Source organism: Lycium barbarum, chromosome 4, assembly GCF_019175385.1.
Source record: "Lycium barbarum isolate Lr01 chromosome 4, ASM1917538v2, whole genome shotgun sequence".
NCBI lineage: Eukaryota > Viridiplantae > Streptophyta > Magnoliopsida > Solanales > Solanaceae > Lycium > Lycium barbarum.
Window position 1 is genome coordinate 144,533,431 of NC_083340.1, and position 72,089 is coordinate 144,605,519.

The 72,089-nt window shown below is 35.1% G+C and overlaps 3 protein-coding genes across 5 annotated transcripts; all 3 read left to right on the forward strand.

The window, feature by feature from the left end:
* The first annotated feature begins 14,189 nt into the window (after positions 1–14,189).
* LOC132638781 (G-type lectin S-receptor-like serine/threonine-protein kinase LECRK2) lies at positions 14,190–17,711 on the forward strand. The gene is made up of 2 exons (XM_060355551.1): positions 14,190–16,062; positions 16,466–17,711. Exons 1-2 carry the CDS (start codon positions 14,311–14,313, stop codon positions 16,886–16,888), a joined length of 2,175 nt encoding a protein of 724 aa, XP_060211534.1. The 5' UTR covers positions 14,190–14,310; the 3' UTR covers positions 16,889–17,711.
* Positions 17,712–25,871: 8,160 nt separating this feature from the next.
* LOC132636813 (probable glycosyltransferase At3g07620) lies at positions 25,872–32,152 on the forward strand. Of its 3 annotated transcripts, XM_060353843.1 has the most exons (7): positions 25,888–25,927; positions 26,041–26,093; positions 27,844–28,228; positions 28,484–28,984; positions 29,082–29,212; positions 30,014–30,362; positions 31,146–32,152. In XM_060353843.1, exons 3-7 carry the CDS (start codon positions 27,908–27,910, stop codon positions 31,812–31,814), a joined length of 1,971 nt encoding a protein of 656 aa, XP_060209826.1. In that variant the 5' UTR covers positions 25,888–25,927; positions 26,041–26,093; positions 27,844–27,907; the 3' UTR covers positions 31,815–32,152. The 3 variants fall into 3 exon arrangements, with proteins under 3 accessions (XP_060209825.1, XP_060209824.1, XP_060209826.1); XM_060353842.1 differs by having other exon boundaries at positions 25,872–26,093; positions 27,832–28,228; XM_060353841.1 differs by having other exon boundaries at positions 25,872–26,093.
* An 18,528-nt stretch (positions 32,153–50,680) lies between these two features.
* Positions 50,681–52,350, forward strand: LOC132636814 (ethylene-responsive transcription factor ERF037-like). Its single transcript, XM_060353844.1, has one exon. It carries the CDS (start codon positions 50,966–50,968, stop codon positions 52,139–52,141), a length of 1,176 nt encoding a protein of 391 aa, XP_060209827.1. The 5' UTR covers positions 50,681–50,965; the 3' UTR covers positions 52,142–52,350.
* Positions 52,351–72,089: the final 19,739 nt, after the last annotated feature.

The window sequence follows — 72,089 nt, forward strand, 5'->3', positions numbered from 1 at the left end:
AGACTATCAAATATAATAGTGAATATAGCTTGTAAAATTTAGGAGATTGAGCAACTCTTATAGGGAGAAGCTGCAAAGTAGGTGCTTGGAATTAATTTCTACTCTACTAAACCTTGCTGTTGAAATTTTCAGTGTTTTGTGCATTTTTAATTTGTCAAGTTGTTATGTTACCTTCTCGGGGAAAAAAAATTGTGAAGTTGTTACGACATCAAATGGCAATGTACTGTACCATGTCGTAATTATATGGGTGCGTGTTTCTGCTGCCTTTATTCTAAAGAAAGTGCATTTCAACACTGAGGACAGTTTAGACTTTTCCACCATATTATCTAAGCTACGTCTCTTTCGACGCTGCATTCCAACAGTCACCTCATCCCTTGACCTTTGTTTATTTGGCCTCAAAGACTAAGCATCAAAGACTATACAATTATGTGCTGTCTTACTTTTTTGAAAGTTGAATCTTGATTTAATGTGTTTATTGCAGCTAGCAAAAGGAATTCTGTAGTTATCTTCAATGTGAAGAAACCAGAACTTGCTCTAATACTGCGTTAGTAGAGCATGTAAAAGAGCTGCCAACATTGGAAACGACTGGCTGGCGGATTCATGATTTTCACTCAGGAGATTCGAAAAAAAACAACAAAAGCTAAATATAAAAAATAATGTTGTCAATATGAATTGAATCTAGGACACAAGACAATTTTGAACACCTTGGATCACTTAAGCTAACCTTTTGCATTTATTCAGAGTGTTCAAAAGTTAATATATGTACATAAACACAAAAAATTTACCTTATATATACACTATAATTTTTTGCTATAAGTGTTATAAGTCTGCCCCGACTGTCACCACCAAAACTTACTCTGTTGCATTGGTTAGAAAGTCTTTTAATTGCAGAGGAAGAGTACTTGTGAAGGCACTCGCAATAAGCTGCATTCTTGCTTATGAAAAACAACAGATACAATATAGGCTATACGACAGTTCTGGAAACGATTGACATATGCTTTATTCTACGGAAAAGGCTCAAATATGACATCGAACTATCGAAAATGGCTCATTTATGTCACTCATCAATAGTTTGGCTCATTTATGCCATCGAACTATCAGAAATGGTTCATTTATGCCACTCATCAATAGTTTGGCTCATTTATGTCATCTTCCTTTACCAAAATGACTCATCCATGCCATTTTTATTAACACCGGTTTTTTTATAATACCATAGATGACACTTGACCTCCAATTAGAGGTCTACGTTGTTTAATTACACCAGCCCAATTTTAAATTTCAAATTAATAAAAAATCTGACTCATACACCCTATCCACCCACAACCATAATCTAGTTGGAGGCCACGTGTCATATCTAGTATTGTAAAATCGGCATTAATGAAAAATGGCGTGGATGAGTCATTTTTCTAACGGGCAATGGCATAAACAAGTCATTTTCGATAGTTCGATGACATATTTGAGCACTTCCCGTTTACTTTATTACGATTGTATTTAGTACATTTTCTTCCTCTGCATTTTGTGGAATGTTGTAACACAAAAGTGTTGGGACATCTAGTTAGAAGAAAATCATTAGCTCTTCCTATTTGGGAAGTCACAAAAGAGATAACTGATTAACGCTGAAAATAACATTTGCTTTTTAGAATTAAGACTTCTGAAGATTAACTTGATTTGCAGGGATAAAGGTTCGTCTCTCTTAAGTCTTTTCACACAACTCTTATACCACTACTTGGAAATTGAAAGGCAGTTTTTGTGATATAGTTTAGTAATTACTTTTGAGAGAAATTTTATTGTAAATATTGCTATTGGTCCAAGCTACTGCTTTGGACAAGACTCTATGGTCCGTATGGACATTCAAGGTGTAAATCAGTTACTCTTTCCGCTGCAATTTATGTGATATAATTTGACTAGACTTGAAGTTTAAGAAAAAAAAAAGACTTTTGAAATTTGTAGTATAAAATAAGTAATAGATATTTGTGTGGCTGTTAATTATTTCTTTAAGGATAGAAAAGAAAAATTTTAGTTAAATTATTTCTAAATATATATATATTTTTTTTTTTGAACAAACGGAGTAATTTATTATTGATATCAGAAAAAGGAAATTGAAAGGCAATTCCTTTTTGAAAATTATTCCCTGGATTAAGGATTTGGGGGACCACAAATTATAGCGTAAGTGGAATACAAGATAGCTTTGTGATGAGAATTGAATCTCTTCACAGTTAAAAAGGTCATTAGTGGTTAATTTTTTCTTATTTGTTTAGTATTTAATAACAGTGGAATACACGCAAGACCGGAGACTCAGGTCAACTAATTGAGGTCTTTCTTTAATTAGCTAAGTTAATTAATTAAGGCCTTCTGGCTTAGTTCTCTTTTAGCGAAATGATGGTTAACATAGAGAGCAAAAAGTAAAAGTGAAAACATGTTCTCTTAAATTTCAATTAAACATTCGTAGCTTCACACCACAACAGTAAACCAATGAATGTTCTCTTAAATTTCAATTCTTAACAACTCTTATTAATTAGAGACGACTAGGACTCATTTGTTTGCATTTATTGGAGGTATGAATTTGAATGATACACATTTTAAGTCATTAAGTGCATTTGTTTACATTAAGATTTAAGCACTTATTTGATCTGAATAAATCTTTTCACTAAGATATTACACAAAATCTTAATATCACTATGTTTTTGTAATTTTTTGCTCATTAATGATCAAGGAAAGTAGTTTTTTTTTTTATTATTAAAAAAAGATCTTAAAAAGAGTCCTAATATCACTGAGTATTTTTGTGTGGATAATTTTCACCACCTCTCCATCCACAATCACCGGCCACCACAATTAACTATCTCTGTCATCACAATCACCACCACCATTTTCAACCACCAACCACTACTACTAACCATGGCTGTCATCACAACCACCATCACTTTCGGTCACTACCACACCTACCACCTCTGTCATTATAGTTATATCCACCGGTATCACCATTGTCATCACTGTCGCTGCCTCTATCTGCTACTACGACCATTGTAGTCAATCCCTACTACCAACCACCTCCACCATCACAACGGGCACGGCCACCAACTACCACCAACACATCATTAACTACCACACATTCTTCAACCACCAACATGGCCAACTACTAACATCAACCAACTCCACCATCACAACCATCACCACCACTACCAACCGCCACCATCGTGTCAATCACTGCAAAACCAACCACCTCCATCATCACAACTATCACACAACCACCACACATAATTACTAACCACTAACACCAACTGTCACCACCACCACCACCACAAACCATCTCTGCCATCACTAGCAAACATAAATGTTTCAATTCTTTATCAAATAATGACTTTATTTTATTAACTTCACATTTTTTTTCTAATATTTAGTTACTTTTTTATTTGAATTGTGTGATTATTATGTTTACAAATAAATAAATATGCACATTCAGATGTTGAAAAATAAATAGTCTTTAACCATTCAGTGTTTAGATTTAGAAACGACATCTTAATCATTCAGATTTAGACGTCTCAATGAGACAATGAGGCCTCAGACGGTCAGACCTTGTTGTTTGGGTACAATATAGAGTCAAACCTCTCTCTATAATAGTGTTGTTTGTACATATGTTTTTTGGCTGCTATATATAGTGAAATATTAACATTATTGAAGTTGATTTCAAATAAAATCTAGAGGTTATAGTGAAATATTGTTATAGAGGATAATTGTTATAGAGAGGTTTGACTGTAGATGCAGTTCTTATCGGAGTATAAATAATATTAATAAGCATAAACAAAATAACAACAATGGATATAGAGCAGAATATAATTAGATTAACGGTGTATTCGGTAATAAAAAAAATCATGAATAATATTTTCCTAGAAATGATTTTTAGAAAACTAAGTGAATTATTTTAGTTATATTCTAGTGTTTATTAAGTAACCAAAAAAATATTATCTCAAAAGCATTTATATAATCTAGGAAAACATTATGAGGGTTGGAGTGCAGAGGAGAGTCAGGGTAGGTAGAGGAGGGGGTGGGTTGATCAAGGGGTGGCGGGGATGAGGTTGTGGGCATTGTAGGATAGAGAGGAGACAGTTAATGAACTTGAAATGACACTTAAAATTTTATTTTTCTTACTTTCACCAAAAAATTATTTTCTTGATTTTAAGAAACTTGTTTTCGTAAAGAAATAATTTTTAAAATATTTAAAACATTAAACATGAGAAAATTAAAAATATTTTCCTCGTTAGCAAACACAGCATAAGTATAAGGTTAGTGTAAAAGGATGAGAGATGATGAGGCCTAATCAATTTGAGTTTGAAAGAATCAACTGAAATAAGACATTAAAACTCCTATTTTTTGGTTTAGTATAAGCACGTGTATGGACATAATATGTTTTAACTTGTTTTCTTTACAAGGTAATTAATGAAGGGGATAAATAATACGAAAAAGATATAAGTTCTGGCGGGGGGGGGGGGGGGGGGGGGATGGGGGTAATAGGACATCCGCATAAAGTTCTAGGGGGTAATAGAACCTCCGCAAAGTTTAAGTGTGTAATTGACGATTTCACCATAGTTTAGCTGTGTTCTATGCCTTATCCCTAAAACAAGACTCTTTAATGACTAAATTGTGAATGTTTTTCTATTATAGTATGAGAAAAAAAGATCTTACATTTATAGAAGTACAAAACTTATTTTCCAAGAAAATGATAGATATGGTCGTCTTTTTTCACAAAGAAGACATTTTTTATCAAGCTTTTTTTTTTTTTTGAAGTAAAACACAATTATGTTAAAATCCGAATAAGATAGGAAATTAGGACAAACCCTAACACGTGTTTCCAAGATTTATAGTGAGATGGTTTGAATTCGCTCACACTTACTAAGAGATCTCGTGTTGAAGCCGGGAATAGAGAACTTGGTTTGAAATGCTGCTCTATTCCTATCCACCGTGAATCCAAATTAATTTGACCACAGATACTTAAAAGCAAAAAGCGAAACATAAAAAACAGAAAAACTATGTGGGTTAAGTTTTCCAGGTCAAGAAAAGTTGGAACCAAATAGGGGTGCTTATCGGTCGGTTCATTTTGATTTTGAATGTTATCAATTTTACTTATTGGTTATCGGTTTGTAAATATGCTAAACCGTTACAGAACTGCCACGATATCAGTTATCGGTTAGTGGTCGTCAACGATTCGATTAGCTATTTAACCATTATGGGAAAGATATTAAATGATACAAAGTTCAAATTCATTTTTACCAAACGTGGCTTATTCATTACATAGTGTTCTCAACCGGTAATAATTCTTTACAAGGAGAGTTCCCAATTCCAAAACTCCCAAGTTGATATTAAGGGTTAAACTATTCAATAAAGAAAGAAACGTATCCAGTATGCTCAAGGGTCTCCTTTGACATAATGTTTTTTGTTAATAATTCCCTCTCTAGAGCCCGTTTGGATTGGCTTATAAGTTAGCTTATAAGCTGTTTTCAGATCACCATTCATAACATAAACTGTCTGTCTAGACGGAGATTGACAACAGTTGGGTTAAACATTTTCATCAATCATCAATTCATTTTTTTTAGCTGTTCAGATCCAAAATCCACAACCGTTCAATGACTTTTAATCTTCTACTTTGATCTTCTTCATAGTTCTTTCACTTTCCAGCATCCATTGCAAACTTCTTACTCTCTCACATATCTGGTTCGAAATACACGAGAGCAAAGGACTTACCTTGCTGGGAGGCTCCCATGTCTTTCTTCTCACAGATTGCAGCCCAAGGTCTTGAGAATTAACAATTGGAATTTTATTTGGTTGGCTTGAAGTCGGATTTTCGTCTGCACTAACAAGAATCAGTCAGCTGAGCAACAAAAGAAATAAAGAAATCAAACTGTCCGAAAAAGCAGATCTGAAGGTACACCTGCCTTCTTTCTTTTAGATTATTTGCAAATTTATCAGATCTGATTCTTTCTCTGTTTAGTGGTGCAATTCTTTAGCTACTTCTCTTGTGCAATCAATTTTTATTTTTAGATTTACTCAAGATCTGAATCAATTTTACCCTTAAAGATTGGTACTTTGCATCACTTTTCCGTCTTCAATTGTGGAATAAGTGATGGCCGGTGGCCAGTCCACAATGGAGGCTGGCCAACCCTCACTAACTACGACTATTCCAAAAACCAATCCTAATCCATTACAATATTCAGATCTGTTCAAACCAAAAACCTTGAATGATACATTACATAATCAGATCCAATTACTGCCCCAAATTCCAATGAAACCAGTAACTTACCTACATGGGGTGCCATATATTAAATACACTGAAGTAGAAGTTGATCAGATGAATATCATTGAAAATCTTCAGTATGCTGTGGTAGGAAAGTTCTCATATGGTCAACCAGATATTGAACAACTTCGTCTCATAATCCCTACACAATGTGGAATAAAAGGTGAGTGTAGAACATGTTTTCTAAGAAACCGCCATGTGCTTATCAGATTAAGTCTTTTTGAAGACTTTGTGAATTTCACATCAAAGCCTGTATACTACATTCAAGATAGAGAGGGATACTCGTACCAAATGAGAACACTGATCTATGATTCGAATTTCAAGGTTGATGAAGAAACATCAAAGACAATGGCATGGATTTCCTTCCCAAAGTTATTGCCTACATACTTTGTGAAGGAAACTCTTTTTTCAATTGCATCTGCAGTGGGTATTCCTATACAATTGGATATGGCTACGATTAACAAGACTAGACCTAGTTGTGCTAGGGTCAAGGTTTTAGTAGATCTGGTAGCGGATTTACCCAAAACGGTGAGGATGGATATTGAAAATGAAAAAACAGGAGCAATAAGGACTGTTAATGTTCAGATTCATTATGATTACCTTCCTAAGTATTGCAAGGAATGTAAATTACAGGGACATGATGAATATGATTGTAGAATTATAAATCCAGAGCGTGTTCAGTATGACAATGAAAGGGAGGAAATGCCAAAGGAGAATGGCAAGACAAAACCTCATAAAAGCTCTGATAAAGTGCACAATAGTAAGGAAAGCAATAAAGATCTCCAAGAGGATAAAGAAATTGAAGCAAAAAAGGCCAAGAGATTACAAGCAGAGGAACAACATAATAAAAAGCAGACTAATGACAAAGGCAAACAAAAGCAAGAGGATGGAAACCAACAAGGATATGAAGGGAAAAAGAATTATGGAAAATACAATTATAGAGGATACAATAATTTGTACAATTATTCTGCTCGAGTGTTGGCAGGTGGAAGAGTGTTAGGAAATTCGGGAAATTGGAATCCCACCAAAGACAACAGAAACTTCAATGTTGAGAAGGGAAGTGCAAATCATAGCAAACAGAAAGAGACAACAGTCACTGCTACATGCAACAAATTTAACACTTTGGTGGACTTGGAGGAGGAACAAGAAAAACAAAATGAAACACAACAAGGAAGCACACATAGTAGTAATCCTGTTAAAGAGACAGCTAGGCCATGGGTGGATGCTGCCTTTGGGAAACAAACAGAAAATAACAAAGTTATGAAAGAGCAGGGAAAGATAGATAGCAGACAAGAGCAAGATAATAAGAAGGAGAAAGGGGTAGAGGATAATCAGTCAGAGGAGATAGCCATACAAGATTCAGAAAGAACAATTACAGATATCGTGGAAAATGATAACAAAAAAGAAGATGATAACAAACAGATTACTGATGGCCAAGACGTACTTCAACCCATAGAAGTACATGACAGTGTCAATTCAAGCTCATATCAGCAAGTGGAATCAGCTAGACAACAAGTGGATCAAATGAAGAACTTACCGGAAGAGCCTCCTGATACAAACAATATGGGTGAAGGAGATACAGCATCATCTGCAAATAAGGAACAAAATAATGAAAGGGAAACACAAGCAAGGGATCAGAGAGATCAAAACAACAAAGATACAGCCATAGAAATGCAGGGAATTTCAGGAAATCATAAGTATCAACTGGTAGCCAAAGATCATGAAAACACAACACAAGAAGAAGTGAATCAGAATAAAATAGATATTGGAGAGGAGGAAGCAGGTGAAACTATTAGTTCTGATTTAATGGAGGGCAACAATAAAGGAGATATTTCCCCTAAACACTTAACAAAAACTAAAAAGGGTCACAAGCCAAGAGATAAAAGTGTTCCTCCCAAGACAGTGGGAGGAGTACAAACAAGGATGGCATGTTCTAAAGGAGTTTCTCAATGAATAGCTCATTAATATGGAATATAAGGTCTGTAAACACTCAACAGGCCTTTGAGAGGGTAGTACTATTGCATAGACAGAAACATTTTAATTATGTTGCCTTACTAGAGCCTTTCCAGCATGTTAGACATATTGACATGTACAAATTGTGGTTAAATATGGGGACATCATGGCATAATGTGAATGGGAAGATTTGGATTTTTGTGGATGCAGAAATTCAAGTAGAAATAATGAGAGATACAGAACAACTGTTATCCTGTAGATTCACTCATTTGGGTGATGGGCAAGAGTTGGTGCTTACAGTTGTTTATGCGAGTACTGATAGAAGTGGGAGAATAGCTCTATGGGAGGAGCTATATGACATGTCTTCACACATCACCGTCCCATGGCTTGTGGGTGGGGATTTTAATGTCATTACAGATGACATTGAGAAATTTGGGGGTCTTCCTGTACAGTTTGCAGAAACAGAGGATTTTAGACAATGTATAGACATTTGCCAACTGATGGATCTTGGTTTTACTGGAAGTATGTTCACATGGTGGAATGGGAGATCGGATGAGGCTTGTATATTTAAAAGACTGGACAGATGTTTGGGAAATCAGGCTCTGCAGAATTATTTTCCTAATTTGGAGGTAGAGCATCTCATTAAACAAGGTTCTGACCACTCCCCCTTGCTGGTAAATATGAGAGCAGATAGTAGACCAATTAGGAAATCTTTCAGGTTTCTTAATTTTTGGGTGGAGCATGAATCTTTTCTAGATGTAATCAAAGAAAATTGGGTGGAATCTTATGGCTCAGACCCCTTCTTTAACTTTCATAATAAGTTAAAAAAGGTGGGAAGAGCTCTCTCTAAGTGGAGTAGGGACACTTATGGTGATATCTTCAAGCAAATTGCAACTCTGGAGGAAGTGGTGCAGGTGCATGAGCAAGAATTTGAACAGAATCCTACAGGGCTTAACAGGGAAAGGCTACAAAGGGTACAAGCTGATCTGATCAGGTTTTATGCTATTGAAGAAAAAATTTGGAGACAAAAAGCAGGGATGCAGTGGTTTCAGGATGGAGATAGGAACACAAAATTCTTTCATGCTCATGTCAATGGAAAGAGAAGAAAGCTACAATTACAGAGAATTCAAGATCATACAGGTACATGGCTGGACACTGAAGAGGAGATTGCACAAGAAGCAATCAGATTTTTCTCAGACCAATTCAAAGAGGAAAATATCCCTACAGATTTCTCTATGCTTGATAAGATTCCTAAAATGGTTACAGAAGAACAAAATCAACAACTCTATGAAATGCCAGATGAAGCAGAGGTGAAAAGAGCAGTTTTTGGTTTAAATGGAGACAGTGCAGGGGGTCCTGATGGTTTCACAGGAAGATTTTTCCAAGCTTGTTGGGAAATTATTGCAAATGACTTGGTGACCATGGTGAGATCATTCTTCTGTGGGCATGAACTCCCAAGGTATGTAACTTGTACGAATTTGGTTTTGATACCAAAGAAGAAAGAAATTAATACATTTTCTGATATGAGGCCAATCAGCTTGAGTAACATCACTAGCAAAGTTATTTCAAGAATCATTCATGAAAGACTGATATATCTGCTGCCTGAGATCATTTCACCTCAGCAATCAGGATTTGTTAAAGGCAGGAGTATTGTAGAAAACATTCTGTTGGCTCAGGAAATTGTACATGATATTAGGATTAGAGGAAAGCCTGCAAATGTTGTCATTAAGCTTGACATGGAAAAGGCTTATGACAGAGTATCATGGTTATTTCTAACTAAAGTCCTGAGGAGAATGGAGTTCGGTGAATTTACTATTGATCTGGTGTTTAGAGTTATCTCAAATAATTGGTATTCCATTTTGATTAATGGGCAACCTCATGGATTCTTCAAATCATCTAGAGGAGTAAAGCAAGGAGATCCACTGTCCCCTACTTTATTCATTTTGGCTGCAGAATGTTTGTCTAGGGCTCTCAATACACTGCATACTGAGGATGAGTACAAGGAATATGGGATGCCAAAATGGAGTCCATATGTCAATCATTTGGCATATGCAGATGATACTATCATTTTCACCTCTGCTAATGAACAGTCTATGAGATTAGTGATGAAGACTTTGAGTAATTATGAGAAGGTGAGTGGTCAGAAGATCAACAAGCAGAAAAGTGCTATTTATATGCATCATTTGACATCTCATAACATTAAGGAGCTGGTATTTTCTGTCACCCAGATTCCTAAAAAGGATTTTCCATTCACATATTTGGGTGTACCAATCTACTATGGTAGAAGAAGGAACATTCACTACAAGGAGATAATAGAAAAGATTCAGAATAGACTGAGCTCATGGACTAGTAAGCTGTTATCTATTGGAGGAAGGACAACACTGATTAAACATGTTTTACAGAGCATGCCTATACACCTACTATCCGCTTGTGACCCTCCTAGTGCTATACTTGCTCAGATTCATAGATTGTTTGCTAAGTTCTTTTGGAGCAACTCTGTGGGAAATTCAAGTAAGCACTGGGCAACTTGGACAACCTTATGTCACCCACAAGAAGAAGGTGGCATGGGGTTTAGAAGCCTACAAGATATATCTAAAGCCCTCTTTGCTAAACTGTGGTGGAACATGAGAACCAAACAATCCTTATGGAGAACTTTCATGAGTAATAAGTACTTAAAGAAGTTTCATGCTGTGATAGCCCCTAGCGGATCAGGTACTTATGTGTGGAAGAAGATGATTAAATACCGAGATGAGATGGAACATGAGATATGGTGGAAGCTTCAACAAGGTAATTCTTATTTTTGGTTTGATAATTGGACAGGACTGGGAGCCCTATACCATATTACTCCACCAGATTTTGAGTGTGATCCCACAATCATCCTTGTAAAAGAAACTGCAGAAGAGGGGCAATGGGATGAACAGTTGCTAAGAAGAATCCTTCCTGAGGATCTAGCAGACCATATTGTGCAGCACATTAATCCACCAAATGAAAATGGCCAAGCAGATAAGGCTTTCTGGAAATTAGATTCAAGGGGGAAATTCACAGTTGGGTCTGCATTTCAATTGCTCAGACAAAGAAAAGACCCCAGTAATTTGTATAAGCAGATGTGGATCAAAGGACTACCAATAAAGATATCTTTTTTTATGTGGAGATTTTGGAAGTTCAAGCTACCACTGGATGATAAGTTGAAGAAATGGGGACACCAATTCCCTTCCAGATGCTATTGTTGTCAACATCCAAAAGTGGAAGATACCTCCCATGTCTTTTTACACTCACCAACAGCTCAAGCCATCTGGAAGTATTTTTGTGGACCAGTGGGGATAAATACTGAGAATTTGCAAGTTACCCAAATAATTAACAGATGGTGGGATATGCCTAGTAGACTACATGCCAAATGCATCAACCAAGCTGTCCCTGCTATTATTATTTGGGAACTTTGGAAGAGGAGAAACACTATGAGACATGAAGGGAAGGTGTCAATCACAAAACTCATTTACCAGGTGATGCATACTTTGATTCAATTCATGAAGGTGAGAAGGAGAAATTTTAGGTATGCACCATATAATTGGAGTGTGATTGTTGAGGCATTACAGAGATATTCTCCAAAGATAAGAGTAACACCAGTGACTTGGAGAACTCCAGATATTGGATGGATAAAAGTCAATACTGATGGAGCCTCAAGAGGAAACCCGGGTAGGAGTTCATGGGCCTTTTGTGTAAGGGATGAAAGGGGAGATGTGATACAAGCACAGGCCAGAGAAATAGAGGATCTTCAAAGCACCAACACCGAGACAGAGGCCCTAGCCATTTTACAGGCTCTCAGGTATTTAAAAGACAGTCAATGGGATCAAATAAGAATAGAGACAGATTCACTTTTGCTGAAGAACTCTATTCAAAGGACATGGGAAATTCCTTGGCAAATCATTACTATGGTGGAAGAAATTTGGAGAATAAGTGAGGGAAAAGTGGTGGTGATAGAGCATATTTATAGGGAAGGAAACAAATTTGCAGATCACTTGGCTAATTTAGCTTTGGACACAGGGGACATACAATTCAATTCCTTTCATGACATGGAGAGCCACTGTAAAAGAATTGTGAACAGTGACAAATTACAGCTGCCCTGTCTAAGAATTAGATCATGTTAAGGAGACTGAATATAGGGGGAAGGTGGGAGAAAAGGAGGTCCTCACACTCAAATCCTTTGGGAGGAGAATGTGAAGGATTTGGTTTACACTAACTGTTTGCTAATGGTTGCAGGTACACAAACTAACATAAATGGAGGATTTTAATTCAACAGGTACCACAAAACAACCACACTGAAGGAATTGCAACTGGTTGGAGGCACTTTTGACAAATGACATGAAGTGGAATTACTGCTCCTAATGATTGAGCACATGGAACACAACAGACCTCTTGAGTACACATGGGCATACAGTTTCTACTTAGTGGTTGTTTCTTAGTTGGTGGTATTAGCACCCCGGGATGCTCATCCTACTGAGAACTGATCATTAGTTAGAAAATGTACTGCCTTGGTGCATATAGATAGCCAAATATAGAGCATGTGAGATATAGAAACAGAAGTTCTTTATGGAGCAATTATTTCAAATTTCATTCTATTAGTAATTTTTAACAATTTGTAATATCAAATTAAGACAAGTTATAAGTCTTAATTTGATCATTAGTTTAAATTTTGTATTTTCATTAGCCTTTTGGCTAGAGTTGTACAAACTTCTGGATTTTTTGATAAAATTAGCCCTAGGCCAAAAGCCTAGTGGACTTTTATTAAAAAAAAAAAAAACATAAATAGTCTATTAGGCCTTTCTTTTATGGGAAAGGTTATTTTGGATGATGAGCTTCGTTTACTCTTTTGAGAGTTGGGAATTTATCTCACACTTCCTCTTGAATTACAAGTAATTCATGTATGAGTTCCTATCGCTTCTCCCTTAAAAAAAAAAAAAAAAAAAAAAAAAAAAAAAAAAAAAAAAACTGTTTTCAGCTTTTTTGAGTGTTTGGCTAGCCAGCTTAAAGTCATTTTATGCTTAAAATAAGCTCAAAAAAATAATTGGACCCATTTGACTTAGTTTATCTAAAGCAGCTTATAAGCTGAAAACAGCTTATAAGCCAAAAAAAATAAGTTGGACTACCCCAACTTATTTTTTTCAGCTTATAAGCTGCAAACAGCTTTAAGCTGTAAGCCAATCCAAACGGGCTCCTAGATGCTTCTTGGCATGCTCTCAACACAGATCTTGTTTCACACTTGAGGAACAAGACTGAATTCAGAACATTTCTAAAATTGATGTACAAAAAGAATATAGCGTTTGTCCCAACTTAAAATTATGTACCGCAGGCTAATTATTAAGTATATATCATAGCTTTTCCATTCCCAGTACAAGCAATTGTTTCTTCACAAAAAAAAAAGTAATTATAAAAGCTTATATAATAACATTGATTAGAAGACGTATGAGGTTAAACAAGTACAGTAGCAATTAAGAAAACTCAACAAGAAGCCAAATATTCCATGGAACTAACAATAAAATGTGAACATAAATAAATTAAGAAGACTAACATAACCATTGGATCCACAAGGTAACAGAGAACAGAGAAAGAATCAGTTATGAACTCCTCTTGTAAACGAACAAAGACAACCCGGGGTGAAGTGACTTTATATATATAGCTAAAGGTAAAACTGTAATTTAATAATTATTATCGGGTTATCGGTTAATCCATTAAGAAAAAGCTAAACCATTACAGAACCGATAACCCGGTAGTAAAAAAAATCCTAGACGATTACAAAATCGCTAAACCAATAACCCAATACCAATAATATTTTTTTGGTTCGGGTTATCTGTTTTACCCCAGATATGCCCCCCCCCCCCCCCCCCCCCCCCCCGCCCGCCAATATGTCCATAACATTTACTTCAAAATATGTGGTCGTAGCTAATGACTTTTAGTCAACATTTCCTTAAAAAAATGCAGTCGGTCATTTCAGTTGTAGTTGCAACATTTAAATTCGTAACTTTAAATTCCATGTATCCATTCTGATTTTCAAGAAACTTTGCCTATTTTCTTGCATGGCTTCTACAATTGTCCCTTATCTATTTCTACTTGCATTTTTAGTGCTTCCACCTTCAACAATTGCTAAATCTTACAAAAACATTAGTTTAGGCTCAACACTCACTACAAGTGATGTTACTAATTTTTGGCTATCTCCATCTGGTGAATTTGCTTTTGGCTTTCAAAAAATTGGAAATGGTTCATCAGGATTCTTACTAGCCATTTGGTTCAACAAACTCAAAGAAAAGACCATAGTTTGGTCAGCCAATAGAAATAAAATCGCACCAGATGGATCCAAAATTCTGCTCTCCATCGATGGAAATCTGGTGTTTTACACAGTTGAAGCAAATAATGCATATTGGTCAACCACGACTGGTGGCAGTGGTTACCAGGTGATCTTCAATCAATCCGGCTTTATTTTCGTTCAAGCAAAGAACGGAACTCTGTTGACTTGGATATCTTCTTCCAATGAGGCAAACTCAACAACAAGCCAATTGTATCAGCGAGCGATTCTTGAATATGATGGAGTTTTTAGGCACTATGTCTATCCAAAAAAATCTTCTAGTGGCAGGCCGATGGAATGGTTTACTACTTATAACATTCCAGACAACATCTGTTTGTCTAAACCGCAAGGTATAGGAGGCATCGCCTGTGGTTTCAACAGCCTTTGCTCGATTGGAACTGACCAGCGGCCAAGATGTAAGTGTCCACTCGGGTATATCTTGAATGATCCGAACGACAAATTAGGCAATTGCAAACCGAATTTCCCCCAGCAAGATTGTAAGGATGAATCGCGAGATGTTGAGGCTTTCACTATCTACGAAATGCCCAACACTAACTGGTTCGGCGGTGATTATGCATCCTACCTAGATGGCACAGAGGATTCCTGCGGACAGAATTGTTTAAGTGACTGTTATTGTGCTCTTGCTGTTTATTACAGAGGATCTTGTTGGAAGAAAAGGTATCCGCTTTTAAATGGGAGAGTAGATCCAACAGATTCAACGAAAGCTTTTTTAAAAATAAGGAAAGACAACTCCACAGTGGGACCGAGAACAACAACAACTATTACTACGCCTCAGTCTCAGGATGGTGAAAAAAGGAAAAATCAATCTAGTCTAATCATTTCTGTTTCTGTATTGTTGGGCAGTTCAATTTTCATCTTAATGTTGTTGGCCTTTTTGTATGTTTTTAAGTTCAAATGGAAAAAAACAAAGAAGATGTTACCATATCAAGTTGTTTCAGGAGTGAACATAAGATGTTTTAGCTACAATGAGCTAGAAGAAGCTACAAACGGATTCGAAGAAGTGTTAGGAACCGGGGCCTTCTCAACAGTTTACAAAGCGGTTCTTAATGACGAAAATGGGAAAATCGTCACTGTCAAGAAACTACACAAGACGGTAACAGAAGGAGAAGAAGGATTCCATGCTGAAGTGAATTCAATCAGCAGGACTAATCACAAGAACTTGGTCCAACTCCTCGGGTTCTGCAACGAAGGCCAACACCGTCTTTTGGTAAATGAACACGTGAAAAATGGCTCATTAGCAGACTTGTTATTCAAAGATTCTAGGCTTAGTTGGTCCAAAAGGGTACAAGTTGCTATAGACACTGCTAAAGGGCTTTGCTATTTGCATGAAGAGTGTCGTGCCCAAATTATACACTGTGACATCAAGCCCCAAAATGTGCTCTTAGATGAAAGTTTGACAGCAAACATAGCAGATTTCGGAATAGCCAAGCTTTTGGGGAAAGATCAGACTGGAACGACCACTAAGGTACGTGAAGGGGTGTTAAATGGGCAGATTGGACTGAATTTGAGTGGGTCAAATTTGACTTAGTTTATAAATAACCCGCCCAAAAGTTACTTGGGCTAAAATTCAGGTCATAAACCGACCCTCTCAATTTTTTATTAAGTTTTAATTTCTCTGTTTGTTCTTTTATAATTTTTAGTACGTAATAAAACTATTTCTTTTCTTTATTATGGTTATATAAAACATATCAAATAAAAACATCTCTTTTTAGAAGTATTGTAATAAGAATTCTCATGGGTCAATTTGAGCCTCATATCTGGCCATTTTTTTGAGGGGCTGAGCTAAAAAATGAGTGGGTCAATGATCAACCCAAACTTGGACGTGTTGAGCTGATCGTATTTTCATGGGATAATTTTGCCACCAATAGGTACGTGGAACGAGAGGATACGTCGCCCCAGAGTGGTTCAGGAACACGGCTATAACCGTCAAAGTGGACGTATACAGCTTTGGAATCTTGCTTTTAGAGCTGATCTGCTGCAGAAAAAGTTACAAGCAGGACGTGGCGAATGAGAACGAGATGATACTTGCGGAGTGGGCTTGTGATTGCTATAGAAGAAAGGAGTTGCACTTACTCGCAGGCGATGATGAAGAGGCAATAGAAGATATCATGAGGTTCGAGAAGTTGTTGATGGTTGCTATTTGGTGCATTCAAGAAAATCCAGCATTAAGGCCTAGCATGAAGAATGTTATGCTAATGCTTGAAGGTTCTGTGGAAGTCTCAATTCCTCCTGACCCTTTTTTCTTTATCTGTTCTGTTTATCAAGGGAAAAGGTGGAAATATACCCCTTAACTTTGCGATTTAGAGCAGATATATCCCAATTATAAAAGTGTTGTAAATATACTCCTACCGTTACAAAATAGTGCAAATATACCCTCTTTGCTAACAAAATTTTATTTAAAAATCATTTAGTTGATTTTTTAATTAAAAAAAATACCACGTGGCTTTAAAAAAAAGTCCACCCGTTTTTTTTTAGTAGGCGTATTTTTCTAAAGCCACATGATAATTTTTTTTTTCTGGTGGGTCAGGTCTGGTTCGTTTAAAAAAATGGGTAGACTTGTTTTTTTTAAAGCCACAGAGATATTTTTTTAAACGAACCAGACCCGATCCACCAAAAAAAAATTTACCATGGGCATTAGAAAAATATGTCTACTCAAAAAAAATGAGTAGACTTTTTTTAAAGCCACGTGGCATTTTTTTAATTAAAAAAATAAGCTAAATGATTTTAAAAAAAATTCCGTCAGCCAAAAGGGTATATTTGCACTATTTGTGTAAGGCAGGGGTATATTTGCACTATTTTATAACGGCAAGTGTATATATATACTGCTTTTTTAACGGAGAGTATATATGCTCTAAATCGTAAAGCTGAGAAGTATATTTGCACCTTAGATCAATCATGTTTTCTCCCTTATCCTTTTTGTTTGCACCCAAAGGCTATAGAATGAAACCTGTATGTGTGCTCATAATCAAAACTATATCTGTATGTCCTCTGCATTATGTTTCTTGAAATGTATTATTCCAATTTCAAGTTCAGTTTAATCATAGAAAATAAATTAAGAAAATGTTGTCAACTGTGTTCGATACAATGAATAAATAGGAACGATATTTGAGATAAGCAGAATTCTTATTCCGAGCCCACATAATTCACTGCGTGTCCTTGAGGAATTTGATACAAACAGCAGGGAAATGGAGAGTTTTTACTAGTGCTTTTACTGCTTTTACCGGATAGCTTGTGTCTTTACGGATCAACCAATCAGATCATTTGACGGAATCTGAAGCCGAGCCGAGCGATGATAACGGCACGAGGGCTTACCTTCTTCCAACTCTTTAAGCTACTGTAGAAGTGCTTTTCTATTTATATAAAGTAATTCTTCTCTTTCCTCCAATGCGAGAAAAATATCCCTTCTTTTCTCATTCACAACCCAACTTAAAGGTCATGGGTTTGGAATCCTATTCTCGCCAAAACCCCAACAGAAAATCCATTGATCTTTAAGCCATAACTATTACAAAGTTATGCTATAAGAAACTGCTTCTAAATTTATGTAGTTTAAACAATCATTCTTTAATTTCTCTATGCTTTGTGCATCTCATAGGCTACATTTCATTTAGAAGCTTAACACTTTTCTTATTAACAATGAATTAGAAGATTTGCAATATTCACTCAACACATCAAAGTCATAAGTTAAATATTCAGGATTGTCCTGCCAAATGCCTTCACAAGTTAAAAAACAAATTTTGGTTTGCAGCTCCAATACTTAACCGTTGGATCGATCAACGAATACTTTGGGACATTCACAATATGACTCTAACTTTCTCCAAGATGGCACACACTGTTTTCAGGTCGAATGTTTATATGTAGTTATCATTTGAATGACCTGATAGTATAAGAAATTAAGCAGTCAATGCACAAAAGTTAAACGGAAATTATCATGATACATACCATTTCAGCACCAGCTTCCGAGAAGAAAGCTCTTCCAGCAAACTTTGTCAACAAAGACCAATGAGATGGTTAAGTGATGTGTATTCTCAGTTTAATTTTTATCGATACATTTATATTAATTGATCTGGTATACGTAAACATTAACTGTGTGTAACTATTTTACCATTTTAAAGTAGTGAATTGATATCACCAATGGTAGGACGAATGAATCTCACCATGCTTAATCAGAGGTATCGGGTTCAAAACCTGAAATGAAAAAAATTCTGGTAGAAAGCATTTCCTCTTTAATGAATTTTATATAGCGTGAATTTGAATTACTCGAATCGATACATTCCAAAAGTCAAAATGGTTAAAAAAACAAAAACTTTTGAATCGATTACTTTTTTCATTCTAAAATTTTTGTCCAACTATCTGAAAATGGTAGGTCCTCCTTAGTTTTCTTTAATGTTTCACGATAGTAAGTCAAAAGAAATAAGTACTCCCTCCATTTATAAATAAGCATTGTTTTTTTTTATAGTTAATTTGATTAATCTACGGAATTAAATAAAATTAATTTATTATTTTAAGATTAAAACTTAAATATTAAAAAAATATTATTATATGTTTCAATTCTTTTCATGTCAATATAATTTGAAAGAGTGCATTTTAAAATGTTACTGTATAAAGATTATATCATTTGAATCTGAAGAAGCGAAAAATAATAAATAATTTGAGATGGAGGGAAAAATAAGGGTGTCAGTGGGGCCGGGTCAGTCCCGATCCCGGCTTCGGCCCGGTCCGGTACCGGACCGTCCCGATCCCGATCAAGTAAGGGGATCGGGCAGAGGGGGGAGGCGGAAGGGTAGTGGGACGGACGGCCGGAAAAATCCCTGTCAATCCCAGTCCTGTCAGGCCCGGTACCATACTGGCTAACAGGTCCCGGGGGCCGTCAGATTTTTTTTTTTTTTTTTTTTTTTTGTTTTAGTTGATCTGACATTCTGACCGTTGCCACCAAAAAAATATGAACGTTGCGACTCCAAATGGTTTAATTTTGGAATCAGCCGTTGGAGTCCCTTTCCCAAAAAAAAAAAAATACCCCCCAAAGTTTAATAAATTGCATTTTAATCCAAATTCTAAACTATAAATACCTCTTCATTTTCACACAAATCATCCATCAATTATCTCTCTCTCTAATATTTGTTATCAATTATATCTCTCTCTAATATTTGGTGAAATATTATTATTTTGGTGAATTGGCCAATATTTGAATTTTGGAGCAACTTTCAAGCTACAAGTAACAAAATTTCAATTTCAACGTTTACGGTTACGTTTGCTTTTACGCAGACGTTTGGTACACTCGCTCCATCCTTTAATTTATTTAATTCTTGCATTTTATTTGCGTCTTTTTTTCAATTAATTTTCATATTTTATTTTATTATACTTTGACAATATGTCTAGAAAAATTAAGATCCCGGTCATAGGTAAAACCGTCGATATTCCTAACCCTTTTAGCTGTAGTAGTAAGGGTAAATCTGGTTCTTCTAGTAAATCTAAAATTCAATTTAGAAACAATACGGACGATTTCACTCATGTTGATGAAACTGATTTTTTTTTCTCTCCCGGTTTTCCTCCTATTCCAGAAGATTTAGAATTACAAAATGAAGCCTGAGCTTATGGTAATTTAGATTTTGATGAATTTGAAAATTTAGAGGTAGAAGAAGAAGAGGAATTAGATTTAAATGAGACACCTATTAGTCCCGTTACCGAAGCTCCAACTCGAACTACATCTCAGTCTAGAGCTGGTATTCCCCCTAAACCTCCTACTCGGTGTACGACTAAGGCGCAACGTCCTAGAACTAGCCCCGTATGGAAATTCATGACTTTAGATGAAGCTAAACAATACGGTACTTGTCACAAATGTAAAGGAGTTAAAAAAACACGTAAGCAGTGGGGGGGCGGGTGGGACGGGTGGTTTAGATAGACACTTGAGAACATGTGTTGGAAAATCATACTTAGATGCTCGATTAGCAGTCGGACTTAAAAATACACCGACCGGCGCTAGTAGTGTCGCTCCCGGTGGATCCGATGGGGGATCTAATATGGTCCAACAAACTTTAAATCCTTCTAACCCCGCTGTCACTCAAATTGCTTATAATAAAGATAGAGATCATGAAGAACTAGCTAAAATGGTTGCGGTTTGTGGCTTGCCTTTTAGTTTTCCTTCTAACCCCGGTTTTGTGCATTATATTAGAGCTATGTATAACCCTACTTTTCAAGGCATTCCTAGATCCACTGTTAGAGCCTACGTTTTTAAATTTTAAAGTGATTATTGTCAATATATTCATTGTGTGTTCCATCACTTAGATACTAGAGTGTCTGTCACTTCTGATATATGTCGCAGTGTTAATAGCAATGATTATTTATGTGTTACGGCACATTGGATTGATCATAATTGGAATATGCAAAAGCGTATACTTGGTAATAAATATATTGATGAGAAAAAAACAGGTTCTTATATTTCTACAAATGTTCTAGACATTTTGAAATTATATGGTCTTCTTGACGAAGTATTAACAGTTACATGTGATAATGCTTCTTCCATGACTAAAAGTGTTGAATTTATGGCTATAAGAATTTGCCCAATTAACCTAGATATTTTTCATGTCCGATGTGCATGCCATGTTTTTAATTTAGTTGTAAAAGATGGTCTTGATTTATTTGAGGGCTCTCTACAAAAAATACGATATGCTAGTCAATATATGTTTAGCGCTCATAAGCAAAGTAGAATTAATTTGTTTAAAAAATATTGTGTTGAGCAAAATTTGCCTGTTAGAAAAATTCCAAAAGAAGTTTGTACTAGGTGGAATTCTTTATATGAAAGGCTACTTGTTGCTCACCAATATTTTTTTTTTTTTTGCTCACCAATATCAAAAACCCCTTCAATATGTTTTTAATGCACATCATTATCATCCCCATGAACAAATACAAGATAGTGATTGGAACGAAATTGAAGGACTATGTATTTTTTTAGAAAAAATTTATATTGCAACAAAAACATTTTTCGGTCAATACTTGTGGACTTACAAAACTATTTGCGGAATATAGAGAATCAAACGAACATGAGGAAGTCGTTGATGAAATGATTCTCAAATTTAAAAAGTATTTTGTCCTATTCCCGATGTTTATTTGATTGCTTGTATACTTGACCCGTCTTTAAAATTAAGAGGTGCTCAGGGACTTGTTGACAAAATTTATTTGCAGTTAGATATTCCTCCAAACGAACATTCAAATGTTGAAGAGTGTAAACGTAGCATAGAATTAAAAGCTAAAATAATGTATAATAATTATAAATCTTTGGAAAGTAGAAGTGGAAATCAACGTCCTTCACAAAAAATAAGGCTAAATTTGGCATTAGAAAATTTGATAGATCAATGGATGCTACATGGCTTGGTATTGCTTCTACTCAAAATGAAAGTGATCTTGAATCTTATCTTAATCAGGGATTGGAAAGCAACATTGTGGACGACGACGACAATGAAGATATTTTAGGATGGTGGAGGGAGCGTGGCAAGGCATTTCCATTACTCTCAAAAATGGCTCGAGATATCCTAACTATTCAATCATCATCAGTAGCTTCAGAGGTAGCTTTTAGCGAGGCAAGATTTCAACTCGGAGACCGCAAACATTCAGTAGCACAAGATAGCTTGGAGATTTCTGTCTTATTCATGGATTGGATCAACGCAGAAAGAAGAAATTAACCAAAATTAACCCGTCAAGAAGAATATGAAGAGATAATCAACACTAATAGCGATGATGGCATGGAACTTATTGATCGTCAAGCAGATATGCCAATTCCAGAATTGGATGCAACGGAAGCGATACGAATTTAGAAAAAATGTGCATAGATCCCTACAAGTTTTAGTGTGATAATTTATAATTAACTACTTAGATGCCTAGTTAAAACAGAACCCTTCCTAGAAGGTGGTTGTGTAGATTAGGTGATCTTATTATAACTTAGAGGCCTAATTGAAAAAGAACCCTTCCTAGAAGGTAGCTGTGTAGATTAGGCGCTCTTCTTGTATTTGAGACTTTGAGTCAAGTTTTATGAAATTTAAAAGATCTATTTTGAATAAATAAACATAAAGTTCTTACTTGAAATTGTTTTTCTTTACATAACTACAAAAAAGAATGCAATTCTTTATAAAGATTGTAAATACTTGAAAATATATTTAATATTATGTAATAAATTAATAATAACAGCCCTTAGAAGTTCAAAAAATAGCCGTTGTTAAATACATTTAAAGACTTTAAAGTTATAAGTTATAAAAATTAAATAGTTCTTACTTGAAATTATTTTCTCCTTTTATAAATACCTAAAAATAAATCCAAGTCTTTAAATTTTTTATAAAGACTTGAAAATTTAATATTAACTAATAAGTTAAAAAATTAGCCGTTATAAGTTCAAAAAATAACTGTAGTAAAATAAACTTAAATGATTTAAAGTTAAAATTATAAAAAAAAACTGAACTATAAATACCCCTCCATCCTACTTCATTCTTCACACAATTATCTCTCTACCTCAACTTTAAAACTCAACTATTCTACTTCAAAGTTCAAACTTTCATGGAAAATCCTCCTCCTCCACCTCCTCCTCAAAGAAGAAGTTCTTGGGTATGGAATTTTGATGAGCGGGTAGACGAAGAATAAGTGTGTTGTAACAAGTGTCAAAAGTTGTATCGTTATCCGCTTAATCCCCCGCCATATATGTTTGGGGGGGGGGGGGGGGGGGATACCGGACCTTTAAGAAAACACATGAAGAAGTGCCACAAAATAAAAGATGAACTTTGAAGTTTATCTGTATCAATGTTAAGTGTTAACCGTTTAATTTGTATGTTTTGAAGTTTTATGATTTGCAATGTGTTTACGTTTCGTTTCTATGTTTTGAATTTTAAATTTGCAATGTATTAGCCGTTTATATGTTTGAATTTGTAATGTTATCAATTTAAATGTTAAGTTTGAAGTTTTATATTAAATTTGTGTCTATTTAGTACTTTAAATAAATTAAAAAAAGCCCCCTCCAGCTCCCCAGGCCCGTCCCGTCCCGTCCCCCCTTGGAGTGGGACGGGACTGGCCCCCCAAAAAATCCCCTATAATCCCGTCCCCCTAAATCCCCCTTTAAAAAGTCCCCCGTCCCGTCCCGTCCCGTCCCGTCCCCCCAGAAAGTCCCCTACCGTCCCCGTCCCGTCCCCTTCGCCACCCTGAGGGAGAAATTCCTATACAACTCCATTTCTTTTTGTTTTTTACTTGGTGTCAAGGATCTGTTTTGGTTCCGATAAATCTGAATTTGCATAAATAAGTTCCATAATAGAGTAAAACGATCTATCAAAGATGACTTTTTTTTTCATTAATTGAATAGGAAATCTTTAATTAAAAATAAAAAAGGTTCCTAACACTCTATAAAAATGAAAGAATACTTAGGGCCCGTTTGGACATGATTTCAGGTTGATTTGCAGTTGAAATTTTGTTTGGACATTAATTTGGATTTTTTAAGTTGTATTTTTCTCATAAACATGAAAACCCCACAAATTGTGAAAACTATCAAAACTTCCCCAACACTTATAAAATCTTACCAAATGAGCAAAATTATAGTCATAAACAAAATATCGGAATATCCTAATAAGGCGCTACATTAATAAATTACGTATCTCCATATTCCCTTTTATAAATAAATTCTCGTGATTACATGTTATTATAAACTTTCAAATACACATAATTTTAAAAGACCCACTTTACAAAAATCAACAATAGTAGTAACTAGCTATTTCTTTAATCTAATCCTTCTGCATGGTACAAACAATCTCTTCACGTCATGCATGAGTCTTTTTTTTTTAGAAAATATAAAATGATGGTTTTTTTTTTTACAAAATATAAAATTATGGATCAAGTTTTACATTTTAAAAAAATTGAAATCATGATATGGAATCCCAAATTACACTTTATTGAAGAATTTGAGAGAATCATGATATGAAGTTGAAGTTGAAATTGTGTACAATTGCATAAACAAACACGGATTTAAAATCAAATTATGAAATCATGATTTCATATCGCATGGGTCACACGCCACTTAAAACTCTATCACGGCCATAGGTAGGTTGAACTCAGAGGCGGAGCCACCCTATTAGGAGGGGGGTCACGTGCCACTGCTAACCTCGGAAAGCATTGTATATATATGATGTATATACCGTAAAAAATGTATGTATATTTAAAAGGACACATCTCTACATTGGTGCAATTGGTTATTGGGCCCCGTATGTCCTTACATGAAACCTAGGTTCGAGCCTGTCTATAGCAGTTTAGTTTTTATTTTTTTGTTGAGTTTGTTTTGTAAACTCTCTACAAATAAATTAATAAGCCACAACTTCTCCTCCCCCCCCCCCCCCCCCACCACACACATAGAAAAAAAGAAAAAGAAAAAAAGCCCCAAATCAAATCTTTTCCCCATTCTAAGCACATTCTCCTTCTTTCAATATTGAAGTTTATACTTTATACTATTTTACTAATACCTTATCGTAATTATTAAGTTTTCAAAGAGTTGCACGCCAAACTTTGACAGTAACAATTGACATGTCACATATTAAGGCATTTGGTCATTAATGCCCCCTCTACGTCAAAATCCTAGGCTTGCGTCTGATTGAACTGATAACGAACAATAATGGCTACTAGACAAAGATAGTCTCTCTTTTGACAAAAGAAAACTATACTATGATTAAAAAAATATCTCATGCAATATAATAATCTGATTAATGAATAAAAGATACTCCTTCCGTTTCAATTTATGTGATGTTATTTGACTAGACACGAAGTTTAAGAAACAAAGGAAATCTTTTGAATTTTGTGATTTAAAACAAGTTAAAAATATTTGTGTGGTTATAGATTATCTCGTTAATCGTAAACAGGGGCAAAGTTAGAGGGTGCCGAGGTTGTTCACCCGAACACCCTCGGCAAATAACTATAATGTATATGTGAGGTAAATTTTTTGTGTTTATGTATATATATTAATTTTTGAATACCCTGAATAAATGTAAAAAATTAGCTCAAGCGATCCATGGTGTTCAAATTATCTCTAGCGTCTTAGATTCGATTCCCATCAATAACATTATTTTTTATAATTACCTTTTGTTATTTTTTTCGAATCTCCTAAATAAATACTGGATCCACAACTAATCGTAAAAGGTAAAATTTAAAATTAAATTATTATTAAATAAGGAAATCCTTTGTCATTGGAACTATTGAAACCGACTAAAAAGAGAAGTGACCGGTATAAATTTTGACATAGCGATTACCTTTTAATATGAGCAGTCACTTGTTCTAACTTTGATATACTAAAAAACACTAGCATTGAGTTACTAAATGTAGAAAATATTGGATTTTGATTCTTTAATCCATTCAACTTATTAATATTAAACCTTTTCAACTACTCCAAGTTATTACTCTAAAAGTTTCCTTTTTTTTTTTTTCTTGACAGTTTTGGTGGCCACTACCGACACTGCAGTTCACTTCAACTCTTCTTTTTGTTGGGTAAGGCTTCATTGCATTATTTTTCTTGTAGAAAATGGTGAAGTTTTTTTTAGCTTTTAATTACTTTTACATACATTTAAGAGATACCTAGTTGTTTGTTTGGTTCTTGGAGTTGGAGCTTGATTTGAAGCTAAATATTGTGCTTGAGTTGATCTTATTTTAGCTTCTCTTTTTTGCTTTTAGTACCCTTTTATACTCATTTTAGTGAAGTTGTTTCTTCTTGGAGCTTGAATTTGAAGCTAAAAACTGTGCTTGAGTTGATCAAAGTTTAGTTTAGTTTTTTTTTTTTTTTTAAGTAACTTTTATGTTCATTTGAGAGATACCCAGTAGTTGTTTTGGTTCGTGGAGCTTAAATTTGAAGCTAAATGTTGTGCTTAAGTTGATCAAAGTTCAGCTTTTTTCTTGCTTTTAGTAACTTTTATGTTCATTTAAGAGATACCCGTTTGTTGGTTTGGCTTATAGAGCTAGAATTTGATGCTCAACATTGTGTTTGAATTGATGCTTTTAGTAACTTTTATGTTCATTTAAGAGATAACCAGTTGTTTGTGTACTCATAGAGCTAGAATTTGGAGCTAAACATTGTGCTTGAGTTTATCAAAATAGCTTCTTTTTTGCTGTTAGTAACTTTTATGCTCATTTCAGAGATACGCAGTTGTTGGTTTGGCTCATAGAGCTTGAGTTTAAAGCTGAAGATTGTGCTTGAGTTGATCAAAATAGCTTCTCTTTTGCTTTTATTAAGTCCAAGATTAGAGATAACCAAGTCGTTGTTTTGGTTCTTGGAGCTTGAATTTGAAGCTCAATTTTGTGCTTGAGTTGACAAAATTTCAGCTTCTTTCTTGCTTTTACTAACTTTTATGTTTTGGTTCTTGGAGTTTGAATTTGAAGTTAAAGATAGGGCTTGACTTGATCAAAATTAGCTTCTTTCTTGCTTTTTTGAGCAACTTTTATGCTCATTTTAGAGATACCCTCTTGCTGTTTTGGTTCTTAGAGCTTGATTTGAAGCTAAATATTGTGCTTGAGTTGATCAAAATTAGCTTGTTTTTTGCATTTATTAACTCTTAAGTTCAAGATTAGAGATACCCAAGTTGTTGTTTTAGTTCTTGGAGCTTCTTTTTTTTTTTTTTTTTTTTTTTTTTTTTTGGTGGAGCTAGTATTTGAAGCTAAAGATTGTGCTTGAGTTGATCATATAGTTTCTTTTTTGCTTTTAGTGACCTTTATGTTCACATTTAAGAGATAACCAGCTGTTGTTTTGATTCTTGGAGCTTGAATTTGAAGCTAAAGATTCTACATTTGAGAGCTCAGTCAAGCTCCTTTGTAGTAGATAGTTCAATTTCAGTACCTCTTGAATATAATGTAAATGCATATTTTCCAAAATCTATCTTTATGTAGAGATAAATGGGATACTTGCCTCTAGTTTTTGTACCTTAAATCTCTTTCAAGAAAATGTGTAGTTTGAGTGGAAGGCAGTAGGCGCGTCCAAAGCATTACTTGTGTTTAAGACCGATGATTACTTCTTCTCTATGCATCCATGAATAGTATCAAGCATAGGCGGAGGTAAAATATTACTTATGGGTTTGGACCCTGTATTGTATTAGGAAATTCATTAAAATGGTATAAATACTTAATTGCGAACCCAGTAACTAAGACGAGCTATGCGTTCGATGGCAAGTTCTGAACCCGTAAACTTTGAATCTTGGCTCCGCCTTTGGTATCAAGTAAGAGGCTTTAGGAATTTTAGCTTTTTATGCAGGAAAACATGAAACAGATATTTGAATTGCCTTGACGAGCTATTGATATTGAAGTGAACTTTAAGAATGAAGTACCGCGAGGAGCTTCAGTATTTGCGTCAAATTGATAAAAGGAAATGGATTTTGATAGTGGTGTTGGTGGCTGTGACTCATTTATTTTGTCAGACGTTGATGCTTCCTTATGGAAATGCCCTCTGTTCTCTGTTATCGGAGAGCAAGATTCTTCTACCTGAGAAGATAAGTTTGTCGGTTACAGAATCTCCTGTCGTGGAAAAATCTGCAAATGTTGGTGACAGCCTTTCAAATTTCGATAATGCACATGTGTTGATTGATCGTGTGAAAAGTACAGATAAGGGTGATGCAGGTGAAGATGGCGAAATCGATGAGGTAATGAAGGAATAAATATTTTATTCATAAACTCAGTAAATGAATGTGCTCTACGATTTTCTACTTCTCTACTATGTGAAAATAGCTAGCGACACCCTATTTATAAGAGTGCAAAACCTAGTTTATCTAGGAACTAGAAAATCTATTCCTATATTATTCAGACTAAAAATCTTATTTAGAAATGAATTTAACAAAATACCAAATCTTAAACAAATTTGGGTTTCCTACTTCAACTTTGAATTATCCTTTCAACAGGTAAAACTGCGTAGCATTCATTCAGTTGGTAAAGCGCTGGATAATGACTCTGATTTTGTTGAAGATGCAACTATTGAGAACGATAATCTATTTGATGAAGTCGTGGACATGGATGAGGAAACTACAATGCTGAAGAACGACGAATCTAAACAGGACCTTTCTTTAGAGCAAGTTGTAAAACCAAATGGTGAACTTTCAGCAGACTCGGAGTTAGATGCAAATAGAAATAGCGTGCTTAATGATACTAAAGCTGCGAGTCTAACTAACTTATCGTCTGTGGTTGCTTCAAACCATCTAGATCACTTGCCATTGGTTACCATAAATGAAAGAAACTTCATTTATACTGATAATAACAAGTCTTCAACTGGAGATTCGACTCAACTTCTCCAAAGAAGTCCAGTAAAAAAGAAGATGAGATGCATGTTGCCACCGAAAACAATTACTTTAATTTCTCAGATGGAAAGGTTACTAGTTAGGCATCGTGCTCGTTCACGTGCTATGGTATGTTTTTCTTCTCCTGCTCAAGGTGGTTGCTTCTGTCTACTGTTGAGTGTTGATGGAATTAACTGTCCTCCATTTTGTTTAAATTGGACTGCAGAGACCTAGGTGGTCCTCAGAATGTGACCGTGAAATTCTGGCTGCTAGATTGCAGATTGAAAATGCTCCACTTCTGAGGAATGATCGAGAACTTTATGTTCCCGCCTTTCGAAATGCGTCCATGTTCAAAAGGTTTGTAGCTGTTTAGCAACATTTTGATGCATAATGCCAGATGATATTTTCTACATTAGTTTTGCTATGTTGCCCTCTTGCATAGAAAGAGAGTAAAAGTCCTTTAGTTATCCACTTGACCATACAGTGTGTAAACGTATACTTCGTATCTATATTTGTAAACAGAATGATGAGTATCATTTTACATAAAATACTTTGAGAAAATAAAGTAGTGCCAAGAGTGTATCCTGCATAATCCAAAATGTGATTTACTCATGTGTATAAGTTGTTCAAATTTGTCAAAATCACGTGTCAATTCTGGCCAGTTTTTTCTTAACAATAATCTTCACTAATTTGAAAACACTGATGCATTATTCTGTCTAGAGCTCAATTTGAGCCTACTGGTGTGTACTATTTCTCTTAACGTTTGTTTCTTTTTATATATTCAATATGTGAGTCCTTTTGTCTACAATGTGCACAATGCTACAATACATGGAGCTACTGACTAGACGTTGGTAGCAACTTAATGTACTCCCTTCGTCCCAGAAAGAGTTACACCTTTTTATATTTAGTAACATTTTAGCTTTAGATTTTCCACTTTACTCTTAATGAGATTATTTATAGCCAGACAAAGATGTATGGCTTATTTTAGACAAGTTTCAAAAGTCTTCATTTCATTCTTAAAACTCCGTGCCCAGTCAAACACTTCACATAAATTGGGACAGAGAGAATATGTAAATGTGCTAAAGTTTAGAAAATCTTGGGTTTGAGAAATTTCTGCTATTTTTGATTTTCACTTATGATGCCTCCTTGGATTTGCAGGAGCTATGAACTCATGGAGCGGATTCTCAAAGTTTATGTCTACAAGGAAGGGGAGAAGCCCATTTTTCATCAACCAATAATGAAGGGATTGTATGCATCCGAAGGATGGTTCATGAAACTAATGGAGGGAAACAATAAGTTTGTTGTGAAGGATCCCCGAAAAGCTCACTTGTTCTACATGCCCTTTAGTTCAAGAATGCTGGAGCATTCTCTTTATGTGCGTAATTCTCATAATCGAACAAACCTACGCCAGTATTTGAAAGAATACTCAGAGAAGATTGCAGCAAAATATCGTTTCTGGAACAGAACTGGTGGGGCTGATCATTTTCTCGTTGCATGCCATGACTGGGTAATGTTACCGTTTCATTCTTTTTTCTTAGGCCTAATACATCGACAACCCCTTAAACTTGCCAGTAAATTTCATTTAGACACTCGAACTACGGGTTGTTCCAATTGAGCACCTGAACACATAATAATGTGTTCCTATTAGACACTTTGGGTTCAAATTTTGGAATTTTTTTCGCGTATTCTCAAATGTATATATTAGGTAGTTAAGTTAACCACATAAAATATGTCATCTCCTTTAATTATACACTTCAGTCTCAATTGAAACAGGCCTGAGGTTTTACGGCTTATTGAGGCTGATGCACTAAAAGAGGTGACATTTTTAAGTGGTTGACTTATCTATGTAATGGACACTTGAGAACACTTCCAAAATTTAAACCGAAAGTGTCTAATAGGAACACTTTATCATGTGTTGAAGTGCTCAATTAGAACAAGTTGTAGTTAGAGTGAATGAAATTTACTGGCAAGTTAAAGGGATTGTTGATGTATTAAGCCTTTTTGTTAACTTTACATGTATTTCGTGTTATCCACTATGCTTTGATGATTCACTAAATGAGTTTTTAGCATTTTTTAGGTAAATTTTGCATTGAGATACTATTGGTAAGATGAGCAGTTAGAGAGAACTGCTCAGTTAGTTCTTATTGAAAGATTATCGAAAAGCAATGTATTAAATTTGGGTATGACGATGTGTTATATATCTCTTGAAGATCACCTTTTTCTATGTAATATTCAAGTTAATTACCTGACATTGTTCAACATTTGTTCTTATAATCTTGTTTTATCACAGGCTCCTTATGAAACGAGGCACCACATGGAGCACTGTATCAAGGCCCTCTGCAACGCGGACGTAACATTAGGCTTCAAAATAGGAAGGGATGTGTCCCTTCCGGAAACATATGTTCGCTCTGCCAGAAATCCTCTTAGAGATCTTGGAGGAAAGCCACCATCTCGAAGAAAAGTTCTCGCATTCTATGCCGGGAATATGCACGGATACTTGCGTCCAATCTTGCTCGAGCATTGGAAGGACAAAGATCCTAGTATGGAAATCTTTGGTCCAATGCCAAGTGGTGTTGCTAGCAAAATGAATTATATCCAGCATATGAAGAGCAGCAAGTTCTGCATCTGCCCGAAGGGCTACGAAGTCAACAGTCCAAGAGTCGTAGAAGCCATATTTTACGAATGCGTGCCAGTCATTATATCGGATAATTTCGTGCCTCCCTTTTTCGAAGTCCTGAATTGGGATGCATTCTCGTTAATCCTAGCTGAGAAGGATATTCCGAACTTGAGAAGCATACTTCTTTCCATACCGGAAAAGAAGTATCTCGATATGCAACTAGCTGTCAGGAAGGTTCAGCGTCATTTCCTTTGGCATGCAAAGCCGGTAAAATACGACTTGTTTCACATGACACTTCATTCGATTTGGTATAATAGAGTTTTTCAAACGAAAGCGAGATGACAACAGCAAAGGATTGGTAGATTATGGTTATAGTTTCCTATTATGATGTTCAGACTCTTAAAAAATGCCCCCAGGTGTGTGTCGGATCCTCCAAAAGTAAGTGTATTTTTTGGAGGATCCGATACGGGTGCAAAATTACTTTTGGAGAGTTCGAACAACATAGGTTTCCTAGCCTCCAAAAGGTTTGTGACAATTCTGAGATAAGCTTTTTGGAGGAACTGTTACTTTGTATATTGTAGGTTGTATTTTTTTTTTTGGTACCACAATGTGCTTGTTCAAGAAAAATATGGACTTGAAACTTTTGGTCTATTGAAGCTGTGGTGTTCTTTTCTTAACAACCTTCAGATTTATTAGCCACAAAAAGAATCAGAAGCATGTGGACATATGCTCTAAATACAAGCCAAAAAATGGCTATTTGTGGAAATTGGAACATTTGCGCAAATAATCCCATTTGCGCAAATAGCAATTTTTAATGTTATTGAAATTTTGTTCCCTTAGCTCAATGGGCTGAATGAAAAATTTATCCAACAGCTGTTGAATGAAACTTACAGCACTGTACTAACTGGAACATAATTTAAAGATAGACCTCGAAAAAGACCAGATAATCCAAATAATCTGTACAAATCAGCCAAGACTTAACACAGGAAAAGGCCTGGCCCATAAGACAACAGACGATTTGCACTCATATCCACTCTTACTGGTATTATTTAAAATATAGCCACATATAAAATTAATGGACATATATATCCACTTCTTATTTCTACGAAACCAAACTAGAGAATGCTCTACAGAATGCTTCGAAGAATCCAATTTCATGAAAATAAGTACAACTGAGGACTTCGAAAACAAAAATAGATACGATAGAATACTAACGCACGCTACCAGGATTAAGCCAATAGTAAAATTCAAAGTCCGACAACCTATGGTACTTCCCGTTCTTAATAACAACACTGGTCATTCTTCAAACTTCAAACCGTAGATTTGAAGCCTAGCAGTAGAAATTTAAAACTTCAGACCAATAGTCTAAAGTTTGAAAAGTTATTGAAGAAGAAGAGCAGCAACAAAGTGACTAAATTTTAAATACATTATAAATTATGGCTATGTTTTAAATAACACCATTAAAGGTGGTTAACTAGTGTCATTTCTACCTAAGACAACAACAGTACTACAGTCATGTAGACCCAAAATGTCTGGAATAGGGTAAGTTTGGTACAAGGATCCAAACCAAATCAATATTATGTGTGCTGATTTTAGGCAATAAAGGACGAGGAGAGGACAATGATAGAGATGAATATAGGGTTTCAAAATGACAGCTCTTGTTCTTCCATAAATTATGATAGGGAGATAGGTAACACGGGTTATAAATTGTGGTCATGTTATTAGTTGCGGAGCTATTGTTATTCGATGAGTGTCAGTTAATACCCCTTCGTTAGAAAATTATATTGTATTTTGGCATCATCATGTGTTTAACTCTTCGTATATTGATTTGATTCTCCTTAGTGAAAATTCTAGCCCTGTCACTGAACTCTGCCAGATATTCAACTTGCTAAAAATCTTATTATAGAAAGATCATTAGTAAAGAGTTTTTGTTAATCATAGTTAACGTCATGAAGAAAACGCGACATAAAAATCCGACTAAACAACAATGAACGATCATAAAATTCAAACTCGTGATATTACGGTTTGTTATAACATCTTGGTCATTGGAATGTACAACCTCTTAGCATAATGGTCAGAAAAATTCTTGTACCATCCAAGATAAAAATTATAGCTAGCTAATAAATAAAGGAGCATAGAGTGTCGTAGAGGGAATAGGAGTGTCGTAGACTTGAAAGCTTGATCTACCGGCCTACTGCTCATTTTAATGCCTTTCGTACGTTCGAGCAGAGACAGATTTGTAGTATAACGAGTGGGTTTAAATGAACTCGTAATTTTGGTTCATCATACACTTTATATGTGTTAAAACATACTCCTTTCGGATAAAAAGGAAGGTTCACTTAGTCTTTTTTGGGTCAAAAGAGTGTTCACTTATTAAATCAAGAAAGAATTAATCTTATTTTTTCATATTTGCCCTTATTAAGTGCTATGTGATCAAATCATAGTACCTATTTAATCAGGGGCAGTTTAGTGAAATTATCAATTTTTTCTAGGAGTTAATATTTTCTTAAGGGGTGTGCAAATAGCTAAGTGGACACTCTTTTTGATCCGGAGGGAGTATTAGATAGGTACAAATTTAGAGATGGGATCAGAATTTTCACTTTACAGGTTCTCAGAATGACGACTTCAAGGTAATAACTAGATCCTAAATTTAATATTTGTAAGTATCCTGACACAAATATAATGTTTGCGCAAAAGTTATATATTGCGTTCCGCAGAACCCGTTTTTGGGCTTTTACCTGTGCCCATGCAAATAATATGTTCCGAACCCAAAACTTCAAATAAATTGTGGGTTCAAAAAATTTCGAACCCGTAAAGTTAAAATTCTAGATCCGTCTCAACATTCGGGCAGGGGCGAATTTAAAGTATAACGAGCGAATCCAATTGAACTCAAAGCTCATATAGTGTATATATTTGTTAAGAACACATTAAATAGGTACAAATAATATATCCTGAACCAAGAAAATTGAATGAATTGTGGATTCAGAAAATGGATTCAGAAAATTAAAATTTTGAATTCAGTTCAAGAGAGTCAGAAGAACTAGTGAGATTCTTTATGAAGTGTCATAGCTGTAAGAAGGCTGAATCTAGGGAGTATTGAATGAGAACCACTAAAATGGAGCAGCCACAGGTAACCTTATAATACAACAGATTAATAATTAATAATTCTTGGCTTTAAAAGCCTGGAAAATGTGTTATGGCTTCAACAAATTCTGCATGTTATCATTCAATAGTTTTAGTTGTGCAGAGATGGGGAATCCTTGAGGATAACTGGATATAAGCCAGCTAGTTTGCATTGTCTATTTCCATTCTATTTAAATTATCCTGATTATTTGGTCCAATAAATTGATTTTTCAAACTTTTTAAAAGGGTTTTTTTTTAAATAAAAAAAAAATGTTTTATTACATAGGGGGTAGGGGAAGGGGAAATGGAGGAGAGGATTGTAACGTAGGGATTCGAACCCTCACCAATAAGGTGAAAGTTCAGGTAACCAACCAACTGAACTACTAGATCCCTACTTAGAAGGGGTATGTAAGTGTTATTCATTTATTTTCTAGAACTTATACTCATTTGGTTTTATTTTATATGTCCAGGTTGACTTAATCTGAAGTATAAATAAGTAAAGAAGCTTTTAAATTTTGTGATTCTAAACGAAACATGTTATAATGTACCAAAATGCCTCTTCAACTTGTAGTCCATGCAAATGAATCAGAGTTACTAAATATAAAAAGTGATATTCTCTTTTAAACACACTAAAAAGAAAGCAAGACCCATAAATTTAAACAAAAACAGAGTAACTATTAATTAGGAGTAGTAGTTATTTGACATCTAAAATGATTATATCAAATGATCTACTTTTGCCCTTCGTTAATTGGTAGGGTCAAAACTATCCTGATGGTTACCAAACTAGCGTATATTTGCCGGGCTATTTCACCAATGAAAAATGATTTGCACCACAAATCGTCACTTCCTCAGGACTTAAAATTAAACAGCAAAAACTGATTCTAATCAAAGAGGGGCATAACTGATCATTTCGCATAGTTTAGGGGTATATTGGACCTTTTGGTAATATATTAGTCTTCGAATCTGACGTGTTTCCCTCTCATGTACGCAGTCCATTAATTATTTACTAGCTTTATTTTCATATAAGCACAAATCAATGTGACATGTAAAGAGTTCTCGTAATTAAAACTTGCGTTAAATGACTAAACATTGAACAAAGTTTGCTGACTAGACATTCATAAACACAATAACATAATAATTACAAACTTTAATTCATTGAACTTGTCGGAAATTAATAATGCATGTGCAACACATTTGTTTAATTCAGATGAAAATATCTATAGGCAGCGATGAGAGATTATGCATCATTCTCTTAAGCCAATATTTCTAAATTAAAGTGTGATAATTTAAGTAGAAAGATAATTTAACATATAAGAACTTTATTTTGGTTAGAAAAAGGCATTTCAAATCGTTTATATTCGTGTTTATTCTTTTTCTGGTAAAAGACAAGTTTCAGCTTAAAGAAACAACTCAAATTTTTTCGTGTTTTTTTATTTAGACTAGAAAAAGTACGATAAATAAATTTAAAAGTTTGGGATCAATGGACGTGAATGAATATAAATTTATTAAAAGTTCCAAATATAGATGCGATATTTACGCAACCAGATAATAATTTTAAGTAATTAGAGGTTAATTTGTTGATAAATGTTAACTAATTATATAGAAAATATAATAACTAACTTATCATTATAGGTTAAAAACTCACTGATAGTAAAAAAAATTATACTGCTAAAACAACAACAACAACAAACCCAGGGTGATCCCACAAGTGGGGTCTGGGGAGGGTAGGATGTACGTAGACGTTATCTCTATCTTATGAGGTAGAGAGGTTATTTCCAGTATACCCTCGGGTCAGAAAAAGTACCTGGCACAATGCTGTCAGAAAAGAGATACTCCCTCCGTCTCATATTACTTGGCCACATTAATAAAAATATATGTCCCTAATTACTTCTTCATTAATCAAACCAAGATAAACTTCATTAAATCTCTCCCATCAGATTCTTAGTATTAAATGTTTTTGAAAATAGTTAATACTGATTAGAAATGTATTTATTGGATAGAGATAGGGGTAAGATAGTAAAATACATATTTTATTTATGATTTCTTAAGGAGCGTGCAAAAGAAAAAATGATCAAGTAATATGGGATGGAGAAAATAACAAAATAACAAGATACAAAAAAAAAAAAAATGTGACTAACATATTGTAATACACATCAAGGAGTAATACACTTCTAAAACGTATATAACTTAAAACTCAATGGGAACCATCCCCTTTCCAGTGAAGAGCGCTAATACTTCCCTTTGCTCATTTATTGAACTTATTAATATCATATGGATAGTGTCAGTAATTTTGGCAAAATACATCAAAACACCTCTAAACTATATATTCAAGATATCGATATCACACCTAAACTATACGAGCGACCTATTACACACCTTAACATCTTAAAAGTGAATTTAAGACCACCCTGCAAAGTATTATACCACTTTCACAGCGTGTGGTGTTCCACACGCGCATGCCATGTCAGCGCCACGTGGAAATAAAATAAATTTTATTATTTTCAGTACTTTTTCTTTTTTCTTTTTAATTTGCACTATTTTCTTTTTCCTTCTTCTCCATTTCACCCCCCCCCCCCACCACCCCCTACCCCGCACCCCACCCTGACCCCCTTCTCCTCCACCTTCCCACCACCCCCCAAAGGGCAGTTCGTGCAATTTCTTAATTGTTGGCGGTTCGTGCAATTTCTTCATTGTTTAACAACAATGAAGAAAATTTCCCATTTGATGCAAGTTTCTTCAATATTTCCCATTTTATTTTATAGGTAGATTAGATGCAAATTTGGTGACCGGAAAATAAAGAAGATCGGAAAAAAATGGAAGCTCACCGGAAAATATTGAAGCTCATTATTATTTTATAGGTAGATTAGATGCAAATTTGGTGACCGGAAAATGAAGAAGATCGGAAAAAATGGAAGCTCACGGGAAAATATTGAAGCTCATTGGAAACAATGGTGGTTATGCAATAAGAAAGGAAGTAGGGATGAAGAAGAAATGTTAGATGGCAACAGATTTGCTATCAACGTTACATCAATGGAAATTTCACAAGTATACCAATGGAGGATTGTTGCTTTTGTGGTGGAGTTTGACCGGGGAGGGGGAGGAGAACGGCGGTGGGGAGGGAGGGGGGAGGGTGGTGTTGGTGAAATGAAGAAAAAGGGTTTGGGGGTGTAGGGTGGCGTGAAGGTGGAGGAGAAGGGAGGGCGGGGTGGCAGTGGCGGTGGCGGTGATTTGAAGCTGGAAGAGATGGGGGTGGCGTGGGGTGGGATTGTTTGGGGGGGGGGGGGGGCAGTGGTGGTGGAGGAATAATTTAAAAAAAATAATTAATTTTGACTTCACTTGCCTATTTTTGAATTATAAATTTTATTTATGCCACATTAGCTCTGGAGGGGTAAAAAATATCACTTTTAAATATATTAGGTATGTAATAGGTCGCTCGTATAGTTTAGGTGTAATATCGACATTTTGGGTATAGTTTAGGGGTGTTTTGATGTATTTAGCCCAGTAATTTTTTTTTCTTTTTCAAATCATATATTTACTCTTCCCTATATGAAGATGGGAAATAATTAGATTATTATTATAATAAGCAGTTTCTATGGGAAGCACATACAGGTCATAAAGTTCACATTATGGTAGATTAAAAATAACGTTATCTCATGAAATATTGATGTTCTCAATATGTACATCTGGAAGTATATATATATATATATATACACACACTTTACACTGTCGATCTAATTTCACCTATTATGATATATATTTTTATACAATATCAATTAATTAATTACCTATAAGTTACCAAATCGTATAGATATTTTTTATACTGTGTAACATAAACACATATTGATATCACAACCATGGAGGGAGCTACCGTCGTCCTAGAAAGTCACATCCCTCCGTTGAAAATTTATAATGCATAGATAGGTCAAATTTTTAATGTGTGTATATATATATATATACATATATCTAATTTCACCTATTATGATATGTATTTTTGTGCAATATCAATTTATTAATTACCTATAAGTTACCAAATCGTATAGGTATTTTTTATACTGTGTAACATAAACATATATATATATATATATATATATATGATCTATAAGCCATGAGTTCGAGAACGCTAAATATTTTGTGTACCGAACTACCTTTTTATTATAATTTTATATTAAATTTCCTTAATATCCTCGATCATTTACTTCTTTATATTTTAAGTTCCCTTAATAAAAATAGCAATTCCGTGAGTCATCACAAATGCATAATAATAAATACAAAAGAATATTGCAAAGCCTGAAAAAAATGTTCAAAGAGGCACAAGTCATTGCTTAGAATCAAAAGCAAGCAATTCCCTTTTTGTTTTCCTTATTTTTCAGAGGAAACAATGTCATTCAATGTTTTCCTGATTGCACATGTTATCCACGTGCACTTGGGATTGTTATGTCTAAAATTAGCAAACAGTAGTATAGGGGCCATTGTACTAACCCACTTGTCTTGCAGTGACGCCCTTTTCTCATTATTACTTCCTTTTCTATTTCAAATCAAAAACAAAAATACATTCACACGGATATCTCGTGGTTTTAGGAAAAAAAAAAATTGTGCTGATTGCCCATCAAAAGCACCGGTCTTTAATTTTTGTCCCTCAAATTGGTGGTCTGTATTTTTTGCCTTTCGCCTAATACCTCAAGATTTTGGGTTTGAATCTCAACTCAGTAAAAAAAAAAAAATTGCAAAGCAGAGGTTTGCATGCAAAACTCTACCTGCAGGCAAAACTCTACCTGCATGCAAAACTCTGTCTGAGGCCTAACTTTGGCCCGAATAAGCCTAATTTTCCTACAAAACTCTGCCTTGCGATTGCGATTTTTTTTTTTTTACTGAGCTGGGGTTCGAACCCCAAACCTCATGGTATTAGGCGAAGGATAAAAATTAAAGACCACCAACTTGACGGATAAAAAATTAAAGACCACCAACTTGACGGGCAAACATTAAAGACCGGTGCCTTTGAAGGGTAATTGTGCAGATGACCTTTTAGAAAACTATAATTTCAAATTCTTGCTTCCATGAAAAATGAAATTACTTTCCATATTTTGAGATTTGGTATTTTCAAATGTTGGTTCATCTTATGTTGATTGGATCCAACACTCTCATAGTATCTATTAATGAAGGGATTTTAATATTTTTAGCCGGCTTAAAGAAATTTCACCAGACTAACTACAATAGTTTGTAATGGTTGCATATATTTAGTGTATAACAAGGATATATAGGTGTATATTGATACATTGATTACAACACTGTATATTGATTAAAATTTGTATTAAAAAAAAAAGGAGGGGGGGGGGGGGGGGTGTTCGATTTTTGGTTATGAACTTTGCTGGGTTGTTGTGCAGCGGCAAAATCCTTAAATGAATGGACTTAGTTCTAAATTAGGGTCGAATGTAGAGTGTAATTATTGTTTGAACGAATCTAATAGTTTTAGTTCTGACCAGTATATATAAATAATTACTAAGTATAAATATTTGACTTCGAACTCAACAAATTAAATAAATACGTGATAAAATCTTAAAATCAAATGCATAAAATTCAAATCATGAATCTATCTCTGTCGTGAATTAAGTCATATGAGCTGAGCCTCAATCATTACCTACTAATTCTTAGCATGCTTCACGTTTTATGTTTATATTCATCACTTTCACTGGAGGAGCATAGTCATTTTTCTCCCTTGTTACCTATATGCTTTTATATTGACGAATAAAATGAATCACTTATATCAAGCGAAATGAATATAGAAGATTCATATAGTCAATACTTAATTCCAATTAGTTTAAAATTGAACTATGACTTATGACTAATTGAATGATTGTGTATACTCTAGTATTGGCAACATGAATTACTTTACAACTTCAAAGGAATTAATTTTGTTTTTCTGGTTGGAGTTTGGGATTCATATTAGGGTTCGATTAAATTTTAGATCGCGTCAGGAAATTCTATATGTGGGATAAAGTCCTCCATGATAAAAGTAATTTCATACTTAAAATGGGAACCTGAAACCTAACCTTTAATTAAGAATTAAGAAGTATCACTCCATCACAACCTTATAATTGTACGTTGGTAAAGGAGTTAATCAAATGTAAAAGAAAATTATCTTCCTACATAAGGTAGAAGTTTTGTGCTTGTGGGCATAAATTATAAATTGCTCTAATAAATATTCTAAGCTTCTGTGCTCAAAATTAATTGTCAAGAAGTCGTCGGGGGAAGTTAAAGGGTGTCTCTGATAGACCTCTTTGTTATTTTTTTCAACTGTTATTAATTTTTATTAAAGAACAATTTTATTCTCTTCGTACCAAATAGGTGATATCTTTCAAAATATGAAGGTCAATGCATTTAATTTTGGTATGACTCTATTTTTTTTTTTTAAATTAAAGTAATATATTTAGCTACTTTAAAGTATAATAAATAGCTACTTAAAAGCTACACAACACAAGTTTGTACAAGAATAGAATATTTTGAAGGTCAATGCATTTAATTTTTGGTATGACTCTATTTTTTAAAATTAAAGTTATATATTTAGCTACTTTAAAGTATAATAAATAGCTACTTAAAAGTTATATATCACAAGTTTGTACAAGAATTAGAATATTTTGAAGGTCGATGCATTTAATTTTTGGTATGACTCTATTTTTTTTTTTAAATTAAAGTTATATATTTAGCTACTTTAAAGTATTATAAATAGCTACTTAAAAGTTATATATCACAAGTTTGTACAAGAATAGAATCTGAAAAAAATATAAAGTTAAAGAAATTGTTTGATCCTCCAGATAATAACATATAGCTTCAAATATAATGAGATAGAGGAAGAATCATATATGAGACATGTCAACATTGACATAAACATTTTTCGTATATTTATTCCAGAGTATAGTTAAAGAAATTGTTTGATCCTCCGGATAATAACATATAGCTTCAAATATAATGAGATAGAGGAAGAATCATATATGAGACATGTCAACATTGACATAAACATTTTTCGTATATTTATTCTAGAGTATATATATATATATATATATATATATATACGAGCTTTAATAAAAGCAAATTTAGGATTTTGAATTTATGAGTTCTGAATATTTAAAAAAATTATTTACTGGATTCTGGATAAATTATTGTTACATGTTAAGTGAATTTTTCTTAACACAAATACAGGTATTAGGCCAAATTTACTGGGTGTTGTCGAATTTGTATGCAGAATTTGTAATTCACCCTCTGTCTACATGTAACATTCCTTAAATATGGGATTTATAGTTTTGAACATATAAAAATATATTATCTTGTACAAAAAATAATGATGACGTGATGATATGTTGTTTTACACTATCTATCTATCTATCTATATATATATATATATATATATATATATATATATATATATATATATATATATAATTTAAACTCTTTTTTCTAATGAAATCTAGTAGCACATGAGAAAAATGAACTTCCAATTATGGTGAAAGACTGAGTGCGAGTTTGGACATAAATATTGTGATATTTGAAAATAAGTAGTATTTGTTTTCACGTTAAAAATGGTACTTGAAAATTGAAGTTGTGTTTGGACATGAATATAAATTTGAATTGTTTTTGAATTTTTGTGAGTGATTTGGAGTGAAAATTGTGAAAACAACTTTTTAGAGTTAATGAATTTCGAAAATTGTAATAATTCTATGTCCAAATATTTTTCTGAAATAATTTCAGGAAAAAGTGAAAATTATCTATGACCAAACGAGCACTGAAATTCTTGGTAGTAAAACTGTCTATTTGTGGATATTAGAGCACATAGAAGATCTTATTTTATTTTGGAGTGGAGAGCTAAAAATAGTATCTCATTCTTTCACATGCATAGCTTATATAAAGGCTGACACTGAGATCTAAGACAACCTTTGACTTCCCGTTCTATTTCTTTATCAAGTGAGGTGAATATTTTATGTTCCTTCTCCACTTTCCAAGTTACTCCAAAATAGCACTAAATCCTTGGTGAAAAGAGAAACTATTACCCATTTCCTTCCAAAGTCAAAACCTTCATATTCACCTTAATGTCTTTTTACCACAAAAATGTAAAGATACATTAATAATTCGTTCAAAAAGAATGACGTTGTTTCCTTCTTCAGTTGTTTAAAATTGATGCTTTGTTAAAAAATTTGAGAATAATTTAATTTAAACTTTCCTATTTTGTTCTTAATGACAAGTTTTTATTGTCAGGGGTGGAGTTAAAGGGGTTGAAATATTTTATCCGAGCTCCTTTCATTTGAAAATCACATATATAATAGATGTTGAATCTCATTAGTGAAAAAATCCTGCCTCCGTTATGTTTTATAGCCATAATGTTACAACACATTTAAGGACATATTTAGTTTCAATTTTCTTTAAAAAAAACTATTGTATCCAATTAAATTATGTCATAGATATTAAAATGAAGGAAATAAAAAGAAAAACAACAACAACAAATCCAGTGTAATCCCACAAGTGAGGTCTAGGAGGATAGAGTGTTCGCAGACCTTACCCCTACCTTGAGAAGGTAGAGATATTGTTTTCAATAGACCGTCGGCTCAAAGAAAAATGAAAAAGAAGGCAAGCAACAATCATAAACAACAACAACATACCCAGTGAAATTTCTCAAAAGTTGGATTTGGGAGGATAGAGTGTACGCAGACCTTACTCTTACTTTGGGAGGTAGAGAGGCAAGATACACTAGCAAAAAATCTCTATTTTCCCACTAACTTCCCATTGAAAAAATGTTCAGTGGCTATTTCACACTGAATGTCGTTGGGAAAAATGTAAATAGTAGTATTTTCACACGGAAAAATTAAGAAGTTTCCAGCGTTTTAATGGGAACTTATTTTCCACCATGCTTTTTTCCATTGAGCTGGTTTGGTGGGAATGGGGTGGGAAAATAGTGTTTTATAGCACAAATTTCTCACTAAATATCGGTGGAAAAACCACTATTTCTAATAGTGATAATACAATAACTGTGGCTAAAGAAACAACAGACAGTAATAGAATACGAAAGTACAAGAATAATACTAACCCCCGGAATGAAAAAGAAATACGCCTGACTACCTATTAATCTTCTATCCGAATTCTTGACCTTTACACCCTCCTATCAAGGTTCACGTCTTCGATAGTTTACCATATCCCGAAATGAGAAATTTTTAATGGAGTTGAATGTGTTCAAAGTATATACAAGTAGAATATAAAGATCCTTCCACATTCCTATGATTAATGGAGAAAAAAGTGTCACTTAGAAAAACGGCTTGACCTTTTTAGACTGTCTAAGTACACCTTAGACTTCTAAATTATACATTATATTAATAGTAATAATTAATTGTTGTTCCCACTTTATATAATGTTAAAAAAAAAAATCCTCTTCCCACCCTCACCCCCCACGAGTCCGGAACCAAAATAGCTCAAAAAAAAACATTTTGAACCAAAATACCTCAAAAAAAAAAAAGTTACTAAAGTACCTATAGCGCAGTATTTTACTGCGCTATAGCACTAACGGAGACGGACCCGTTAAGTCCTATAACGCAGTAAAATAATGCGCTATACGCAATACGTTCCGACCTATAACGCATGATTTTACCGCGTTATAGGAGGGAGAGAAACTCCTATAACGCAGTAAAATAATGCGTTATAGGAGTTCCCATTTTCCATTCACCCCTTATTACGTAATAATTTATCTTTTTGATGTAGTTTAGCCGTATATTAATCATGCTTTAAGACTCCGAAACTTCAATATTTTATATAGAACTCTAGTTATATTTGTACAATTAATAAAATAGGCTCAACACATCAAGAATACGTGATACTTTGAATTGTCGTTTTAATAGTTGAAAAGTGCTTGAAGTCCTTTTTTGTTTGAAGACTTGTAGTCATTAGCTTTAAGTTATTTATCTTTTAGGGTTTCGTCTTATTTTTAAATTAATGCTTAACTTTATTTCGAATGTGTCACATTTTTTTTATTATCAATAATAAAGACTAATGATAATATTTATAAATATGCAAAAAATATATAATATTTACGATAATTTGTACAACACTAATGTATATACACTATCGAGGATGGGTCCCATATGTAGTATGCCGGAGACTATCCCTAGGCCTAAGGCTCATACCATCCCCACCGCCCTCGCCATCGTCTCCGTCGCCCTTTTTCCTCTTAATAACCGGGCGCTCCAAGTCGTGATCATCTCCTCTTCCCCTAGCCCTTGCGCCCATAACTAGAACGTGCTTCTTCTTGGGATCTTGTCCCACTGGCACGCTCAGAACCTCAGGCTGAGCTGGGTCTGGAAACTCGACCTCTTCCTCGTCGAGAGTCGCCACCGCAGGCGCCGAAGGATGAACCTAAAAAATATATAAATATTAGTATCATTTCTTATTTATGTTGAATACATTAACGTTATTTATTTAATCAAACCTGTGTGTCAACGGGCGCCTGAGAAGGCTCCTGAGATGGGTCTGTAGCGTCCTGAAATGGGTGTGATGGTGAATATAAGGTAGTCTCCTGGACGAGATGCTGTTCGAAGTCCAAGTAAAGGTTATAAAAATTAAATAAACATTTACCTTATATTGAATAAAATTAGTTTTAAGTAAAAAACTTACATGCGCCTCGGTAGTCTCATGAGAAGACACCTCTGCCTCGGCAGGCTGATGAGAATGCTCCGGAATGGGCAGCTCCTGTGGACCCACTGGCGCCGAATCCTAAAATATGAAAAAAAATGAAACAATAAGTACTTTAAATGATCAAATATGTATATTAAATATTGACCTTGTATTGAATAAAATAAATTTTAATAAAAAGCTTACCTGTGGCTCGGTAGTCATATGGGAAGACACTGCTGGCTCGGCAGGCTGAGTGGGTGGCTCTGATGGAACCGCTGGCGCCGAATCCTAAAATATGAAAAAAATAAAATAATAAGTACTTTAAATGATCAAATATGTATATTAAATATTGACCTTATATTGAATAAAATTAGTTTTAAGTAAAAAACTTACATGCGCCTCGGTAGTCTCATGAGAAGACACCTCTGCCTCGGCAGGCTGAGTGGGTGGCTCTGATGGACCCGCTGGCGCCTAATCCTAAAATATAAAATATTACTAAATAATGAATAACATATATATATATATATATTTAAAATAAATAATTTAAATGAACAAATAAGTATTTTAAATACTAACCGGGATCAAAAACTCATCAAAGTCAAGAATTCAGGCTCCCTCTAAATTCCTCACCGGCCGCTCATCAGCTAATGAAGCGCGTAACGCCGCCCAATCAACGTTGTCACGCTCCTCCATGTATGCATTATGCCTCGGCTGTGATGACGACCCGGGTATCTCAACAAGTAAGAGCGCTGGCGTAAACGTTGGTGAGTCTCCAGGTGAGCTGCCACTGGCCTGGAAGGGCTGCGGATGGACTAGACCGTGAACGCCCTCTGGAATGGGATCGGCCTCATCCGTCTCATCTACCAGTCCTCCACCACCAGGTCTTCTACGCGCACGGCGTCCTCCGGCAGCACGACGTCCTCTGTCAGCACGGCCTCCTCCTCTGGGAGCCCCCGGTGCTGCCTGATACTTAGCCTCCGGAACAGGCTCCGCCATGTGCCTAATCTTGCCTGCCTGGCGAATACCATCCTCGGAAATCCTAACCATCTCCGCGGCAAGCCCAGGGTAAGGCATATGCTCTAACCCCAAGATGCGTAAACGATGTACGGCCACCAGCTGCATTTGTGTTTAACAGAAACAAAAAAAGTTTATTTTTAAAACGTAACAATTAATGAAATTAGATAAATCTAAATACGATAAACTTACCAATGCCTCGTACTGCCCCGCGAGTGCTGAATATCCTACATCCCTAGGGGGACGCAAAGCTGGGTTGCCGATCAATCGGCGTGTGATCTGATGATACCAGCGCATGTAATGCTCAATGGGAGTCAAATGGCTGACCACCGCTAAAGTGCCCAACTTGTTCTCCCAACAGTGGAGTTGGACATCCCGGTCAAAGCCCGCTGTCCACCTCCTCACATAAGGCATGTCAATCTCGAGGTGATGCCTAGGTACGGGCTGAAAAGGCAGCATCCTCTCCCACGCCCATAACTGTAAGCGATATTAGAAAATACGATTTTTTAGTTTCCATTTCAAGAGGTTTGTTGACATTACAGGAACGCACACTTAAATATTACCTGGAGAAGAGCAAAAAATCCACACACATCTCTGACAACACCAATAGACGCTCGGCACAAGCATCTGTAAAGATACGCCAAAACAGCACCGCCCCAGCTGTAGTCTCCTAAGCGGTTCAGATGCTCCAAAAAAACCAAGTAACGTAAACTGACAAAGGTACCCGATGAATTGGAGAACAAGATGCCCCCGAATATAATAAGCAGGTACAAACGGGTATGACGATCAACATCGTCCTGCGGGGTGCCGTCGCCAACCGGATCCAGACCCTCCAAATAAGTGCATAGTGCACTAAGCTGAACCCGACTCTGTCCGAATATCTGGGCCGCGGCATCAGGCACGAAGTGGGTGAGCCTAGTCAACTCTATCACCCACGTCCGACCAGGAGGAGGCTCGTACCGAGTGTACAGTGGCTCTCCATCAACCCGCAATCCAAAGAGGACCTCTACATCCTCAAGTGTAATCGTGGCCTCACCAGTGCGAAGATGGAAGGTATGTGTCTCTGGCCTTCACCGCTCAACCATGGCCGTGATGAGCGCCCAATCATGCTGTACCCGACCAACGGACACGCAACGGTAGATGCCGCCCCGAATCAATATCTCCAACACGCGAGGGTGTGGGGGGTGCTCGCGTAAAAGAGTCCACACTCTCTGCAGCCTACGGGGACGGAGCCTAGTAGATATCCCTATAGTACCGGCCCATAATAACTCTAACCTATGATTGTCTTGCAAAGACAATACAAATCTATCAGCTGGCCCCGGGTGATCATCGGCCCCAGGGGGAACATTCGGATCCATGAAAGAGTCCGGTCTGTACAAACTAAATTAGTCATTATTCTTGAAATGAAAGATAAATTATATTAACTAATCAAAATTTAGCAGTAATATTTGTTTGGAACTCTATTTTGAATATGTGATATATTTTTAGTTGACCAAATAGCCAACACAACTACAATAAAATTAAACTAAGAATTCATATTCGTCGACCACATATTTTCCTATAAACTTTACAATTTTATCGTTAGCTTATGTATTTATGAAAAGAAGAATTTTAACTATTCTTTTTAAGATAATTTTTTTTTATTTAACATATATATTCATGCTTTTAAAATTGTATAGATTAACATTTCATAATCGTTTACAACTTGTTTGGGTGGTTGTTACCTATTGTATTATATTATGTTGTTAGTATAAATAAAATGTTTGCTTTGATTGCTACTTTAATTTTATTGTTATGTAACGACGAGAGGTTCTATTTTATGTAACCACTGATTTGGTCCTATATAATACAACATAATACGATAAATGTCAAAACAATACATAACAATCATCCAAACAAAATGTTAACAATATAATAATTCATTACCAATCAACTTCTTTCAATTCATAAAGAATATTTAACAAATACTCAATTAACAAAATAATAATTCATTAACAATTCATAAATAATTAACCAAATTCAACTCATAAACATATAACAAATTAACAATGTTAACAATTCATAAATAATTAACCAAATTAACAACTCATAAACATATAACAAATTAACAATGCATAAACATTTAATAAATTAACAATTCATAAACATTTAACAAATAATGAATTAAACAAAAAAAAAAAAAAAAAAGGGCACAGCCACTGCCCGATCAAAGCAAAAAAAAAAAAAAAAAAAAACGAAATTTGTTTTTTTTTTTTTTTTGAAAATTAAAGACGATTAAATATAAAACATGCATGCAATATAATGTATATAATAAAATAATAACAAAAGTCATAGTAGAAAACCTTAATCGAAGATTTTTTGTAGAGTTATTTTAATCGAGTTGTACGCCGCTTTTTCTCAAAATTCGAACTTAGAATCTTGCTCCTTGACTTGAATATACCGAGAATCTAAACTTTCTGGATGAAATTTAATAGAAAACGATGTTTTTAATGCGTGGGGACCACCTTGGCTCGCCTCCAATGGCGTTTTTAATTTTTTTTGCCACTGGAGGGGCCAGTGGTGGAACCCGATCGAGTTTATAGTGGAGGACTATAACGCATGATTTTACTGCGTTATAGGAGAGAGGGAAACTCCTATAACGCAGTAAAATCATGCGTTATAAGTGATACCGTATTTAGTATAGCGCAGTATTTTACTGCGTTATAGTACTTAACGGGTCCGTCTCCGTTAGTATTATAGCGCAGTAAAATACTGCGCTATAGATACTTTAGTAACTTTTTTTTTTTGTTAGAGTCTTTTAGTTCAAAATGTTTTTTTTGAGTCATTTTGATTCCGGAGCCACCCCGCACATTGTTTTAATTAATGCTTCTCATTCAAGTCTCCTTCCCTTTTCGCATTGTCTCTGAATTTGAGTATTGATTAATAGAATATTAATTAATATTTAATATCAGATTCTATGTAGTAGTTTCAATCTATTTCTCTGGTTGTGTGCTCTGTAATTAAAAGGACTGATGGGTAAAGGCTTTGGTCGGTTGTGATGCATTTCTTTGTCTCCCGTCAGTCTCTCACTCTTCATAAAATAAGGGATCTACAGTCTACACCATAAATTTTTTTGGTTGACCACCTGATATTTAGAATTTACTCATTGAATTATTTTAAATTTATGCGGGACAAATTTCATTGAAGAGAAAACGCTTTTTTTTTTTTTTTTTTTTTTTTCATTTTCTGTAGTTCTAACAAAAGCTTAAAGGTGACGATCTTATTCACCCCCACTACATCTACTATGATAAAGTACGTACGAACCCGAGGCCTCTAACAAAAGGGATGGATTTCATCTCCCCCCCCCCCCCCCCCATAACATCTACATTAGTCTGCGTGAAAATTTACTCTTTCTGTCCTAATTTTCATTGACACTTATCGCTTTTCGAGAGTTAAATGAGTTGTTCTTTGATCTTAATTTTTACATATATCTTTTAAATATTTTAAATTATTAATTGGGGTGACTTATACTACTTATAAAATATGTAAATTTTATTTTGAAAAATTTAGAGATTCTATGTTCAAATACGCTGTCAAAATTTAAGAAGTTTGACTCACGAAAAGTAAAAAGTATCAAACAAATTGGGACAGAAGGATTACTCGCTTAGATCACTTAAATTAGTATAGGTTTTATATACTCAGAGGTGTATGTAGCCTTCAAGGTGGGGTTCAATTGAACCCTTAAATTTCGACGCGAAATACAAATTTATGTATTAAAATTTATTAAAATTGCAATAAATAGTAAACATCAATTCATAACTTTTAAAATACAATAGGTTCAACTAAGAATCCTGAAAGGCTAGAACCCTAGATCTACCTCTTTATATGATGATGGTATATATATATAGAAGGTTACACCATCAAATAAAAGTTGATTGCAACTATTTCTATATGCAAACATTAGTTGGTAATCTGAAGAAATAAAGATACTCATCTATATAAAAGGTTAAAGTACACCAATAGTATAATAAATTTTTATACTGTTTCTACATTATGCATACAACTTAAAATTATTTTTATAAAAATTATTAATAATTAGTAACCTGATAAAAACTAAAAGTAACTTGCTATCACCTGTAAAACTATACAACGAACATAACTTAAAATCTTAAATAAACACTTAACATAGAGCAGAAGTATCACTATTTAATGTTACTTTTGACAATACATGTATAGTCATACTTCCTTATAGCAGTCACTCGTTATAGCAATATTTCATTATAATAGTTAAATTTTCTTTCTAATCAATCTCATAATATATTTTACCGTAATAATATTTTACCTATAACAATAAGCATAATATTGGAAACAAGTCTGCGAACACATTCACACTTGTTTCCAATATACGGAGTAGTACATTACAGCTATGTTACAACCTAAAAATATATATTTCAAGAAAAGAACTCTCTTGCAGCTCTGTCCCAGCTCTTACTATATATAAACCAGCCTTCACTTACAAAAAAAATCAATTCTCTCTCTCTGATCTCTTCTCTTCACTAAAAAAATAGTACTTCATCATTTCTCAACATCTCTGTATAAACACACATCTTTATAATTTACAACAACTACACTGCGTATCAGCGTTTGTTGAAGTTACCACAACTGCCTACAAAACACAGAGCAAAAACAAGTGGAAGAAAACTTCAAGAAAAGGCATTTTTCATACATTAACAATGTCTTTAGAGCTACCAAATTATTCAGAAACTGAATCTATGTGCAACTCTTCATGTTCACCTTCATCTGTTATTCTTCATCATCCACTTCCACAAATCAACTCAAAAAATCGACTCAAAAGATGTGGAGATGAACAAGAAGAAAACAACGATGATGGCAATATAGTAAATTGCAAGAAAAATGGTGGCAAAACTAATAGTAATGATGGGAAACATCCATCTTACGTTGGTGTTAGAATGCGCGCGTGGGGTAAATGGGTGTCTGAAATTCGTGAACCAAAGAAGAAATCTCGTATTTGGTTAGGCACTTTCGCCACGCCCGAAATGGCGGCGCGTGCACACGACGTTGCTGCTATGTCTATTAAAGGAAACTCAGCTATACTTAATTTCCCACAATTTGCCGATTTATTGCCAAGACCTGTCACGTGCTCCCCACGTGACGTTCAAGCTGCTGCTGTTAAAGCTGCTCATATGGAACATCTCATTCCAAACTCATCGGAATCTTCGCCCGACGTGTCGATGACGTCATCATCGTCGTCGTTGGTTTCGGGCATTTCCTCGTCCTACGGCGACGAGGAGTCGACACTGCAGCCAGAGGCAGCGGAATCGATGACGTCATCCTCGTCGTCGACAGACAAGAACAACAATAGCATGCTCAATGTAGTCCCACAAGTGGAGTGTGGAGAGAATAAGATGTATGCTCACCTTACTCCTACTTTTGTGGGGCCGTCATCCTCGTCGTCAGACATTTCCTCGTTGTCAACAAACAAGGACAACAATAACATAGCTAATATAGTTCCACAAGTGGACTCTGAAGAGAATAGAATGTACGCAGACCTTACTCCTATCTTTGTGGGGACGTCATGCTCGTCGTCGCTGTCATTAATTTCGGGCATTACCTCTTCATGTGACGAGGAGTTGACGGGGCCGCAGGTTACTGCGGCGCCGCAACAGGAGGAGCTGAGCGAGATAGTGGAGCTACCAAGACTCGGTACTAGTTACGACTCAGTTGAGTCAACTCAGGAAGTGCTGAGTTTGTTCGAGTCAGATGGATGGTGGGACTATGGAAACTGTGAATATTTTTTTGGTGAAGAGAATAATATTAGTAGTATGGGATTTACAGGATTAGAAGCTGTGGTATCAAGCAGTTTTGAGAGTTTTTTATGGCAACATTAGAATAAAAAATGGTGTGTTCTTTTCTTTTTTGCTAATCTTATTTTTATTTTAATTAGTTTATACTTTTGCTTTGATTTAGGTATACTATTGATCAAAGGGATGAACTTTATACGTTTCTTGCATCTCAAGCAGTACTTTTTGCCAGTTTGCTATGGCATTTTACAGCTATTGATATTCTTTATGATATGGTGAAAAAGACTATTGGATAATCTCTTTGTTTTTAATTTTTTTTTAAATTTTGATAATATCTTTGATTTTTCTCCCCTTCTCTCTTTTTCTCTAATCATCTAATGTGGAAAGGACATTTAGAATTATCGAATTTGAAGTGAGTTATTTTATGGATTTAGACTGTATATACTGATAGGGTAAAAAAGTTTCACACGATAGGTGTAACTGTGTAGGTGTTAATATAGCACATTTGTTACTATCATTATTGCGATACTGATTAATGTTCATCGTAGCTAGATGCAAATACAATTAGCATTTCCGTAATTGGGAAATTTTATCTATTTTGTATTTATAATGCTTTGATGACATGGCTGTGGTAGCAAATCCTTTTTTAGTTCGGTTAAAATTTAAGTGTGAACAAAAAATTCAAAATTTCTTCTTTTCTTCTGTTGATATAATTTGCTGAATAATTCCCCCGACAAAAATAAAGAAAACATCATGCTGATACTTGTTTGCAGGGCCGGAGCTAGGTTGGGCCGAGGGAGATCCAAACCCCCTTTGGCGAACAATTACACTATATATAAAAGGTTAAAATTATTTTTTATGTATACATAATAGATGTTGACCCCCTTAGTTTATTCGCGTGTTTACTTCTTTATATTTTTTAACCCTTTTAGTAAAAATCCTGGCTTTGTCGCTGCTTGTTTGATTGTAAATATTTGATCTAAGATTTTTCTGAAAGATCGTATATACTCTTGCATTGCTTATTTAGGCTTTAAGAAAATATTTGAAATAATTTATATATAATCTTTCATAAGTAATTTAATCTTGTAAATGTATTTTACAAAATCAGTAGTTGGAAAGCACTTGTTTAAAAGTATTAGGAGTACCTACATTATATGATTATATGGTAACAGCGAATCATCACTTTAACCTTTTCGTTTGGTTGACGAAATTTCAAGTCGTGTTAACTTTTAAATTGTAACTTTTTGTCTAAAAAATAATTATCTTCAAGAGATTTGGAGAACACTCGTCGTTCTTCTCTTCCTGCTCTTGATTTGTGGTTGTTTTCATAAACTAAACTCTAAGTCAATCCTTTAAATATTGAAATGAAGAACAGATCAATATTATTTTAGTTGACGCGTGTTATAATTAATAATACTAGTCAGTACGTTTGATATTAAGTGGTCACACCCCAAATTATATTCAAGTAGCGTGGTGATTAATTTAGGATCAGTCAATTTGTAGACGTAAATACCAAATTGTGGAGGTAGATGCTTGAACTAACTCCATGTCGTACCATTTTACTCTTTATTAGTTGGAAGAAGCCAATTAATTCGGATACGCGCAAAAGTCTCACTTTTAGAGTAAAATGTATTTTTTATTAAAGAAGATTTTTATTTCACGATTTGAACTCGAGATATTTGATTAAAAATTATGGAGTACTTATCGTTCCGATTCATCATATTTTTAACAATGGTTTTCTCTTGTCGATCCGCGGATGGGAGACGAAAAATAAAAATAAAAATTCTTGAACCATTGATCCTTAATCAGAGAATTGGTATTTGAATCTTGTGAGTACTTATCATTTCACTACAATTTTTACAATAATTTTCTTTTGCCGAACACTAGATAGGAGACAAAAAATTACAAAAGATTCATGGACCATTTATCCTTAATCAAAAAACTAGTATTTGAATCTTGTGAATAGAAAAATTCAGACAGGATGTACTTCTCTCTCTAATGAAACTTACGTACGTAAATTTAATTAATCGGAATTCCAAAATAAATATCATATCGAGCGAAAAATAAAAAAGTATCTGAGTTATTCATGGTGGATATTATTTCGTACCATATAAATGGGGTCCTAATTAAAATGGAGAGACAAGTACTGTGCTATAAAGGTGACAAATGCTTTAATCATATTGTGGTTCACCTTAAAACGCGTTGCTATGCTCCCTTCGATATTCTCCATTTATGTTCTATGAAATACTACTTACTATTTCTTGTTAGGAAACTTCTGCCACACATGAAGAAATTTCTTACAAGTTATTATTATGCGAAGAACACCCACAACATGTGGCTATATATACAAGTTATGTTCTTAGAGAACATATGGTAGATGAAAATATAACATATTGAACTAAAATAAAATGGTTAAAATGAAAGATACAATATAGGTGATATGTGATAGAAGGATATTTATTGAAGTTAAAGATAGTTTCTATAGGTGTAATCGCATAAGTTAAGTCTTGGAAGGGTAGGATGTACGCAGTGCAGACCTTAATCTTCTCTTTGTGGGATAGAGAAGCTAGACTCTCGGCTCAAAAGAATTTATATATTCATAAGATGAGTTATTACTTAAACGTTCACAAAATTATTGAAAATAGGTGAACAACGTTATTCTTTTTTATCTGTAAAAAATCGCTAATCTTTTGCTATTTCATCAAAATGTCACTCAAGCCGAAAAGTGGTTTTTGGCCATTATTTATTTAGCATATGAAGGGATCTTACGCATTGATCACTTTTCTTTCTAGCCGAGATTCTATCGGAAATAACCTTTCCACCTCACAAAGATAGGGGCAAGGTCTGGGTACATCCTACACTCCCAGACTCCAATTCTGAAATTAAATTGGACATGTTGTTGTTTTATGAAGGGATCTTACTGAGTTGTGTATTGGTTAGGATAAAAAGGTTTTAGTTAATTAACACGATTGGTTAAAAAAATCAGATGATACATAATCAAAAAGTGACTGAATAAGTCACTATTTGACTTGAGTGACCGTTTAAGTGAAATAGCAAAAAATAAGTAAAGATATTAATATAGAAGAAAGAATGTTAATTACTTGGTTAACCTATTTTCAATATTTTAATGGTCGTTAAACGATGAACTTATAATGTGAGTTTCACTTAGATTCATAAAATTCATGCTAGTAAAAGTTGCTTGAGTTGGTTTGATCTAAAAATTATACTAATTATTATTATTATTGTTATTATTATTAGGATTATCATCTACCTACGTGCGTGAATATTTTCCAAGTGATATCGATTATGTTGAAGTGAAGTAGCCCATCAAGTCAGATTGTTCACTTTTTTACTTTGTTACCAAAGCCAAAGTTGTTGCTTTCATTCAAAAGAGACAAAACATATTTTACTATATATTAAAGACTTATACGACTACTGACGCTGACAACTCACTCATTCAATTCCTTTTGCTTATGTCATATATCATAAAATAATATTAACAGCTTTGATCCAGCTATCAGATTCATCTCTACTATTCTCTCACCACCTATTCCCCATGCCGCTTGGTTTTTTCTCCCCACCTTCCAAATATAGATTAATCTTTTTTTTTTTTTTAAAAAGCTTTTATATAATATAAAAAGACTTCTATAGCGTTTAGCTAAGATGGAGTTTATGAAAGAAATTGTTTTAGCACATACGGGAGCGGATCCACCCTTTAGGGGGTGGCATGACACTCTCTCAATTGATAAATATTTTATATACTTATGTTGTAATTTGCTTAATTAGATTAAATATTTGATCATGTCATCCCTAGTCGCAAATTAGACAAAGGTGTCATGGTTGGTAGACACAAGTTTGAATTTATCTTGAACATTTTTCGACTCCTGTTTTTCTTTGTGCTTTTTAGTTCCTTTGTATCAGTCATTTCCCTTTTCAGCTCTCCCAATTTTCTATTTATCTTTTTATTTTTCATATTTTCTTTCCTCTATTCTATTATTTTATCTGTGATGTTTAGCGAGAACACACATAATAGAAACTTCAAAATCCCTTAAATTAAGCATTTCTGTTAATCTCAAATATGTGAGTATTTAAATCGAAAAACTTGGGAAGAATTTTGGATTGAGATCAAAATTCAATTTTTTTATAATTTCTTTTGGTCGTTACTCCCTCCGACCATGTTTTCTTGTCTACATTTGACTTGAGACACTCTTAATAAGCAATAAATAAAATGAGAAATGAATTGGAGTACTTAATAATAAGGGTGAAATAGGTATAAAATGGTAAATTATGTCTTGGGTTTTCAAACTATACAACTTACAAGTAAAAGTGAACATCTATTTTAGTATAGTGGATAAATAAAAATGGACAGAGGGAGTGTATCACTTTACTACTTGAAAATTTCATAAGCATTGCTTAGAAAAAAACATGAAATTTATGATTTATTTTTGAAAACTTATAGTTATCTAATTCTACATTTACTTATGGGGTGTAATTTACCTATTGAAGAGTTTTTCTATTATTTTTCTTATTTTGATTGGTGTAATTCCCTTATTGAAGATGTTATTTTACTTGTGCAAGTTCATTTTTTAATATACATAAAAGATGTAATTTCCTTAGTGAAAATATTGATTTTGCTTATGTTATTAATGTGTGTGATTCCTTGTTTAAGATGTTAATTATGTTCGTTTCTTGATTTTAGATGTAATTTTCATATTTGCAAATAAAAAATGGCCTATTAAGTTGACCCGAAAACTCAAAAGAGATGGACCCGACTTAAATACACGTTCCTAACAAGATGACATTGAAGAAAATTGTGGCACTGATACACCCAAATTACACCTTAAGAAATAGGAGCAAGCAGTTGTTGTCAAATATAGAACCCAACAAGGTTGGGGTCGAATCCCACCGAGAATACAATGAAGAAATAAATTCGTTAAGTGTAACGCTTGACTAATAGTCAATATTTCTAGGGACGGGAATGTACAAAAAGTTTGGGTTTAATATTTGTCATGTTTAATAGTTGTCATGATCATTGGTAAGAGAATGCTTGGTTTTTAATTAACAATTACTAAAGGCTCTAAGGTTGTGGTCTCAATGGAAAGTAATGCAATTGAGTATTAATCCAACTCCTTTATCTGCGTAGATGTAATTAATATGGGATACAAATGCTTATCAAAAGTTTCTCAACCGAATTGATAAAGATCATTACTAAGCTTTCTCAAGCCTTAGAATGTGGAAAATATGAACACCCATTTTATCTCAAGTAACTCTCCTATTTCTAGCTCAAGTTATTAGATGAGTTTATAAGCCTCAAATCCTTGCTATTTACTCTTTTCCTAACTTCCCCTTTCTTTCTCAAGCAAAGGTTATACGATCCGGAATGACTCAAGTGCTCAATTTTAAACAAAGAACTTGTGCTAGAAGCGGAGACAAAGACTTTCAAGCTTTAAAAGCCATGTTCATGGAGAATGAAGCTACGAAAGCACTTAAAGGGAGTCATTGGAGGGCCTTCAAGCTATGGAAGATAGCTGTCACGCCCCGAACCATGGCTTGGGCGCAACATGGCACTCGGGCCTTGCTTGCATGTGTCTGAGCGAACCTCATGGCTTGCTTGTCAACATGGGCAACAAAACAACATAATCTATATGATGCAATTTAAATGAATCATGAAAACATAATTGCGGCATAAAGTCTTGAAGTAATCTCATAGCATGACATATCATGAAAACGTAATAGTCTGCAAACATAAAAGCACAATTGACTCCGTGTACTAACATCTGTCTATGAAACCTCTAAAACATGTGTGAATACTAACTGTCAGGACATGGCCCTGGACTACCATAAACTGAATACTAGTGTAGACTCCATGTTGAACCCCGAGAGAAGTGGGGCTCACCAATAAGCTGATAACTGAGGTGATCCTACTGCGCAGGTATATGCTCATAAAAATCGGTATCTGCACCGTGAAGTGCAGGTCCCCGAGCAAAAAGGGACGTTAGTACATGGTGAATAATATTAGTATGTAAAACCTGCTGAAATGAAGAACATGGCACAATATAGGTATAGGACATGAACTGAAACTGCATATAACCTGAACATGAGTAAAGTTTGAAAACAGTAAACCAATGGAAATACATGTATATATAATTGCTTGTAACGTGGGGAATGCTATAGTATAACCGACAACATGATCTGGTACTTGCGTCCTACCAGCAGAACACTCACACCTTGCCAGGGATACGAGATTTAAATACTAATAAGCATGTAAGGATCCAAACTGCATAATGAAGGTGTTGCCTCCTTACTGACAACCCTTATCCTACGGTGGCTACATAGTTTCAGGATTTACTGAGCTTTCTCGGTTAACTAAGCAAATCCTAAAACATGTGAATTATCATGATAGCTTGTGAGATCATGGTTTCATGAGATACTTGTCATAGTCTTGCAAACATGTTCTTGATTCATGAGTAATAATAATAATAATAATAATAATCATAAATACTTATATAATTAACTTGAAAACATACTTGTAACTTTCTAGATAAAATCATAAAGCTTCATATAAACATAATGAGAACACATGAGGAAAAATTCATGATTCATGGATTAAGCTAGGGTTCCTAATAACCGTAATGGAAGATTAGGAATACAATAACGAATATAGATACAAAATTCATGTTCGTATATACATAAATACGGGCTACCAATATGTTGGGTTTAATGCCCTAGGATTTGAACTTCATGGATATCAAGAAACGGAGCGTGGGGAAGAACGTAGAGATTCCCACACGTGGATAGAAGTTCTACATACCTTAATCGCTCCAAAACTTGAATTAAAGACTTGAATTTTGAAGAAGAACTCCAAAAGATAGAATCTTGATCTTTATGTGGGTTTTCTTGAAAACCCTGGGTTAGGAATGATGAATTCTTGATTAGTAATCATGGATACATGTTAGAGTTAACTTGGAATGACTTAGAATGGCTTACCTTAGAGTATCTTGAGTTTGGGAGAGAAGAATTTCGTCATTAGGGTTTGGGAGAATGAAAAATGAGAACAAAATAAGACCATACCCATTCTAAACGCGTTTTCTGCCAAAAACGGGCAATGTACGTCCTAGGATGTATGTTCCGTACTTGAAAGTACGTCCAATACTCCTTGGGCGTACATTGGGTGAAATTTCCAGTGAAGATTCAACTCTGCCACCCTTCAGTAAAATAGATATAACTCTTTGTATAGATGTCCGTTTGATCTTCACAATATACCATTGGAAAGGTATTTCAATTATATACAACTTTTAAGAAGGAAGTTTTCTCAAATTACTAACTCACATTCTCGAAAACTGGACATGAATGAAGATTCAGCTCTGCCACCTTTAGTAAAATGGCTATAACTCTTTGTACAGATGTCCGTTTGATCTCCACAATATACAGTTGGAAATGTATTTCAATTATCTACAACTTTAAAGAAGGAAGTTTTCTCAAATTACTAAAGTATATTCTCGAAAAATGGACATGAATGAAGATTGTCTCAGATTTAGACAAATTTAGAAGGCCTTAAGGATTTCACTTTTTGGTTTGACTTCAAAACGACTATCTATCGCCCGAAATCATCCTGAAGGGATTCATATAACTAACATGTCATTATAATACCAATATTACCCATTATGACCTAACTCGAACTTACGGGATGTTACCGATATGGTTTAGTATGAGAGTACGAGGTGTTATAATATCTCCCCCTTGGGATCATTCGTCCTCAAATGATGGATCGTAGTTAAGATTGGGACTAGACCTGACTTGAATACATGAACATGAAGGAACATAACATGAAACATTGGGACATGAAATGACGTGATTACATAGAAGTATGAATACTGAAGCATGAGACATGAGCGCTGGATACATGACATGAGCATAAAACATGAGACATGACATGACATGGGGGTATGAAAGTTACCTTGAGAGTTCTCTGCTTGATCTTCAAACAAAAATGGGTACTTGGATTTCATATCCTCCTCGGCTTCCTATGTAGCTTCCTTAATTTTCTGACTTCTCCATAACACTATTACTGAGGCCACTTCCTTAGTTCTCAACTTGCGAACCTGACCATCAAGAATGGCTACAGGGATATCTTCATAGGTCAAACCATCCTTAACTTTTATAGTATCAGCAGGAACAACCAACGACGGCTCTCCTACACACTTCCTCAACATGGACACATGAAACACTGGATGTACAACAACCAACTCTTGTGGCAACTCAAGTTTATAAGCTACTTGACCGACCTTTCGCAGAATTTAGTAAGGTCCAATATATCTGGGACTGAGTTTGTCTTTCTTGCAAAATCTCATAACACCCTTCATGGGTAAGACTTTATGGAACACCCAATCATCAACTTGAAATTCTAAGTCTCTTCGCCTCACGTCTGTGTAAGACTTCTGGCGACTCTGAGCCGTTTTCAAACGCTCTGGAATTAACTTGACTTTCTCCATAGCCTGATAAACCAAATCTGGCCCTAACAATTCTGCTTCACAAACTTCAAACCAACCAATCGGTGACCTACACCTTCGCCCATACAGAGCTTCAAACGGTGCCATCCCAATGCTAGCATGATAACTGTTATTATAAGAAAACTCAATAAGAGGTAAGTGATCATCCCAATTACCTTTGAAATCTAGGACACATGCTATCAATATGTCCTCAAGTGTCTGAATAGTACGCTCTTCCTGGCCATCTGTCTGCGGATGAAAAGCCGTACTGAGGTTCACCTTGGTACCCAATCCTTTCTGAAAGGATTTCCAGAAGTTCGCTGTGAACTGAGCACCACGATATGAAATAATGGACACTGGGGTCCCATGCAATCTGAAAATTTCATTAACATACAACTTAGCATAATCTTCTGCTGAATCTGTGGTTTTGACTGGCAAAAATCGCGCCGACTTAGTAAGCCGGTCAACGATCACCCAAATAGATTCATGTCTCCTAGCTGAACGAGGTAGACCTGATACAAAATCCATATTGATCATTTCCCATTTCCAGACAGGAATATCAATATTCTGAGCCAAGCCACCAGGCCTCTGGTGTTCGGCCTTCCCTTGCTGACAATTCGGACACTTAGCTACAAAATCTGCCACATTCTTCTTCATATCGTTCTACCAATAAATATCCTTAAGATCATGATACATCTTAGTGGAACCTAGGTGAATGGAATACCTGGAGTTGTGAGCTTCTGACATGATTCGCTCTCCGAGCCTATCTTCATCTGGAACACACAATCTACCTCGGTATCTCAAGGTACCATTATCTCCCCCCTGTTCGAAAGCCGCCGTCTTATGCTTATGAATCCCCTCTTTTAGCTTCAACAAATAGGGATCATTAAACTGTTTCTCGTTGACTTCAACGACTAAAGAGGAAAAAGCTCTATTCTGAATAACCACACCTCTATCCTAGGAGTCCAAAAGTCGAACTCCAAGACTGGCCAAAAGGTGAACTTCCTTTGTCATAACTCTCTTGTCTGTGTCAACGTGGGCTAAACTTCCCATGGAACGCCGACTAAGAGCATCGGCTACAACATTCGTTTTCCCCGGATGATAGAGAATATCCACATCATAATCCTTAAGCAATTCGAGCCATTTTCTTTGCCTAAGATTCAGCTCCCTTTGCTTGAAAATATACTGCAGGCTCTTATGATCTGTGAAAATATCAACATGTACTCCATACAACGCCATATCTTAAGGGCAAAAACTACAGCTGCCAACTCTAGATCATGAGTCGGATAATTCTTTTCGTGAACCTTGAGCTGACGAGATGCATAAGCTACAACCTTACCATGCTGCATTAAGACACATGCGAGACCAACTCCCGAAGCATCACAATAAACCACGAACCCTTCAGTTCCTTCTGGCAGCGTCAAAACTGGAGCAGAAGTCAGTCTCGTTTTCAATTCCTCAAAACTGCGCTCACAGGCATCTGACCACTGAAATTTAACTTCTTTTTTCATCAACTTGGTCAATAGTGCTGAAATACAGAAAACCCCTCTACGAAACGTCGGTAATAGCCTGCTAGATCCAAGAAACTGCGGATATCTAAAACTGATGTGGGTCTAGGCCAATTCTTAACGGCCTCAATCTTCTGAGAGTCAACCTGAACACCCTCACCAGAAATCTCATGACCTAAGAAGGCTACTGACTTGAGCCAGAACTCACACTTTGAGAATTTTGCATATAACTTGCGGTCCTTGAGAATCTGAAGAACTATACGAAGGTGTTCTGCGTGCTCGGCCTCACTAAGAGAGTAAATGAGGATATCATCTATGAAAATAATGACAGAGAGGTCGAGATATGGCTTGAAGACTCTATTCATGAGGTCCATGAATGCTGCTGGGGCATTGGTCAAACCGAAGGACATGACACAGAATTCTAAATGACCATATCTGGTTCTAAAGGCTGTCTTAGGAATATCTTGTCCCTTAACCTTAAGTTGATGGTAACCTGATCGGAGATCTATCTTGGAGTAACATTGGGCACTCTGAAGCTGATCAAATAAGTCATTTATTCATGGAAGAGGGTATTTGTTCTTGATCGTGACTTTATTGAGTTGGCGATAGTCAATGCACATACGCAAAGAACCATATTTCTTGCGAACAAAAAGGACTAGGGCACCCCATGGAGAGACACTGGGTCGGATAAAACCCTTGTCTAGAAGATCTTTGAGTTGAGCCTTAAGCTCTCGTAATTCAGCTAGAGCCATCCTATAAGGTGGAATAGATCTAGGTTTCGTATCTGGGAGTAGGTCAATTGCGAAATCAATTTCCCTATCAGGAGGAATTTCGGGAAGGTCCTCGGGAAAGACTTTTGAAAACTCGTTAACAACAGAGACTGACTGAAGAGTTGGGGTTTGGGAAGATGAATCCCTAACCCGAACGAGATGATAGATATAACCTTTAGACACCATTTTTCTTGCCTTGAGGTAAGAAATAAACCTACCCTTAGGACTCACTGAATCACCCTTCCACTCTAAGACTGGCTCATTAGGAAACTTGAAATTTACAGCTTTGGTTCTACAATCAACTGACGCATAACATGAATATAAACAGTCCATGCCCATGATTACATCAAAATCTACCATTTCTAACTCACATAGGTCAGCTGGAACAACATGGTGATAGATTCTGACTGGACAACCCCTATAGACACGTCGGGCTATGATTGACTCACCAACTGGAGTAGACACTTCAAAAGGTTCTTTTAGCTTTTCGGGTTCAATACCAAATTTCATAGCAATATAAGGGGTGATATAGGATAGGGTGGATCCAGGGTCCATGCGAGCATAAACATCGAAACTGAAAATGGTGAGTATACCTGTGACAACATCAGTACGGGTATCAATATCCTGACGCCCGGTCAAAGCATACAAACGATTTGGGCCACCGCTTGTGTTATCGGATCTAGCTAGTGCACGTCCTGCCTGAGTCTGGTTATTATAAGGAACTGACGAATTTACTGACTGAGTCCGGTTACCTCCTGTGCCCTGTCTAACTGAAGGGAAATCTCGGTGAACATGGCCTGGCTGGCCGCACCTATAGCAAACATTTGATCCAGATTGGCACTCTCCAGGGTGCCTCTTCCCACACTTAGCACAAATCGGATTGGTGAAGTTACTCTAAGTCACACTGGCCTGAGACAGGGAGCTTGGAGACCTGAAATTCTGTTGATGGTTGTCTTTCCTTAACTTGGAAACTGGAGCACTTGCTGTGGACGGAGCAGGTCCAGCTGACCTATTCTTAAAGAACTTTCTGTTTCCATTACCGCTGAACTGTCCGGTAGCTTTGACCCTCTTGTTGAACTCCTTGTCTTTCTCTTTCTGCAAAGCTTTCTCCTCCTTCAGCCTTGTCTCGTTCCCTTGTACGAAAGCAACCATCTTGGAGATAGTCATCCCCGCATTCTGTGCAGTAATATTGGCCCCATCATACAAATGGGAATCAAGACCCCCAGTAAACCTCCTCACTCATGCCCTCATGTCCGGTACCATATTTGGAACATGCTTGGTCAGACGGATATATTCTAAATAGTAGTCCTGAACTGACCTGCCATTCTGTTTAAGCTTCAGGAATTGCTCAGCCGTAGCTTCTCTGACTTCTATTGGCATGAAGTGTCTAGGAATGCACTTGTGAATGCATCCCATATAGCATCAGGTGCATCCTCACCTCTGGACAATTCCCAAGATTCATACCAGGTGTTAGCAATGCTCTACAGATGATGAGCTCCAAAAGTAGCTGCTTCGATTTCCGTAACTGTCATAATCCTGAAGATTTTCTGAAGGGCATCAATGTAGTCTTGAGGGTCCTCATCTTTCTTTGTCCCCGTAAAGACTGGGGGATTTATTCTGAGAAAATCCTTTGTCTGAGAAGACTCTCAATTATTCCGTGAGCTTGACCCAGATTCCTGACGTTGGGCCTGAGCTGCTACTAGTTGTGTGAGCATGTTGATAGCATTCCTAGCATCCCTATCCGAATCACTAGGAGGTGTAACTATAGGAGCGGTTGGGGCTGCTGTATGAGTTGGAACGGTCTCTTCGCGAGTTGCTTCTGCAGTAGCCCCCTGGCTGGTGGCTGTGGCCTTCCTGGTGTATTTCCTTTTCGCAGGCATTTTCTGAAAGTACGTACACACACGAATTAGAAAGGCATCCTGAAAATACTGCTCCAACTGCACGATCTAGAGTATGAAGGAAGTGACGCAATCCTAAATGTCTTGGTGGTCAACTATTTATAAGTATGGGGCCCTCATACATATAAAAGTGACCCCACTGGACACGGTTTCATAGACTCCTTAAAGACACTTGAACCTAGGCTCTGATACCAAGCTTTGTCACACCTCGAACCATGGCCTGGGCGCAACACGGCACTCGGGCCTTGCTTGCATGTGTCCGAGCGAACCTCATGGCTTGCTTGTCAACATGGGCATCAAAACATTATAATCTATATGATGCAATTTAAATGAATCATGAAAACATAATTGCGGAATCAAGTCTTGAAGTAATCTCATAGCATGACATATCATGAAAACCTAATAGTCTGCAAACATAAAAGCACAATTGACTCCGTGTGCTAACATCTGTCTATGAAACCTCTAAAACATGTCTGAATACTAACTACCCGGACATGGCCCTGGGCTACCATAAACTGAATACTAGTGTAGACTTCATGTTGAACCCCGAGAGAAGTGGGGCTCACCAATAAGCTGATAACTGAGGTGATCCTACTACGCAGGTGTATGCTCCTGAAAATCGGTATCTGCACCGTGAAGTGCAGGCCCCCGAGCAAAAAGGGACGTTAGTACATGGTGAATAGTACTAGTATGTAAGACCTACTGAAATGAAGAACATGACACAATATAGGTATAGGACATGAACTGAAATTGCATATAACCTGAACATGAGCATGAGTAAAGTTTGAAAATAGTAAACCAATGGAAATACATGTATATATAACTGCTTGTAACGTGGGGAGTGCTATAGTATAACCAACAATATGATCTGGTACTTGCGTCCTACCAACAGAACACTCACACCTTGCCAGGGATATGAGATTTAAATAATAATAAGCATTTAAGGATCCAAACTGCATAATGAAGGTGTTGCCTCCTTGCTGACAGCCCTTATCCTACGGTGGCTACGCAGTTTCAGGATTTACTGAGCCTTCTCGGTTAACTAAGGAAATCCCAAAACATGTGAATTATCATGATAGCTTGTGAGATCATGGTTTCATGAGATACTTGTCATAGTCTTGCAAACATGTTCTTGATCCATGAATAATAATAATAATAATAATAATAATAATAATAATAATAATAATAATAATAATAATAATAATCCTATATACTTATATAATTAAGAGCCTGTTTGGATGGGCTTAAAAAAAGCAGCTTATAAGCTGGAAACAGCTTATAAGCCAAAAAAAATAAAAAATTGGGGTAGTCCAATTTTTTTTTTTTGGCTTATAAGCTGTTTTCAGCTTATAAGCTGCTTTAGATAAGTTAAACCAAACGGGTCTAATTAATTGTTTGGGCTTATTTTAAGCACAAAATGACTTTAAGCTGGCCAGCCAAACACTCAAAAAAGCTGAAAACAACTTATTGGCAACTTGTAAGCTAATCCAAACGGGCTCTAACTTGAAAACATGCTTGTAACTTGCTAGATAAAATCATGAAGCTTCATATAAACATAATGAGAACACATGAGGAAGAATTCATGATTCATTGATTAAGCTGGGGTTCCTAATAACCGTAATGGAAGATTAGGAATACAATAATGAATATAGATACAAAATTCATGTTCATAAATACATAAATACGGGCTACCAATGTGTTGGGTTTAATGCCCTGCGATTTGAACTTCATGGATATCAAGAAACAGAGCGTGGGGAAGAACGTAGAGATTCCCACACATGGCTAGAAGTTCTACATACCTTAATCGCTTCAAAACTTGAATTAAAGACTTGAATTTTAAAGAAGAATTCCAAAAGCTAGAATCTTGATCTTTATGTAGGTTTTCTTGAAAACTCTAGGTTAGGAATGATGAATTCTTGATTAGTAATCATGAGTACATGTTAGAATTAACTTGAAATGACTTATAATGGCTTACCTTAGAGTATCTTGAGTTTGGGAGAGAAGAATTTCGTCCTTAGGGTTTGGGAGAATGAAAAATGGGAACAAAATAAGGCCATACCCATTCTAAATGAGTTTTCTGCCAAAAACGGGCAATGTACGTCCTAGGATGTACGGCCCGTACTTGAAAGTACGTCCAATACTCCTTGGGCGTACATTGGGTGAAATTTCCAGTGAAGATTCAGCTCTGCCACCCTTCAGTAAAATGGCTATAACTATTTGTACGGATGTCCGTTTGATCTCCACAATATACCGTTGGAAAGGTATTTCAATTATCTACAACTTTCAAGAATAATTATTCTCAAATTACTAAAGTATATTCTCGAAAACTGGACATGAATGAAGATTTAGCTCTGCCACCTTCAGTAAATTGGCTATAACTCTTTGTACGGATGTCCGTTTGATCTCCACAATATACAGTTAGAAAGATATTTCAATTATCTACAACTTTCAAGAATAATTCTTCTCAAATTACTAAAGTATATTCTCGAAAACTGGACATGAATGAAGATTTAGCTCTGCCACCTTCAGTAAATTGGCTATAACTCTTTGTACGGATGTCCGTTTGATCTCCACAATATACAGTTAGAAATATATTTCAATTATCTACAACTTTCAAGAAGGAAGTTTTCTCAAATTACTAAAGTATATTCTCGAAAACTGGACATGAATGAAGATTGTCTCAGATTTGGACAGATTTAGAAGGCCTTAAGGATTTCACTTTTTGGTTTGACTTCAAAACGACTATCTATGGCCCGAAATCATCCCGAATGGATTCATATAACTAACATGTCATTATAATACCAATATTACCCATTAGGACCTAACTCGAATTTGCGGGATGTTACCGATATGGTTTAGTATGAGAGTACGAGGTGTTACAATAGCATGGAGGAAGAAGTCAAGAAACAAAGAGTCTAGGCTGGCCTCTTAAAGTGGCTACAATTGCAAGCTTGGGTGATTCAAGGCCGGAAGATAGCTATTTGTGCCAAGGGTTATTTGTACAAGTGGCTACTTTGCGCACGGAGGGTTATGCTTGCAAGAAGGCCATGCATGCAAGGTTGATTAGAGGGTCATCTATGCAATGAGGGATGTGTTTGGTCATTGAAGGTCAATCCTTGAATTTAAGAGTACACTAAGAAGACTAGCCAAACAAAGCCCTTGCCTCATTAATGACATTTTTGTAATAACTTAGTCTTCTTTAGTCTAGGAGTATAAATACTGGACTTAGACATTTCATTTACTTAGATTATGATGAATTGAGAATACTCTTTTGGACAGATAGTTTGTTTAGCTAGGATTAAATTTAGATTAGTAATAGTTAATAGTGGATTCCATTATTAGTTTTGAACCGATTTCCATTGATTTCATGAAGGGTTGTTCATTTGTGGATTCAATTGAATTTCCCTTGCCTTGATTTCAAATAGTATAGGTTCTTTGAATTGAATAAAATGAGAGGGTCTAGGTTTCATATACTTAGGTTTGCTCATAGGTTCATTATTCATTGGATCTTGCTTTAATCCTCTATTTCTCATCCCCATTTCTTGTTATCCTTTAATTCCGCATTTTAGTATTGAATTGGTGTTTTTCCCCAATTCAAATCGTATCAAAAGAAAAAGTAAATAGGCACAAATAATGTTGTACACCATTAAATGGCATTAAAGAGTGAAGAGTAAATAGAAAAACATCATCACACATAAATGGAAGTTGAATGCAAAAACTCAATCATATAACTAACACATTTGGTTTCACAACCTTAGCTAAGTGATTTAGCTACTCATACTCATTAAATATAAAGTAGTAGCAAAGAGAATATTCATGGAGCTTACAATAGTGTTAATGAAGAAGATGACAAAAAGACGGAGAATCTTCTTAAAAGCTTCCACAATAAATGATATTCAAAGCTTTCTCTATGCTAAAAGACAACTGACAAGTGAAAAGTGGAGAATATTCAATAATGTGCACAGAGCACTAGGTACAAGTATTTCTAGAGGGAGGGCAAAAATTCAAATTTCGGACAAATATACGACTTACGATCCAAGTTTGTGGTGTAACTTGAGTTTGCGACTGCAGAACGCTTAGCAATTCTTCTCAGTCCTTCTGAAGATGCGGCTGCAACTTGAGTTTGCGGTGCCGCATCTGCTTCACAACTTTAGGCAATTAGCTTGGCTCACTGGGTGTTCGAACCTCCAACATGCGATCGCAACTCCGAAGTTGCGGTTCCGCATTCTCGTCGCAAGTTGATGATCTTTTCTCAGCTTACTGTCATTTCCCTGGGCAAAAGATGCAGCCACAAGTCCATTTTGCGGTGCCGCATTTTCACTGCAACTTTATGCTCTTTTGCTCTTTTTGTTTCATTTTGTCCTTCTTTTGTCCTCGACTCACAAAACTTGAAAACTCATGAAAACAAACGAAAACACGAATAAACACTTGAAAAACCTACTCAAAAAGTATAAATAGTGGATGTAAAAATCCCTAAAATCCACGACTTATCAGGCACCCGCCACCTTCAAATTCTAGATCCGCCTCTGAGCACATATAACTTATAAGAAAATAATTATTCAGTCAAATATTGGCCATGCCACTTGGCTTTTCCTACTCTGCTTCCGTATTGTCAAAATAATACTCTCTTCGTCCCATTTTTTTTTTTTAAAAAAAAAAACATATTTTTGAAGTTTATTGTCCATAATAAGTTCTAAACATTCATTTCACTATAGATTATTTTATAAAGGATAGAAGAAGGATTTTAAAATTAAATTAATTTTAAATATAAAAATGTGATTCTTTTTTTAGCAATACTGAAAAAGAAAGTATGCCGCATAAATTGGATAGAGAAAGTATTAACTTGTTCCATTTTGTATGATATGTTTAACTAATACTCCCACCATCACAAAATAAGTGTCGCCTTAGCCAAAACGTTTGTCCCAAAATAAGTGTCATCTTAGGAATTCAAGACGAAAATTGACATGTGTTTCCAACGACGTCCTTCGCATTAAAGAAGTAGTCCTCTATTTTTTCCTTTTTTTTTTTTGTTTTGAAAAAGACATTCTGATTAATTATTAATCAAATCAAAATTGAGTACATCATGAATCAAAGATGGGGGGATCTAGTATCCACTCCATAACATCAGACATAGAACCCGAAGCCCGAGCTAACAGATGGGCACACTGGTTCGCTAATATTTTGACAAAAGACAAAGAAATAGAAGTAAAGTCACACATGAGTGTTTTACAATCATGAATAATAGCATCAAAATAGGAGTTGTTGTCGCAAGATTTCTCAGCGCTTGTTTAATCAAATGGCTGCCAATCTCCGCAATAATAAGTGTTGATATAAGTGATTCTTTAGCCAGCTTAGTGCTTCTCGAACACCCAAAGCCTCGGCCATGAGTGAGTCATGTGGCCTATCTAATTGACTAGAGCGACCTCTTATGAAGTTTCCATGAGAATCTCGAACTAGCATACCGACTCCTGCTACTCCCGAAGCAAGATCAAAAGAAGCATCAATGTTGCATTTAAGAATATTCTCATCAGGAAGAAACCGTTTAATTGCAAACTCAGTTCCGTCGCTATGATTGAAAGTTGTCGTTCTTGCCTTAGTCCAATCCTGTCAAAATCGGACTGCCTTTTGGATAAGAACTTCGGGTCACAGAGATTTTCCCTGCCACACAAGACTGTTTCTAGCATTTCTAGAAGTAGTCCTCTTTAATATTGTTCAATTCTAAAAAAAAAAAATCTAATAACGGGGTTAGTTTAGTAAACTCCACATTGTTATTGATTTTTTAATGGTCATGATTTTTGCTAAGGTGATCACATTTAATTTGGGACGGAGAGAGTATGAAGTTTAATTAAAAACACAAGAAAGCATTTTGACACATACAAAAAGTATTTTTAATATTTGTGGTTTTAAACATATCTGATATTATGTGATTATAAAAATATATCATTACGGATAAATTGAAAAATATATAATGAATCTTTTCTAAATTAGGTGTCAAACTTCTTGAAACATAAAAAAAATTAAAAAAAAAACAAACAAAGGAGTGCCAAATAAAGTGAATAATAAATAGCCCATAATTGAAAAAGATATTGGAAAATTCATTTCCATCATATTTAATTAAGATCTCTTTCATGATCGAATGTCTTTGATGACATTTCTCGCTCGATTTAATTTTGTTATAGAAAGTAGGGAACACATGGAACCTCTTAATTGCTTTAGTTTTATTGTCTTTAGGGAAGAAATCCTCTTAGTTAAATAAATATAATCATTATATCCCTAAAATATTCATCAACTAAAACCGCAACCCAACTAAAAACTAAAACATATGACAAATTTTCTTTGAGAGGGAAAAGACAAATGCACTCATGGCAAGTTGTTTTTTTTCCTTATAAATTATTACATAAGTGTGGCCGATCATCCTCGTGGAGCAGTTTTTTCTCATCCTATACATTTTCTTTTCTTTTTTAGACTATGTATTCTAGACTACAATCTACATATTTGCTCTCTCTCGAATGCTCCTTGACATATGTATTTTTGGGTCTGGGCAATCTTGTTTGACATTTTATTTTGATTTTATAGTATCATTATATTAAAATTTACATTCTTTCTATATTATGATATACATAATGATAGAATATTTACTTTACTTTTAATCTAGGAATATTCTAGAATATTTATTTTCCTTCTAAGTCTAGGATCTATATTAATTACATAATATATTTAGTTTCCTGTTAGTTTAGTAACTATAAGAAAAATAACATATTTCCTTTATTTTATTTCTTTTAGCTCTCTATATAAATAGTGATGTAATCTCTTAATTTCAGTGCAAAAAACACTGCAAGAATCAATATATAAAGTTTTCATTCTTTCTCTCTTCGATTTTATCTTCCGCTTTTTCTATTCCATAACACATCAGACCATAAGCTGATCGCTAGCTCATTGTAAGGTAGAGATTAATTACTACTGAGTAGTTTTTACTCTTCTACTATTCAGACCAAAAAGAAAGAGGTAGAGAAGCAAAGTTATACAGTATTAAATACGAGTTCAGACGAATTCAATAACTTGAACTTAGACCTTCTACCTTATATTTATATAAAAATTTATTATATATATATATATATTTGCTAATTCAGTAACTAAATGAGTTACGTACTCATAACTCAATCTCTCATGCATGGATAAAATTTAAGAAATAGCAACTAATAGAACTTTGACACCATTTCTCGGTGAACTTCCCTTGCTGAAATTACTACTTTTATTATATGGTTATTTATAATTATGTTTGAGAAGTTGGACTTGCCATAAATTAAAGTTGTTTATTAAGTGAAGGGAAAAGGGTCAAATATACTCCTTTACTTTAGTTTATTGGGTAA

Bases quoted from the DNA above. Each gene is read 5' to 3' on its own strand.
- LOC132636814 (XM_060353844.1), top strand. From the start codon at position 50,966: ATGTCTTTAGAGCTACCAAATTATTCAGAAACTGAATCTATGTGCAAC.
- LOC132638781 (XM_060355551.1), top strand. From the start codon at position 14,311: ATGGCTTCTACAATTGTCCCTTATCTATTTCTACTTGCATTTTTAGTG. The intron at 16,063-16,465 runs GTACGTGAAGGG...TGCCACCAATAG, and splicing joins AGACTGGAACGACCACTAAG to GTACGTGGAACGAGAGGATA.
- LOC132636813 (XM_060353842.1), top strand. From the start codon at position 27,908: ATGAAGTACCGCGAGGAGCTTCAGTATTTGCGTCAAATTGATAAAAGG. The intron at 28,985-29,081 runs GTATGTTTTTCT...ATTGGACTGCAG, and splicing joins GTGCTCGTTCACGTGCTATG to AGACCTAGGTGGTCCTCAGA. The intron at 30,363-31,145 runs GTAATGTTACCG...GTTTTATCACAG, and splicing joins TCGTTGCATGCCATGACTGG to GCTCCTTATGAAACGAGGCA.